Source organism: Manis javanica, chromosome 3, assembly GCF_040802235.1.
Source record: "Manis javanica isolate MJ-LG chromosome 3, MJ_LKY, whole genome shotgun sequence".
NCBI classification, from domain to species: domain Eukaryota; kingdom Metazoa; phylum Chordata; class Mammalia; order Pholidota; family Manidae; genus Manis; species Manis javanica.
In genome coordinates this window covers 151,376,875-151,448,811 of record NC_133158.1, presented here as the reverse complement: position 1 = coordinate 151,448,811, position 71,937 = coordinate 151,376,875, and the positions used below count along the sequence as shown (strand labels likewise).

The 71,937-nt window shown below is 45.2% G+C and overlaps 1 long non-coding RNA gene and 2 pseudogenes across 1 annotated transcript; 2 read left to right on the top strand and 1 right to left on the bottom strand.

The window, feature by feature from the left end:
- Positions 1–30,508: 30,508 nt before the first annotated feature.
- On the top strand, positions 30,509–31,820 carry LOC140848211 (coiled-coil domain-containing protein 127-like; annotated as a pseudogene).
- Positions 31,821–36,420: 4,600 nt separating this feature from the next.
- On the bottom strand, positions 36,421–39,296 carry LOC140848210 (leucine-rich repeat-containing protein 14B-like; annotated as a pseudogene).
- An 8,347-nt stretch (positions 39,297–47,643) lies between these two features.
- LOC140848479 (uncharacterized) lies at positions 47,644–50,741 on the top strand. Its single transcript, XR_012129438.1, has 3 exons — positions 47,644–47,724; positions 48,308–49,146; positions 49,244–50,741. It is a non-coding gene; the product is annotated as an uncharacterized lncRNA (long non-coding RNA).
- Positions 50,742–71,937: the final 21,196 nt, after the last annotated feature.

The following is a 71,937-nucleotide window of genomic DNA, read 5'->3' as shown; positions in this document are numbered from 1 at the left end:
GGTGAGTGGTGTGTTGAAGTCTCCTACAATGAATGCATTGCAGTCTATTTCCCTCTTTAGTTCTGTTAGTATTTGCTTCACATATGCTGGTGCTCCTGTATTGGGTGCATATATATTTAGAATGGTTATATCCTCTTGTTGGACTGAGCCCTTTATCATTATGTAGTGTCCTTCTTTATCTCTTGTTACTTTCTTTGTTTTGAAGTCTATTTTGTCTGATATTAGTACTGCAACCCCTGCTTTCTTCTCACTGTTGTTTGCCTGAAATATGTTTTTCCATCCCTTGACTTTTAGTCTATGCTTATCTTTGGGTTTAAGGTGAGTTTCTTGTAAGCAGCATATAGATGGGTCTTGCTTTTTTATCCATTCTATTACTCTATGTCTTTTCATTGGTGCATTAAGTCCATTTACATTTAGGGTGACTATTGAGAGATATGTACTTATTGCCATTGCAGGCTTTAGATTCATGGTTACCAAAGGTTCAAGGTTAGCTTCTTTAGTATCTTACTGCCTAACTTAGCTCGCTTATTGAGCTATTATATACACTGTCTGGAGATTCTTTTCTTCTCTCCCTTCTTATTCCTCCTCCTCCATTCTTCATATGTTGTGTGTTTTGTTCTGTGCTCTTTTTAGGGGTGCTCCCATCTAGAGCAGTCCCTGTAGGATGCCCTGTAGAGGTGGTTTGTGGGAAGCAAATTCCCTCAGCTTTTGCTTATCTGGGAATTGTTTAATCCCGCCATCATATTTAAATGATAGTCATGCTGGATACAGTATCCTTGGTTCAAGGCCCTTCTGTTTCATTGCATTAAGTATATCATGCCATTCTCTTCTGGCCTGTAGTGTTTCTGTCGAGAAGTCTGATGTTAGCCTGATGGGTTTTCCTTTAAAGGTGACCTTTTTCTCTCTAGCTGCCTTTAAAACTCTTTCCTTGTCCTTGATCCTTGCCATTTTAATTATTATGTGTCTTGGTGTTGTCCTCCTTGGATCCTTTCTGTTGGGGGTTCTGTGTATTTCTGTGGTCTGTTTGATTATTTCCTCCCCCAGTTTGGGGAAGTTTTCAGCAATTATTTCTTCAAAGAGACTTTCTATCCCTTTTCCTCTTTCTTCTTCTTCTGGTACCCCTATAATATGAATATTATTCCTTTTGGATTGGTCACATAGTTCTCTTAGTGTTGTTTCGTTCCTGGAGATCCTTTTATCTCTCTCTATGTCAGCTTCTATATGTTCCTGTTCTCTGGTTTCTATTCCTTCAATGGCCTCTTGCATCTTATCCATTCTGCTTATCCTTCCAGGAATTGTTTCACCTCTGTGATCTCCCTCCTGACATCTGTGATCTCCTTCCGGACTTCATCCCACTGCTCTTGCATTTTTCTCTGCATCTCATCCCATTGCTCTTGCATTTTTCTCTGCATCTCTGTCAGCATGTTCATGATTTTTATTTTGAATTGTTTTTCAGGAGGACTGGTTAGGTCTGTCTCCTTCTCAGGTGTTGTCTCTGTGATCTTTGTCTGCCTGTAGTTTTGCCTTTTCATGGTGATAGAGATAGTTTGCAGAGCTGGTACGAGTGACCGCTGGAAGAGCTCCCCTTCTTGTTGGTTTGTGGCCTTCTCCTGGGAGAATAGCGACCTCTAGTGGCTTGTGCTGGGCAGCTGTGCGCAGACAGGGCTTCTGCTTCCTGCCCAGTTGCTATGGGGTTTATCTCCGCTGTTGCTGTGGGCTTTGCTTGGCTGGGGCTGCTCCTCCAAAATGGTGGAGCCCTGTTGGAGGGGGAGCGGCCGGGAGGCTATTTATCTCCGTAAGGGGCCTCTGTTCTCCCTGCTGCCCAGGGGGTTAGAGTGCCCAGAGATCCCCAGATTCCCTTCCTCTGGTCTAAGTGACCTGTCCTGCCCCTTTAAGACTTCCAAAAAGCACTCTCCAAACCAAAACAACAACAGCAACAATGAGAGAGGGAACAGGAAGAAAAAAAAAAAAAAAAGGAAAAAACACGCAATTTTTTTTTTTGTCCTCAGGCGCCAGTCCCAGGCACCTGCTCACTGGTCCTGCTGCCCTGTCTCCCTAGCACCGGGGTCCCTGTCTCTTTAAGGCTTCCAAAAAGCACCCACCCACTGGTCCTGCAGGGAAAGAACGCTTGATATTCTTTGTCCTCAGGCACTGGTCCCAGGCACCCGCTCACCAGTCCCACCGCCCTGCCTCCCTAGCACCGGGGTCCCTGTCCCTTTAAGACTTCCAAAAAGCACTCGCCAAAAAGAGAAAAAAAAAAGGGGGAAAAACACGTGATTTCCTCCGTCCTCAGGTGCCGGTCTCAGGCACCCGCCCACCGGTCCCGCAGGGAAAAACGCGGGATATTCTTTGTCCTCAGGTGCCGGTCCCGGGCACCCGCTCACCAGTCCCGCCGCCCTGCCTCCCTAGCACCAGGGGTCCCTGTCCCTTTAAGGCTTCCAAAAAGCGCTCACCAAAAAGAGAAAAAAAAGGGGAAAAACGCGCGATTTCCTCCGTCCTCAGGTGCCGGTCTCAGGCACTCGCCCGCCGGTCCCGCAGGGAGAAACGCGGGATATTCTTTGTCCTCAGGCGCCGGTCCCAGGCACCTGCTCACCGGTCCCGCCACCCTGCCTCCCTAGCAACGGGGGCCCGTCCCTTTAAGGCTTCCAAAAAGCACTCGCCAAAAAGAAAAAAAAAAACCGCTCCGGTTTCTTTCCACCTGCCGGGAGCCGGGGGGAGGGGCGCTCGGGTCCCGCCGGGCCGGGGCTTGTATCTTACCCCCTTCGCAAGGCACTGGGTTATTGCAGGTGTGGATGTGGTCTGGATGTTGTCCTGTGTCCTGTGGTCTCTATTTTAGGAAGATTTTTCTTTGTTATATTTTCATAGCTCTATGCGTTTTTGGGAGGAGATTTCCACTGCTCTACTCACGCCGCCATCCTGGCTCCGCAACAGTTATTTCTTTTTAAGAGCTCCTACAAATAAAAATGACAGTTCTAAGATCTTATAATTTATAAATAAGAAAGTAGATAATAGTTAAAATAAGATAAAACATTATGCCTGTTATTGAAGAAGTCTTGCTTTAAGAATTCCCACTGCCAATATGAGTGCAGATTACTGCAAACTTTTTGGAGAAAAACAAATTTATTAAGAGATTGACAAATACTTTTATTATTTGATCCAATAATTTGTATGCTTTTCTGGGTCTTCTAAAAACAGAAAAGGCTTTTATAGACAAAGAAATTACTGTGTACAGTATCCATCATAGCTGTACTTACAGGATGGTATTGGAAACAGTTCAATAAGAGAGGAATGCAAAAGCAAGATATGATACAGCTATGGGATATATATAGCCATCGAAAAAAGGAAAAAAAACGTCTTCAAAGAATGTTTAGAAACATGAAAAATTTAAGATGTTAAGTGAAAATAATCAGAATGAAAACACCTTTATATAATCTCACTGATATAAATATGCATGGAAAACAAGGGAAAGCTATTAATGGAAGTATTAATAGTGGTCACCTTTAGATGATGGGAAGAAATTCATGAGAGGTTTTCTTCTTTTCAACATAAACACTTTTATACAATGAATATATACTAAGTATAAAGTTAAAACATACATACACAAATAGGATTTTAAAGAAAACAAATGACAGGAAAAATAACCTACCTCAAAAAACAGATATATTATTTTTTAATAAAATTTGCTTGACTATTGTCTGGCCTATTGTCTGAATAAATGGATAGTCATTTTTCCTCCATCCAAATCTTTTCAACTTTATACTCAAAGTGGCCTATAGTTTGTAATTTTGAGAATATTAGGAAATAAACTTTTTTCCAAATATATTCATAAAGGAGTGTGCATAATTCATAGACATAACTCCAAAAATGATTGCTAAAAATCAAAATGTTATTTCAGGCAGAATTCCATTTTTTAGCAATCACATGCAATTTAAGAAAAATCAAATCCAAATGTTACTGATTCATTTACATTTACATTATCAAATTACTGAATCCACTTCTAGGGAAGATTTGGTAGTTTTGAAGCACTTACATATCATTAGCATATATTTTCCTCTTAGTATTGTTTTATTATCTCAAATAACACTCTATTTGCTGTCTCATAGTTTCGGAAAATTTGATTTATGGCTGAGAAATTCCCTCTCAAAATGTAATTTTCATTATTCAATATCAAAAAGAAAAGGTCTGCTTAAAGTGCAAAAAGTCAAAATGCTACATTGTTACATTTATATTATAAAAGATAAATATACATTAACCATAAAAGGGAATGCAAAAGCAAAATATGGTCCAGTTGTGGGATATAATGTTAGGTAACCTCTAAATAAAAAAATGCATCTTCAAGGAATGTTTAGTAACATGAAAAACATTTAAGGTAATATGATAAGTAAAAATAATCAAAACAAAAACAACTTTACATCATCTCAACGATGGAAAACACAGGAAAAATGTTAATGAAAATATTAATGGTGATTATGTTTCGATGATGGAAAGATGCAATACTTTTGAGACTGAATTTTTGAGACAGAAATTTTTATCTCTTTGATGCCATTCATCTATCCATTAAACAAAGTGATAGAGTATCTGGCTAGGATAGCATTTTGCAAACTTTTATGTGCTTATTAATGGCATGTTGAGCAGAGTCTCTCAGAGCTTGAGAGAGGAGCAGCTTTTCTCTTTTGTTGAGGCTACCAAAATTTTGGTAAGTGAAGACGTGATCAAACAAGTCTATAAAAACTGGATTATATTTAAATGTTCACACTTAACACAAAAATTCTAATACAGTATAACTGGGTTCTTCCCAAGATAATTAGATTTATAAAAATATTAATTCAACATACAAGATCCATTACAGACACAAACATGATGAAGTTCATCATTGTTTACACAATCAGAATAACTATGGAATTGCATGTAAAACTTAATTACATGTAAACTTTATTTTACATGTAAAATTTACAGGCAGCACCAGAGTTTAACCCAGGATACCTGGGCTCCAATGCAGTTGTCCTTCTCACTGCAGAAAACTTTAAGGTGGTAAAACTCCCTGACTGGCACAGACAGCAAAAATGTTTCTCAGACTCTGTTTAAGCATTTAGGCTAGCAGCTACAGGGCGCATGGCTTCAGAGGAGACAGTAAGTGAAGAGACCAGAGAGTAATGTGATAAAGAACTAGTTGAGATAGCACTGAAATAGGAGTCCCATGCCTTCCAAGACCGTGGAGTCACAGGAAATGCCAAAGGATAACCATCCACACAAAGGCCTCCTCATCCATAAGTCTGTCTAAATAAAGGAGGAAATCATCAAGATATATAGGAAAATTGTATGGACTTCTCACATCTCAGCCTAGATGTCACCTCTCAAAGAGTTTTTCCTTTATAGACAGTATTATAGAGGTACAAAGATACCAGATGCATCACTTGAAACCAAATAAACAATACAGATGGTCATTCCAATTGCATAAAAGAAGCCTGAAGCATTTATCATTAATAATGTTGCTCAAAATGTAGTTCTCAGACAGCAAGATAGGCATCACCCGGAAGCTTATAGAAATACAGATTACAGGCCACTCCAGACCTATTCCATTCTGCATTTTAACAGTATAACCAGGTAACTCATAAGCATATTAAAATTTGAGAAATGCTATCCTGGGCAGATACTCCATCAGTCGTTTAATGGACAAATGAATGCGGTCATATAGATAAAAGCTAAGGAGTATTTCAGTCTCAAAAATTCAGAGCAAGGTGATGAGTAATTGCTTCCTTCCTTATACTGCAGTTTACAATAGTCTAATTGAACATTTTCAAAAGGGATAATTATTCAAGTTACCAAACCTATAGGTATAAAACTATAGAAAAGTTTAATCTTTATTGAGTTTAGGGTAAGCTTAACATATGCTAAATGTTGTAGAAAATATAAAAAAGAAGAAAGTATGATAGCCTCAGAGATATGATGACCTGATCAGAAGCCTAAAAAAACCCAGAAAAGTACATTTTATACATAATATATGCGTTTCATAAATATATTATGTAAATTATATATATATGTATATTTGTGTGTGTGTGTATATATAAATATATATATGTATTTTTGAATGTAATAAATACAAAGGTAACTAGTAGACTAAAAATACATGCCTTCTTAGATACAAATGATAAATAAATCAAACAAGAACATAAAGAGTATACATCTCCCAGGTAAAATCAAACAAGAACATAAAGAGAATACATCTCCCAGGTAAAATCATATAAACACAAAACACACATAATTACAAAACATCATGACAATTTTATACCCAAACATAAATGTTAAAGGACTTCTCTTATTTAAAGAAAACAATTTTCAATTTGGCTCACAAAACAAGACCCAAATAAATGTTGCCTACATGAGAGAACACAGAGGCAAAGTGATTCAAAGAAGCTAAAATGTAAAGGAATGGACTTCTGTTTCCAGGAAGGTGGAACAGACACACACATTTCCCTGTTTCACTAAAAGTACAGCTAAAAATCCTAAGCATTCCCTATAAAAGAAATGTAAGTCTCTGAAAGGTGTAAAGAAAAAGGCAGACCAGCGAGGGAGCTCCAGATCCATGGGACAGATAGCAATGAGCTCCTTGGGTTTTCTTCTTGGCTTGTAGATCCCAGACTTGGAGCTGAAAAAAAAAACAGTGACCTAGAAAAGCCAAGAGGCACAGACGAAACATATAAAAACTGGGTATCCCCAGCCAAAGGATCAGGAAACGGGCAGCTTAGCAGGGCAGAAAAACATAGACAGTAACCACTCTAATCCAGTCAAACAAAAACTGGAAAGAAAAAAACCCTGAAAAAACAGAAAATATCTGCGATTGAACCCCACGCCTGCCGGAACAGGACAAGTGGGGAGCTTCGACTTCCACCCTCATGTGCTTCTCCACACAGAGCAAAGCCTGTAAAAGACATCAAAGGCAATCAGCTCGTCATGTAAACAGAACTCTTAGTGTTTCCTTTTATCAATACTGTTTGTCTGGGGCACCAAAATTCTGAATCTCTGCCCACCCCATCATGTTGGCCTTTGCACTGATCCGTGGGATGCAACAGATCCCTCTCATTTAGGCAGTAGCCATTAGGACCCGCTTTCTAGACCCACCTTGATGCCCCCACATCCTAAAATTACACACAAAATTATACAGTCTCTAAATGGGCTTTAACTTTTATTTCCCATTTGTTTTTAAAGTTGTTGAAACAATACCATTTTTACTAGACTACTTGTTGAAAAGGGAAAAACATGGAAAATAAATAAAAGCTAATATTCAACACATGTTAAAAACCATTGCTATTGAATATTTGAGAGTTACGTGCTAATGTAAGGGGAAATTTGACCCAAGCTACTGCAAATAATTTTCAAATGGTACTGCATCATAATATTACCAAAAGTTGGGAATTATAGTAAAATACTTATTTTCTGATCATGTGAAATTTCTCAAAGAGATCCAGACATGCTGTAATATTACTTCAGGAAAGGTTGTATTAAAAGATATTTTCAAAGTTCTCAAAAAAATTTAGGTTATATCTTATATCTGATGAAGTATTTCTTGAATTTCAAAAGCAATGCTACATTGGTATCATCTACTCAACTATGAGATGACTTTGGGATAATATCTTTATAAAAAAGAATCCTATTGCTTTATGAATCCTTGGATATGACACGAAAGGCAAGGCACTAAAAGAAAAATTAGACAAACTGAACTTTAAGAAAATTTTTTAAATCTGTGAATCAAAAGATAATATTAACAGAATAGAAAGGCAACCTACAGCATGGGAGAAAAGATTTGCAAATCATATATCTGATGAGGGATTATATCCAGAATATAGAGAATTCCTAAAACTTGAAAAGACAACACTGAGTCAAAGGTGGACAACAGGCATGAATAAACATTTCTCCAGAGAAGATACACAAGTGTCCAATAAGCACGTGTAAATATGCTCAATGTCACTAATTATCGTGGAAATTAGCATGTAGTCACACAGAAGGGGTATAACATGATTTTCTTAATGAATGAAGGAACAAAAAGATGAATTGAAGTACAAGAAATTTGGTAAGGGAGTTTTACAACAAATGTGATTATGGTATAGCTAGTGTATATCACAATAAACATTTTAAAAATATTCTCTCTGTTATTATAGGGGTATTCTTGACTTGGTTTGCCACACTTTCAAGAAGAAAAGAATGATTTCATGATAAATAAACTTTCAAGCCTAGGACTTTTGAATGGTCAGAAAACCTAAAACTAATTACAACAAAGAGAGTGAACACCAGGAGAAAGGAATAAAGACAAATAGGAAAAAGGAGGTATTTCCTGACAAAAAAAATGACAGATTTTATCCAGACATAAGACACAGATTTTTTTCAAATTCAAAAATCTTGCTTATGACTTCTACTGATTATTTTTCTGTTTCTGCTCTTTCATCTCGGCACAAAAGTAGAAGTCTCAGTGTACCATTACATTGTCTAAACACTAAACTAATATTAATTTCTAGACCAAACACACTGAGCTAAGATTTCGATCAGGATAAAAAGGCTTGTCCAAAAGTATCTCCAACTGCTTACCCATCACAAACCAATGGATAATAAGAAGTATTTAGAATCTGGGTATACATAAGCTTTGCACGGAGGAGTCCAGGATTTTATTATAAACAGGCTACATTCCTTCAACTCTAAGTCAAAATGTGTTTACAACTAAGAAGAGAGGAGTATTTGTACAGGTAGGAGCAGACGAAGATAATAGCGCCGGGCACATGGCAGATGGTAGAAAAATACTTGTTAAATAGCTCTGTTGATTATTTGTGGTTGAATAAAATAAAACAAACCTATGTTTTTCCTATTTACTATTCCTTAGATAACAGGGGATTTGAGAAGCAATTCTTACCAGATTACCTCTTTTTCTTTATAGAAGATTCTGTACAAACACCTCGGACAGATGACTGCTATGAAATTATTCTTTTTTAAATTTAGGTATTACTGATACACAATCTTATGAAGGTTCCACATAAGCAACATTGTGGTTTCAACATTCACCCATATTATCAAGTCCCCCCCAACACCCATTACAATCACTGTCCATCAGCATAGTAAGATGCTATAGAGTTATTACTTGTCTTCTCCGTGCTGTACTGCCTTCCCCATGACCTACCTATATCGTGAGTGCTAATTATAGTGACCCTTAATCCCCTTTTCCCTCCCGCCCCACCCACCCTCTCCAAACCTTTTCCTTTGGTAACCTCTCGTTCTTGGAGTCTGTGAGTCTGCTACTGTTGTGTTTCTTCAGTTTTGCTTCATTGTTATACTTCAAAAATGAGGGAAATCATTTGGTACTTGTATTTCTCCACCTGGCTCATTTCACCGAGTATAATACCTTCCAGCTCCAACCATGTTGTTTCAAATGATAGGATTGTTTTCTTCTCATGGCTGAATAGTTCTCAATTGTGTATATGTACCACATCTTCTTTATTCATCTACTGATGGACACTTAGGTTGCTTCCACATCTTAGCTATTGTAAATAGTGTTGCAATAAACATAGGGGTGCATATGTCTTTTTGAAACAGGGTAAATGCCTTTCTTCAGGTAAATGCCTAGAAGTGGAATTCCTGGGTCAAGTGGTATTTCTAGTTTTAGTTTTTTGAGGAACCTCCATATTGCTTTCCACAAAGGTTGAACTAATTCTTAGTTCCAGCAGCAGTGTCAGAAGGTTCCCCTTTCTCCACATCCTTGCCAGCAATTGTTGTTCCTTGTCTTTGGAAGTTGTCTATGCTAACTGATGTGCGGTGATATCTCATGTGGTTTTAATTTGCATTTCCCTGATGATTACCAATACGGAGCATCTTTTCATATGCCTGTAGGCCATTTGAATTTCTTCTTTGGAGAAGTGTCTGTTCAGATCCTCCACCCATTTATTCATTGGGTTATTTGTTTTCTGGGTGTTAAGGTGTGTGAGTTCTTTATATATTTTGGGTGTTAACCTCTTATCAGATAAGTCACTTATGAAGATATTCTCCCTAACTGTAGGATGCCTTTTGTTCTGCTGATGGTATCCTTTGCTGCACAGAAACTTTTTAGATTGATGTAGTCTCATTCATTCATTTCCACTTTTGTTTCCCTTGCCTGAGGAGATGTGTCCAGGAAAAAGTTGCTCATATTTATATTCAAGAGATTTTTGCCTATGTTTTTTTCTAAGAGTTTTATGGATTTGTGACTTACATCAGGACTTTGAACATTTTGAGTTTACTTTTGTGTATGGAGTTAGACAATAATCCAGTTTCATTCTCTTACATGTAGCTGTTCAGTTTGCCAACACCAGTTGTTGAAGAGGCTCTCATTTTCGCATTGTATATCCATGGCTCTTTTATCATACATTAATTGGCGATATATGTGTGGGTTTATATCTGGGCTCTCTATTCTGTTCCATTGATCTATGGGTCTGTTCCTGTGCCAGTATGAAATTGTCTTGATTACTGTGGCTTTATTGTAAAGCTTGAAGTTAGGGAGCATTATACCCCTGCTAAGGTCTTCCTTCTCAGGATTGCTTTGGCTATTTGGGGTCTTTTGTGGTTCCATATGAATTTTAGAACAATTTGTCCTGGTTCACTGAAGAATGCTGTTAGTATTTTGATAAGGATTGCATTAAATCTGTAGATTGCTTTAGGCAGGATGGCCATTTTGACAATATTAATTCTTCCTATCCATGAGCACAGGATGTATTTCCATCAGTTGGTGTCTTCTTTAATTTCCCTCATAAGTTTCTTATAGTTTTCAGGGTACAGGTCTTTCACCTCTTGGTTAGGTTTATTCCTAGGTATTTTATTCTTTTTGATGAAATTGTAAATGGAGTTGTTTTTCTGATTTCTCTTTCTGCTTGTTCATCATTATTACAGAGGAATGCAACAGATTTCTGTGTACTGATTTTGTATTCTGCAACTTTGCTGAATTCAGTTATTAGTTCTGGTAGTTTTGGAGTGGATTCTTTAGCATTTTTTATGTACAATTCATGTCATCTGCAAATAGTGACAGTTTAATGTCTTTCCTATTAATCTGGACACTTTTTATTCTTTGTGTTGTCTGATTGCCATGGCTAGGAACTCTGTTACTGTGCTGAATAAAAGTGCTGAGAGAGGGCATCTTTGTCTTGTTCCCAATCTTAGAGGAGAAGCTTTCAGCTTTTTGCTGATAAGTATGATGTTGGCTGGGGGTATGTTGTATATGGCATTTAATATATTGAGGTACTTGTCCCCATACCTATTTTTGTTGAGAGTTTTTATCTTGAATGGATGTCGAATTTTGTCAAATGCTTTTCCAGTGTCTTGTGAGATGATCATGTGATTTTTGTCCTTTTTTTTTGTTGTGGTGGTGTATGATGTTGATGGATTTTTTATTACTGTACCATCCTTGAATCCCTGGAATGAGTCCCACCTGATCATGATAAATGATCTTTTTAATATATTTTTTAATTCAGTTTGTAATATTTTGTTGAATATTTTTGCATCTATGTTCATCAGGGATATTGGTCTGTACTTTTCTTTTTTTCGTGGTGTCTTTGCCTAGTTTTGGTATTGGAGGAATGCTGCCCTCATAGAATGAGTTTGGAAGTATTCCCTCCTCTTCTACTTTTTGAAAAACGTTAAGGAGTATGGGTGTTAGGTCTTCACTAAATGTGTGATAAAATTCAGTGGTGAAGCCATGTGGTCTGGATGCTTTGTTCTTAGGTAGTTTTTTGATTACCAATTCAATTTCATTGCTGGTATTTGGTCTGTCAGATTTTCTGTTTCTTCCTGGGTCAGTCTTAGGAGGTGTATTTTTCTAAAAGTTCCAATGTGTTAGCATATGATTTTTCATAGTATTCTCTAATAATTCTTTGTATTTCAGTGGTGTCTGTATAGTGATTTTTCCTTTCTCACTTCTGATTCTGTTTATGCATGTAGACTCTTTTTTCTTGCTAAGTCTGGCTAGAGGTTTATCTGTTTTGTTTATTTTCTCGAGGAACCAGTTCCTGGTTTCATTGATTCTATTTTTTTATTCCTCTCAATTTTATTTATTTCTTCTTTGTCCTTTATTATGTCCTTCCTTATACTGATTTTGGTCTTCATTTGTTCCCATTTTTCTAGTTTCATTAATTGTAATTTAGACTTTTCTTTTGGGATTGTCCTTCTTCCTTGAGGTAAGCCTGTATTGCAATATACTTTCCTCTTAGATCTGCCTTTGCTGCATCCCACAGGTTTTAGGGTGTTGAGCTATTGTTTTCGCTTGTCTCCATATATTGCTTGATATCTGTTTTTACTTGGTCTTTAATCCACTGATGATTTAGGAGCATGTAGTTAAGCCTCCATGTGTTTGTGGGCTTTTTTGTTCTCTTTGCATTGTCTATATCTAGTTTCATACTTTTGTGGTCTGAGAAATTGGTGGGCACAATCAATCTCTTTGAATTTATTGAGGCTTTTTTGGTGGTCTAGTGTGTGATATTTCCTGGAAAATATTCCATGTACACGTGAGAAGAATGTGTATTCTGCTGCTTTTGGATGGAATGTTCTGTAGATGTCTGTTAGGTCCATCTGTTCTAAAGTGTTGTTCAATGCCTCTGTGTTCTCACTTATTTTATGTCTGGTTGATCTGTCCTTTGGTGTTGTGATGTGTTGAAGTCTCCTAAAATGAATGCATTGCATTCTATTTACCCCTTCAATTCTGTTAGTATTTATTTCACATATTTAGGTGCTCCTCTATTGGGTGCATAGATATTTATAATGGTTATATACTCTTGTTGCCTGGCCCCTTTATCATTATGTAATGTCCTTCTTTATCTCTTGTTACTTTCTTTGTTTTGAAGTCTATTTTGTTGGATACAAGTACTGCAACACCTGCTTTTTTCTCCCCATTATTTATATGAAATATCCTTTCCATCCATTCACTTTTAGTCTGTGTAGGTCTTTGAGTTTGAAGTGACTCTTATAGACAGCATATAGTTGGGTCTTGTTTTTCTTATCCATTCTGTAACTCTATGTCTTTTGACTGGTACATTGAGTCCATTTACATTTAGAGTGATTATTGATAGATATATACTTATTGCCATTGCAGGCTGTAGATTTGTGGTTGGTTCCAGGGCAGCTTCCTTATTATCTAACAATCTAACTTAACATGTTTATCATGCTATTTCAAATACAATCTAACAGTTCTTTTTTCTTTTCTCCATTCTTCTTCTTCATCCTCCAATCTATATTAGGTGTCATATTCTATATTCTATATTTATCCCTTGACTGACATTATGGATAGTAGATTTAATTTTGCATGTGCTTAGTAACTAGTTGGTCTACTTCATTTACTACAGTTTCATTTTCTCTGGTGAGAGCTATTTAGCCTTAGGGGCACTTCTATCTATAGCACTCCCTTTAAAATATACTGTTGAAGAATTTGTGGGAGGTAAATTCCCTCAACTTTTCCTTATCTGGAAATTGTTTAATCCCTCCTTTAAATTTTAATGATTGTCTTGTGGGAAGAGTATTCTTGGTTGGAGGCCCTTCTGTTTTACTGTATTAAATATATCATGCCACTCCCTTCTGACCTGTAAGGTTTCTGCTGAGAAGTCTGCTGATATCCTGATGGACTTTCCTCTACACATGATCTTTTTTCTCTGTCTGGTTGCTTTTAATGCTCTCTCTTGTGCTTTATCTTTTCCATTTTATTTACATTTCTTGGTGTTGTCTTCCTAGGGTTCCTAGGACATTTGGGTAAAATTACAGTATTTTCAGAATCCCTCGCCTGGCTTTTGTGCATCTCCACATCAATAGGTGTTTCCAAGGGGTTGAAAAAAGTAGTCCATTTCCACACTGGTAGGTAATTACAAGGGTGAGAGAGGGCATATCTGGACCAGAGAGGACGGGTGGGGCCTTTTCTTCTGCAGCTGGGTCATAAGACACACAGTAGAGCAGAAATGGATGACTGCTTCTAAGCAATAAATGGGTTTTCTACCACTTTATTTCTCCCTTTGACTCATTTCAGTTTTGAAGATACTTTGCCCTGGGATTTTTCCCCAGAGTTACAGACATCTCTGTGCTTCCATGACTTAAGAGACTATTTCCTTCCCCAGATTGGGGAAGTTTTCCACGTTGTTCCTCAAAGAGACTTTCCATCCCTTTTTCTCTCCCTTCTTATTCTGGTACCCATATAATATGACTATTGTTCTGTTTGGACTGGTTGTATAGCTCTCTTACTGTTCTTCTATTTTTAGAGATTCTTTTTTCTCTCTGTACCTCAGCTTTGTTTTCCTGTTCTCTAATTTCTATTTCTTTTACCACCTCCTCTACCTCATCTAATCTACTTTTAAATCCCTCCATTGTATGTTTCACTTCAGATACTGTAGTTTTCAAAGTTTTTATGGCTTTCTTGAAGTCCTCTCTGAGATCTTGAATATTTTTCTATAGCTCCATGAGCAATTTTATGATTTTTATTTTGAAATCTTTATCAAGAAGAATGGAGTTTTTAGTTTCATTCAGCCCTCTTTCTGACATGGGAATTTTTGTTTGTACAAATTTTTTTGCTGTTTCATTTTTCTAGTGATTCTTATGGAATAACAACTTTGGGTAAGTAGCACACTCTAGTGCCCAGAAGTTCTAGTCTCTGGTGCTGTCAAGCATCTGGAACAATGGCGGAGGTTGCAGGCAAGCGATGCCAGCACCTGCCCGGAGAAAAGAGCTCTTTCCTGCTTCCTGGCTGCAGTGCCTTTCTCCACTGCCAGGTGTAGTGGGTTGATTGTGCAGGGATGAGCCTCTGAATTATGCCTCTGTAGCTGCCATCTACAGGGCCACACTCCTGCTTGCCTGGTGCAATGGCGGGGACAGCAGGTGTGCTGATGATGCCTGCTAGGAGGAAGGAGAAGCAGGCTGCATATCATGGTGGGGCACCTTGAAGCTACATTGCTAGCCAGAGGTAGATCTTCTGAAGCTCCTGAAAGTTCCCAGCCTGTGGGGTTGAGTGTGCCAGTAGGATTTTGTCCACCTGTCCTTTTTCCTGAGCAGCCATCTCTGTGTAATCCTTGTCCCATTAGCACCCCTCTTGCTGTTTGGAAGTCTTTCAAAGTGCCCACCTTTCTCTTGTCCTGGAGTGGCCATTTGTGGTACCTGTTCTCTATAAGCAGCTGGAATCTCAGTCTCTCCAAGTAGTCTGCCTGTCTTTGCTTTCCAACCCCACTAATCTCTGTGTAATGTAGGTTCATGCTCCTGGAGCAGATCTCCAGGGCTGGGGTTTAGCAGTCAGTCCTGGGCTTCTACTCCATCCCCACTCCATTTTTCTTCCTCCCACCTTTGAGTTTGGGTCGGGGGAGAACTTGGGTCCTGACAGATCACCGCTTTCCTACTTTATCCTTTACTATAAGGTCTTCTCTTTTCCCTAGTTGTAGGCAGTCTGTTCTGCAGTTTTCAGGTCACTCTTTCTGGATTAGTTGTATTTGTTGTATTTTTGTGTTATTTATGGTTTTGGGAGGAGGTTTCTGCCTCACTTCTCACACCACCATCATTTTCCTCCCTCCAAGGGGGCCAGTTTTTGAACCAACAACTTGGAGCTTCTGCCCCTCCTTGCCCACCAGGGGCTTACAGCAGCGGCTCTAGAGCGTGTCTAGAATCTCCCACTTCTTTTTAGTCATGTTACTTGCTGGGATCCCCCAGTCATTATTGGGCCTGAAATTATTCTTTATGAAAACAAATTGCTGCATATAGAAGCTACAGAGTAGAATGTTACTTGAATTATTAAGAATACACATACACATAAGCATTACATATATAACTCATAAGTTCACCTTGCATATATTAAGGAGAAAATGAGAAGTCAAAGAGTGCCCAAAGTGTGGGGGAGTAGATCCAGAGTTGAAAGAAGAATTTTTGACTGGGAGACTCTATGAACATTCAGGGAAGAGAGGACTCCTCTCCTGGGGAGGCTTCTAGAGTTGAAACAGTTATCTGAGGCAACTGCACAATATCTCATGATTTTTCCCAGTTGAGGAGATAAGATTTTGATCAGCAAAGTGCCTGCTGTTACTCTCAATTGTGCCTGCCTTAAGATGAAGCAACTTTATATGGACCCCTTCCTCTTCAGAATTCTCTAGGAAGCTCCTCACGCCTGTCTTATCACCCTAGGGCATTCATTTCTCAGCCACCTCTCCAACAGCTCAAAGCCAAGAGGGGATAATTCATCTTCCCCACTCTGCTGCCTTCTGCCATCTTTGATCTCATAATGGAGAGAATGAGGGATCTAAAATACCATTTAGAGCTCCTGATGTAATTTTTAGTTTGTCTATAAACAGTCTTACAGTAAAATAATCTGTCAGGGAGAAAATCTAAAAAAAGTACAATACACTTTTGACACTCAAATCAGAGAGTCTGCTTATAGCTTTTTCAGAGTGAGTCCAGAATGGTTTTTCTTTCCCCCAAGGCAACACAGCTTAGTGCCAAGAGAGAACTTCTTAGCCCATGATTTCTCCCACAAAAGAAAGTGAGAACACATGAGTGACTGCCTGCTTTCCCCAGCTGTGTAGAACTTTGCTAAAGTTCCCATTTCTTTCTTGCCCCACCCAGAATGACAATTCATAAGCTGTGTGACTGGGGTGCAGTGAGTATCTGGGAGAACAGCAGCAGGACTCAGAATGGAACACAGCAGTGAGAGGTAGATGCTACTAACTGCTTTGCAGACTCCATCAGGAAGCCTACCTTTAAGCCTCTGGGATTACCTCTCCTGCAGATCCCCCCCAGTAGCCCATAGGCTCCTCCAAAACTCCACATGCTTACCAGCCCTTACACAACCCTTGACCAGCTCCCTATGAGCTCCCATGGTAGTGAGAGTGCCTCTGCGTACAGTGCTGGGCTTGCTCAGGAAGCCGATCAACCCTGCGGGACTGGAGGAAAGCCCACAAACCTGAGCACACTGCACCAACCAAGAGAAAGCAAACAGGTTGTCAGCCTCTTGCCTGGCTTTGCAGGATTCATAGAAGGGAAGTAATCTTGAGAATTCCTCCTCAAAAGGGAACAAGAAGTGGAGAGCAGGCATATCCATTTAAAAGGTCCAAGAAAGCCTCAGAATCCTTAATGGGAAGTACAAAATAGGGGTTTTGTATGAGATCAAAGTTAAGTTGTTATCAGCTTAAAATAGACTGTTTTATATAAGTTCATGGTAACCACAAAGCAAAAACCTACAGCAGAAACAAAAGATAAACGCAAGGGAGTCAAAGCGTATCACTACAAAAAAACATCAATTCACAAAAGAAGAAACTGAGAGAGGAAAAAAGGAATAAGGAAACTACAGAACATCCAGAAAACAGCTCATAAAATGACACTAATAAGTATTTACCTATCAAGAACTACTTCAAATGTAAATGGATTAAACTGTCTAATCCAAAGGCATAGAGTGGCTAAATGGATTGAAAAAAGAAGACACCAGTATATGTTTATTGCCTGCAACAGACGCAGTTCAGCTTTAAGGACACACAAATGGGAGAATGGAGACCAAAAGTAGCTGAATGGATGTCAGAAAAAAGAGACCTTAAGCCAAAAAGTGTAACAGGAGACAAAAAAGGTTGTTATATAATGATAGTGGTATTAATTCATCAAGAGGATGTAACAACTCTAAATATACATGCACCCATCCAAACACCTAAATATAGTAAGCAAATACTAATAGTTCTGAACGGAGAAATGGACAATAAGACAATAATAGTTGGAGACTTTAAAATCCTACTTCCAACTATGGATAGATCATCCAGACAGAAAAATCATTGAGACGTTAGACTTGAACTATACTTTGAACCAAATGGACCTAGCAGACATATACAGAGCATTCCATCTATAAGCAACAGAATAGACTTTCTTCTCAAGCACACAAGGAACACGTTCTGGGACTGATCATATATGTTATATCATAAAACCAGTCTTAGCAAATGTAAGACTGAAATTATACCAAATGCCTTTTCAAGAAGACTTTTATCACACCACAATGATATGAAACTAGAATGCAAGAAGAGGAAAACTGGAAAATTTTTAAATATGTGGAAATTAAACAACATGCTATTGAACAGCAATGGGTCAAAGAAGAACACAAAAAGGAAATCAAAAAACATCTTAAAACAAATAAAAATGAAAACACACATACCAAAACTTATGGGATGCAGGAATAGCAGTTCTAATAGGTAAGGGTATAGTGAAAAATACCTACATTAAGAAAGAAGAAAGATCTCAAACAACTTCAACACCTCAAAGAACTAAAAGAAAGAACATACTAAATCCAAAATTAAGAAAAAGAAGAAAACAACAATTTGCAGAAATGCAAATGCATGGCGTTCTCTCCCCTTGAAAGCAAGAATAATAATTTTAAAGGCTTTAGAATATGGAAAATAGATGCAGATATGAGAACAATTACTGCTGTAGAGGAACTTGCACAGTTGATCAAAAAACTATGTATAGAGTAGAAGTTAAAAAAAAACTGTTCTAATATGGAAGAACCTGTCTCCAAAGCAACTAGCTGAGTGACCTGGATTTTCTTTTCCTTTTCACATACAGTTTGCTTGTCAGTAAAATATCATACCATGGTCAGTATTATAAAGAATTGCACACAGATTCTCTGAACATAAAACCAACACATGAATGAAAACAAACTCTGAGAAAGAACTTAACAGAGCATGTGACCTAGCCCTCACTTATATTCACATCTTCAGGTTGCAATATTAGTGTTTTCCTTTATGATAGAGAAGAAAGGGCAAGAAGGAGGGAGGGAAGAATTACAGAAGAATGAAAGAAGTAATATGTTTGCAACTGACAATTTTGTGGACACATTTAATATTCAGGAAACCTATTTTATTCCCTGTTCTACAGTTACCTCTGATATCAACCAGCCAGGACTTAATATTTTTAATTCATCCTTTCTTACTTTAAAATAATTTTTTCCCCATGGATAGGGCTGAGAATTACCTATAAAGCCTTATAAAATGCAGATGCTCAGAATCCACCCAGGATTACTCAATCTCCAAAATGAGGAATCAAACATTTGTATATATTTCTTAAAGGAAATGTAAAACCACAGGGCATTCAGATATACATCGTGATTAAAAATCCAGTGCTGCTAAAAATCCGAAGAAAATGAAGTGTAAAAGGATAACATATAAGAAAATTCAGCAATGGAACTGAGTATGAAATTAATTTATAGAAATTTTTTTAAATTCGTGTATAAAAAACTAGTTAAAATATAATGTTAGAAATTAGCCCCAAATAAAATATCAGCACAAATACATAAAACATCTAGGAATAAAATTGAATAGAACCCCACAAGAATTCTCTGGAAGAAACTTTAAAAAGCTCCTGAGGGAATCAAAAGAAGATGGAAACAAATGGAAAGTTCATGTACTTGGGAAGGAAGATTCAGCATTATAAAAATGTTTATAAATAAACAAGCTGATTCTAAAGTTCGTATAGAAAAATAACAAAGAAAATCGCTTAACAAATTTCTGAAAAAAATATTGATGCACTATCAGTTTTTCATAATTCAAAGCATATTATAAAACTGTAATGATAAAGCCAATGCACGAATGTTGTAAAGCTACAATAAAAAGCATATAAGTAGCTATAATAATAAAAACAGCAAGAAAAGAAAATCCAGTAACAGATGGATCACATAGGTATTTGGTATATAATACAAGTGGCATTTCAAATCAATGAAGAAAATATATTTTTTCAATAAATGTTGTCATTATCAATAACAAACATTTAAACCTATTAGATGAAAACATGAAGAATAAACTTGAAGAAAAGAATTTCTTTTTAAGTGTAACACAAAACCCAGAAGCCAAATAAAAATTTAATAAACTCAATTACTGAAAAACTTTGTCAAGGCCAAGAAAAAGTCTACAGAGGCAAAATAACAATGGAAAAATATTTACAACTCATGTTACAGACAATGTACTGACTTCATTAATACATAATAAACTATCATAAATCAGTAGGAAAGGGTCAATAAACCAAATGAAATTTCAGCAAAGCCTATGAACATGTTGTACCAGCAGAAAAAAAATTAATAAAGTATAACTTCATACAGCTTAAACCACAGGCAACTAGAGAGTTTTCTCTTGTCAGATTGGCAAAGATCACAGTTTGGTTTGGTTTGGTTTGTTCTGGTTTTTTAAAAAAGAAACAAAAACACTAGTAAGAGTGTGGAAAAATAAGCATTTCCACATATTACCAGACTGGTAATTGAAACTGTTTCTGAGGAGGGTGATTTACCAATAAAATTGAAATTAGTGCTGTGCACACCCTTTGACTCAGAAAAGCCACTTCTATAAATATAACCTGATACATATTGGGAACTGATACATGCAAAAGGTATTCACTTTAGCATTGTTTATAAGATTAAAAGGTTGAAAACTACCTAAGTGTCTTTTACTAAGTGTCTAGGTAAAAAAAAAGCTGTGGATAAAAATCTATGCAGTGGAAAGTTGGCCACTATTTAAAAAGATAATATGTGTCTCTGCACTGTTGTAGTGAAAAATCAAGGTGTGGAGAGCACTGTTTATTCTGCTAATGTGTTTTCACATGGCATATACCCATGTTTGTATGTGCAATGGACCATCTCCACTAAAATATACATGAAAGTGGTACTTGTGATTTCCTCTTAGGAAGAGGATTAGGCAGCTACAGAAAAAGCATGAGAAGGAGAGATACAGGTAATTGTATATGGATTTGAGCATTTTTATAAACTTCATTTTTCAGAATGAGTCAGAACACACAAATGCAGCCTTCTGCCTGAGGATTTACCAGTTTGTTTTTCAGACACAGTGCCTTTAAGGGGAAGAGAGCCAAGACCGAAGGCAGAGTTGTCCAGGGAATGCCAGATTGGCTTTTGCTCAAACAGTCTTGAGTTACACACACTGTGCTACTGTGCCTGACTGGCTCCAGTAGTGCCTGGCCTTCTTTCAGCTCTCCAGGCTGAAAGGCCTTCCAATGTTCCTGGCCATTCGATTGCATTAAGCAGGCATGTACAGACTCCCTAAATCAGTTTGCTTACTCCCTTCAGGGACAGCTTCGTTCTTATCTGCATTCATAAAGGACACAAGCAGTATTTTATTCCACCATCAGCTTGGGTTTCTAATGAGCATCCCTTTGACCTAGCACCGGCTCAGTCTCCCACCTTCCGCTCGCACCCCTTGCATCTACAACTTACGTAGCCACATCTGGCAGGCAATCTCCTCCCCACCCCTCAATTTAGTTACTAGCCCTGTCACAGCCTCCTCTTACCTAGAGACACATATCCACTTTTCAGTTCAAAAGAGTCATTCTAGTGAGATTAACAGACATCATAGTATCTTGAAAACACTGAGGCATTTATTCTAAAACTATTTATTGAATATTATTTAGTAGATATATTGATAGATAACAAGAATACAATGATAAACAAAACTGGCAGTCTTTGTCCTCCTGTGTCCTATACATTCTGGGGCAGGAGACAATACACATTGAAGTGAAATAGATAAAAGAATTTCTGAAGGACAAGTAATAGAAAATGTGATTAAAAAATATCATGACTGGAATGGGTCAAATTACTTTCAGATAGGATGGTCAGGAAAAAATCCTCTAAGAGGTGACATCTAAGCTGAAACTTAGTAAATGAGAATGCTCAAAATGTGTGAAGACCTAGGAGCAGAATGTCCAGGCTTAGCAAGTTGAAGGCCTTAAATGGAAAGGAGTTTGATTTCTTCTAGGAACCATCTCAGCCATGTGACTGGAACATACTGTGCAAAAGAATGAAGGTCAAAAATTACACTGGAAAGGCAGGTGGGAGGCTAGACACCAAGAACCTTTCCACCACAGTAAAGACATCAATGTGGGTATTAGTGAAATAGGAATCCACTGAAAAATTTTAAGCAGGGTGATGATATATGCAATATAGACAGTGGATAAAGAGGTAGAAGGGGTGGGAGGTAGAAGAGAGGCAGTGAAGTCAGAAGTCTCCTACAGTGGCAGGATGACAGACAGAGAATAACACACAAGGACTTGGCGAGAGAGTTGAAAGGGAAAAGGACAAAGAGTGAATTTTAAAACCTTTTCAAGACCAAGAGAATTCATCGTTACCTAGAATACTGGGGCAAGGAGGAAGAAAAGGACTATGATTTGTGGCTTCTGGCCTGAATGGCAGCATGGAAGTTAGTGCTTTCCTGATAGGAGAAAGAGCAAAATACAAAAGGATAGACAATCCAGAGTTTAAGATGCTTTGAAATAACCTGGCAGAGATGTACAGTAGGCATTTGACTATAATAGCCAACAGTCATTGATGACTCAGTGGACTCCAGACCCAAGAGCTTTATTTGTTGTTATGGACTGAATGCTTATGTCCCTCCAAAAATGTATATGCTGAAATCCTGATCCTTAATATAATGGTATTGGGAAGCAACGACTTCAGGAAGTGGATAGACCATGAAAGGAGAGCTCTCAGTAAGGACACTAGTGCCCTTACAGGAAACATGCAAGCTTGCCCTCCTCCTCTGGTCTCCTCCATGTGAGGACACAGTAAGAAGGCTGCTGCCTGTAAGCCAGGGAGGGGACCCTCACCACATAATGAATCTCCCTGTACCTCAGTCTGCATTTCCCAACCCCCAAAAGATGTACCTTTCACTACACTGTGAGAAAGAAATGTTTGTTGCTTAAGTCACGCAGTCTGTGGCATTCTGTTACAGCAGCCCAAAGTGACAAAGACATATGTATTAACTAATTCAGGTCTTATAACAACCCCTTTTGCTTTTTATCATTATGAAACCCATTTTCTGCATTCATTCATTTAAGTCTCATAAAGAAAACTTACAAGTTTTGTACTATTATTAAATCCACTTCTCACATGAGAAAAATGAAGCATGTGGAGGTTAAGATAGTTCCCCTAGCACTGATGAGGAGCAGAGCCAGGGTTGCTAAACTGAGCTTAGAGGTCTGCGACAGAGAAATCCACTGTGGTGTCAGTTGATGGATGGTATATACAGCCATGGAAATGGATGACACAATCTTAGGAGAGCAGGTCATGAAAGGAGAATGCAAGCCCCAGGGAATGCTAACATGCTGAGGTAACTTAGAGGGGTTGGATCCAGAATTGACAAAGGAAGAAAGACCAAAAGGTGGGAAGGAATCCCAGAGATCTGGTGCCCTGCTGCCCTGTCTGTTCCACTGGGAGTGTGTTCAGAATGGGTCAGCTTTGTTTCAAGTTTCAAGGAGAAGGAAAAAGTCAGATAAAGAGGAAAGGCAAGGGAAAGAAATGCACAAAAACATGTACTCAGATCAAATATGCTTCTCATAATGGGAGAGAGGGAAGGGGTGCAATATCAGTCTCAAGTAATGAGTAAAAGTATTTTTCTGAGGAAAACTTGTGTATCTAGCATAGATCTAGCAGCCATATATCCCCAGATATGGTTGAACATATGGGGACAACTGCATTGAAGAGTAGTCCAACACCTTCAAAGCACAACATGGCCATCATCACATGGGGATGAATGTGAGCTCCTTGAAGGAAAGTGTTTCCCTTCTATCCCCAGAACCTGGAACAGGGTAGACACTCAAAAAGGGTTTGATGCACTAGAGATAACCCAGGAAGATATGTTTAGCAGTTAAGTCATTTTGAGGGGAAAAAATATTTTCCTTTTGTTTTTAATGTCACTGGTTCTGCAAAGGTTGCAGTCTACAAGTTAGAGTAGTTTTACAATGTTTTCTTCCCTTGTCTTTGCCCAGTGCTATTCCAGTCAAATAAATAAATGTTCAGTTCTGCCCACACTGCTTGAGCCACTGGGTTTAGGTCTTATTTACACAGCAGAGTTCAGCCTTTGAAAGCATTGTACTACACCATATAGTAATAAATGTTTGACATTTAGGAAGCCAATGTGTAGACCTGTACAATTCTGATTTGTAAGGGAAAAATACAGATTTTCAACTTTAACAGCTTAACTAAATTCAAGATGTGTAGTGAACTACAGAGAAAGAGACATTTCTTTTTTAGAAAGAGTCTATTTATAAACCACAAAAAAGTGTAGAAATGATCACAATATCCTTTAAATGGAAATTTTGAGCCTCTAAGAGAGTGCCATCTTTTATGTTTCTAAAGTACAGAAACATTTTACTGATTTTCTACAAAATGTTTTCATTTGTCTCGAGAAACTTGGATTTTTAACTTCTCCTTTCCTAAAAAGTGATGGGAAAAATGTTTAACACAAGACTACTAAGAATTTTGCAAAAGACTTTCTCTACAAATGTTTAGAGAATTCCCCTATGTCATTTTCATTGGTAGAATTTGAGACTTTTTTTTTGGCATTGAGGGTAAAAAGGAAGTGGCAGAATAGAGAAAACCAATGAAAACAAATAGACTGAATCTCTGCTTAGCCCATCTTCACAGTGTCAGGTTGAGATGAAAGCCCCACCAGAATCCCCAAGAGCCCAGTGTCTGCATGGGCCCTCAGTACACTGCATGTGCTCAAGAGGAGAGAAATAAAATAAATATTTAAGAATAGAAAAATGTGTATTTTGTCATTTTTTTCCTAAAATAATGATTCTGTGAATAGTGAAGACAGCAAAGAAAGATTTTCCTACTCCTCTCCTTAAGGCCCACTGAAATATCAAAACACAAAAAAAAAGAGAGGGGAAACCAAGATGGCGGCATGAGTAGAGCAGCAGAAATGTCCTCCCAAAAGCACATATATTTTTGAAAATACAGCAAATACAACTAATCCTAAAAGTGAGACCAGAAGACACAGGACAATAGCCAGACTACATCCACACCTGTGAGAAACCAGCACCTCGTGAAGGGGGTAAGATTCAAGGCGTGGCCTGGTGGGACCTGAGCGCTCCTCCCCTCAGCTCCTGGCAGGAGGAGAGGAGTCAGAGCAGGGAGGGAGAGGGAGCCCAGGACTGCTAAACACCCAGTCCTAGCCATCTGCACCAGAGCGCAGACACACAGTGCATGCATGGGGTGCTGGAAACCAGAGAAACTGGACAGAAAGAACTGCGAGTGGGTCCCTGCAGCTGGCACCCCTGGGACAAAGAAGAGCAAGTGCTTTTTGAAAGTCTTAAAGGGACAGGGACCCCACAGCTGGATGGAAGCATCCAGGGACACTTAACTGAGCAGCTGGGAATCCCAGGGAACTCCGAGCACCCTAACCCCCTGGACAGCAGGGCAGCTTGGAGGCCCCTCACAGAGATAAACAGCCTCCTGGCCATTTTCCCTCTGACACAGCTCCGCCATATCAGAGTAGCAGCCTGAGGCAGGCCACACCAACAGCAACCATGGAGCTAAACTCCATAGCAGCCAGGCAAGAATCAGAAGCCCTGTCTGCACAAAGCTGCCCAGCACAAGCTGCTAGAGGTCGCTGTTCTCGCAGGAGAGGAAGACCACAAACTGGCATGAAGGGACGTTCTCTCAGCCATCACTTGCGCCAACTCTGCAAACTATCTCTATTGCCATGAAAAGGCAAAATAATTTGATACAGACCAAAATCACAACCCCTGAGAAGGAGATAGACCTAACCAGTCTTCCTGAAAAACAATTCAAAATAAAAATCATAAACATGCTGATGGAGCTGCAGAGAAATATACAAGAGCTAAGGGGTGACGTCTGGAGGAAGATTACAGAAGTGAAACAAACACTGAAAGGATTTATAAGCAGAATGGATAAGATGCAAGAGGCCATTGATGGAATAGAAACCAGAGAATAGGAATGCATAGAAGCTGACCCAGAAAGATATAAAAGGATCTCCAGGAATGAAACAATATTAAGAGAACTGTGTGACCAATCCAAAAAGAACAGTAGCCGCATTATAGGGGTACCAGAAGAAGAAGAGAGAGAAAAAGGGAAAGAAAGTGTCTTTGAATAAATAATTGTTGGAAACTTCCCCAAACTGGGGGAGGCAATAGTTGCTCAGACTATGGAAGCACACAGAAGTCCCAACAGAAGGGACCCAAAGAGGACAACACCAAGACTGTAATTACTGCCAACCTGTAATTACTTCATATGCATCAATTAATCTAATCTTCACAGTACATTTATGAAGTAGATAGTATCATTATCTTCATTATATCAATATGGAAATCAGACAAGGAAAGTTTAAGTAACTTGCCCAAGATGAAGCCTTGGTTTGAACCTGGCAGTTGGGCTAGTTGGGTTCTGTTTTTAACCAGTAAGCCAGCGGTCCTCAAAGGGTGGACCACCTTCAAATGTGTGAGATTTCCAAATTGTCAGCCGGCCTGGGAGGTGATGTTTAATTTTTAAGGAGGAGCCAGAATGTTTCCCAGAGTGGCTGCAGGGTTTTAGCTCTCTCTAGCAGTGTGAGTGATCTAGTTTCTTGGTATCCTTGCTGGTATTTGTTGTGATTATTTTTATTTTGTGGTTTTATTTTACCCATTCTTCTGTGGCTTCAATTTGCATTTCCCTGATGGCTAAAGATTGGAGCAGCTTTTCACATACTTGACATCAGTCTGTCCTCTGCATGGAATGTCCGTTCTCATCTGCCAGCTGTCTTCTGATAGGATTGTTGGGTTGTGAGAGCTGGACTCTGGTCTGTGAACATCACGTCTGTACCTTGTCTCTTCATTCCATTAATAGAATCTCTCACAGGACAATGGTTCTAATATTGGTGAAGTCCAGTTTATCAGTTTTCCCTTTTAAGGATCATGCATCACATGCAGGTCTGGGAATTCTTTGCCTAGTCCTACATCCTCAAGACTCCCCCCTCTGTTTTTTCTTAAAGTTTTAGTTTTACTTTTTGCATTAAAGTCCATGATCCATTTTGAGTTAATTTCTGTTTAGCTTAGAAAATTTAGGTTTTATTCCATCCTTCCCAATCTGTTTACTTTCTATTTCCTTTTCTTGCTTTCCTGCACTGGCTGGAACTTCCACGACTCTTAAATAGTTCCTGATGTGAGAGTAAAAGGATTCAGTCTTTTCACCATCACAGCATTAGCTGTGGGTTTTCATAGATGCCTTTATCAAGGCAAGGACATTCCCTTCCCTTCCTCTTTCTCTGAGTTTTTATCATGAATGGGTTTGAGTTTTGTCTTTATGTCAGTTGATATGATCATGTGCTTTTTGTTCTTTAGGCCACTAATGTGTTGGATTATATCAATTGACTTTTGAGTGAAGAAGCAGCCTTGTGCGTTTTGAATAATTCCCACTTGACCATGCAATATGATTTTTCTTAAATATTGTAGAATATATTTACCAGTGTCTGGCTAAGAATGTCTTGTCCATGTTTATAAGGGACATGCTGAGTAGTTTATCACTTTAACCAGCTTCTCTCTCTTCCCACACCTATTGTGGATCCTTAAGAATTTTTCGGTTATTGTATTTTTCAGTTCTGATATTTCTGTTTAGTTTTTTATGTCTTCTATTTCATTTCTGAAACTTTCTATTTCTTTGTTTAGACATCTTATGGCTGCTTTAAACTTTTATCGGATGATAATGTCTTTTGTCATCTCAGTATTGGTATCTACTGATTATATTTGTTTAATTCAATTTGAGATATTCCGGATTCTTGTTTGATGGAAACCTGGGCATTTTGAGTATTATGCTGTGACATTCTGGTTCTACTCAATCTTTTCCAGGCTGGTTTCTTTGACGGTGCTCATCAGGGGAAAGGTGTGGCTGCCTCCTTCCTGCAGGCAGGGATGGAAGGTCATGCTTCCCACTTGGCCTTCAGCCTACTGGCCCCAGGAAGAAGGCCCAAGCAGGAGGCCTTCTGCCCCATTACCCAGGCCTCCACCGGGGCTCTCCCAGGTGGCTGGAGAGCCGAAAGGTGGGCACATCTTTTTGCCACATCCCACACAGCTTCCTCTGCCACCACCCCAGGGGGGACCAGGAGGGTTCCCCTAGCCTTTGCCCACACAAGGGTTGTGGGGATACAGTTGTCTGCTAACAGTTTGGCATGAGTAGAGTGGTCATTGTCTAAACATTTTTTGTCTTATGGGGGCCCCTTTCCTAGTCTTTTGGTAGAGAGATTTTTGTTGGGCTTTTACAAGAAAATCTGCACCCATTGGCGCTTAAGTATCAAGTTTTATCTAGAGGCAAAACAGAGTCCCAGGGAACACTCCCAGGTGTTTGTGGGTTCCAGAGTCCCCCTGTCTCCCTTTCATAGTCAGCTGCTTGCTGTGCACAGATGTCCAGTGGTTGTTTTCAGCTGAATAAATAGGGAGAGCACTTCTGCTGTCCCAGAAGTGGGAGCCCCAGCTCTCTTTTCTCTGCCTTTTGAAACTAAGGCTCCAGAAAGTTGTGTCTGCCTAAAGTTGTAAGGCAAGAGTGTTCTAGCTAAGACCCAGAATTGAGGATTTTTGGACTGACATGTTACTAACTCTGACCCTCCCTGGTGATCTCCACCCGGCATGTCTTCCTGGAGACTTCCTAATTAAGGGTACCCACGCAGAACTCCTGGTGACTACAGCCTGTGCTATGTGGTCCAGGGTACCCTGTGTCTGCACCACTTGACATGTGTCGGTACAGGACCTGAATGAGACTGCACCTAGACCAGCACAGGAGGTGGCCCTGCCCATCTCCCTCCTTCAACTATGACCCTCTGCTCACACCAGAGTGGTGTCAGGTCCAATTTCACTTCCTTATCAGCATCTGTGGGGGCTTTCCCAGTGACTGGCCCAGCTCCTCTGGCAGCTGTCTGCTGTCTGCACAAGCATGTGATCTGCTCAGTTGTACTTACTCCTCCTGCGCAGAGGGAGCATTCCTCCCGGGTCACACTTGGCCATCCAGACTCTGTTCACATCCACCTACTTATGAAGCCTTCCATGAACCCACCCCAAACTGCACTGGCTCTTCTTTCCTCTCTCCACCTCGCATTTTGCCCACCTTTCCATGCCTGTCGGTTATACCAAGCTGCTCCTTTACAGATCAGCTCCCCTGCTGTGGCCTCTGGCAGAAGGACAGGCCTGAGAAGCAACTGAAATGGGGCTGAGAGCTGTTTTAAGCTGGGAGATGAGTGTGGTTTTAGGCCCAGGGAACCAGCAATGTTGGTGCAGGTGGGAAAAGCTTTTGGACATGTGGAGGTTCTGCTGCCTCATGGTGTGATAGCTGATGTTGGGACTTGGTTGGTGTGCCAAGGAACCTGGGCAAGGGACACCAAAAGGAGGGAGGGGACCAGGAAGGCTGTAGGCACTCCAGTGTTTCCCAGGGGTGGGAGAGCAGCATGGGGGCAGCCTGGCTGTGTGTGACAGCCTGCACAGGTGACCCCTCAGAGCTGGACTGCCACCCTTGGTGGCCTGGAGACCTTGGGCTTTGAAGACTTGCTGCACAGTCCTGTCTTCAAGAGATGAGTCCATGCAGGACATGTGTCCTGCACAGGCTGAACCTGCGATTGTGAGGAATCAGTATTGGGTATGTGGCCCTGACGTTTTTGCTGGGACTGGGACTGACAATTGTGCTGGGCTTGGGCATGTGGCACTGGTTCTGAATGTGCTGGTTTCCTGCACCAGAAAGTGTCACCTGTCACCGCAGTGGCTTCTGTTTTATACTGAAGCACCTGAAACTTTGATGTGCAATACTGCGGGGAGAGGAGGTGTTTCTGTGCAGAACTGGCACCTCCTTCTCCTTGGACCTGGGGCACAGCAGAGGGCCGAGGCCTGGCTGCTGCTGTGCAGCGGGGCCAAGTGGAGACTGCCCACTCCAGCCTCTGCTCACTCTCTGTCCCAGGGTGCTCTAGTTTGGGGCAAGGCAGCCAAACCATGTCTTGAGGTTGAATTTCTTACTCCACCCCACTTGTGTACCCTATCAGACTCCAGCTGCTTACTAGTGATCATCAGTAATGGAACACATTTTGAAATGTATTCAGTTCTGAAATAACTTGGCCAATAATATTTGAATCATGCGTATGTGTGGAGACCAGCTCCACAAACCAGCTGAACTTGAGAGGAGTGTATGAAGAGCTTAAAGGAAACACAGAGAAAGATACAAAAAAGACACGGAAACCAAAGCTGGGATCAGGAGGTTCACTGCCCGCTGATGGCAAATGAGTGTTGCAGTTTTATTTCTGAGCACAGGCTCACAAAGATGTCACTTCCAGGCTAATCTCATATCTGGTGTTGTCACTTCTGCTTCTGGTGACAGCACTTCCTGTTATAGCACTTCGTAGTGCCCATATGTCACTTCTGGAGACATCACTTCCAGGGTGATATTGCTTCCAACCCTCCACACCCATGTTAATTTTTAAACCTCGCCAATAGAATGCGGGGCACTGTGGCCAGAGGGGGCATTTGGTGTAGGTTTGAGAGCACAAGCAAACTGGTAGTTGTTAGCCATGGAAATTCAGGCAACAGAGGGATCACTGGATGCAGTCTTGTCAGACTAGTCTCTTGGGAGCTCTTACCTGATTTTAAGATAAGAACTTGGCATATTAAGTGATTTCATACAAAATATTATATTTTTCATACCTCTCAGCAGAAGCAGACGTGCCTAAGACTTCATTGAAATGCTGCCCTTAGCATTATATTTTCTTTGAATAAAGATCAGAGAACTTCAGCTCTGATGTTTTGTTATGTGTGTTTTTCTCCCCCAATTACTTCATGTCAGGTTGGATTTGGTCTAGGGAGTCCCAGAAAGAAATAGAGAAGGAGAGAGAAGCATACTGCCGTAGGACAACTGCTTTCCAGCGGGACCTCGAGGCCAAGTACCATGTCATGATGTCTGAAAATCGGTGTGCAGTTCCTCAGTTGTCTTTGGAACTTGAAAAGGAACAAAACAGGACAGCCAGCTACCGGTAAGCCCTCATCTCTCAGGGGCGCAAGTTGGTAGAAGAAAAGAAGCTTCTGGAACAGGAATGGGCTCTGGTCATGTGAGAAAAGAGACAGCTGCAGCCCTTGGGAAGTGCCTACCTGAGTTACCTGGAGAAGGAAGACGACTGGCAGAGAAGAGCCAGGCTTCTGCTGAAAGAGTTTGAAGATGCTCTTACAGAACAGCAGAGCATCTACTGCACCCTGATCATCCCTCGAAGCAAGTGGCTGGGGATAGAGAAGAGCTTGCTGGTCCGTGAGGCCTCTGACCCGGTTGCTGCTGACCTGGAAATGACGACTGGCCTGGCTGACATATTTCAGCATGATACGCACTGTGGTGATGTCTGGAATACCAACAGGTGCCAGAATGGGAGACTCACGTGGCTGTACCTCAAATATTGGGAGCTGATGGTCCAACTGAAGACGTTTAAGAGAGTAGAGAGGGCCCTACTGGAGAAGTGAGATGAGAGCTGTATGAAGCTGCTTCTTGTGACTACAGGTGACTACAGGTCACTCCGGGCTGCACCATGCTTTCCCTCCTCCTCCTGCCCTGCTGCCTGTGTTGTGGCCTTGTGAGCATACAGCCACCTGCCCTCTGAGCAGGACATCAAGGCCTCAGGACACAGGGTGTCCCCCTTGATCCTCCTCTGCTGTTAAGGATGCAGTTTCCCAGAAGCATTTTTTAAGCCATCAGAATTTTACTGAGTGGAACAGTATAATGTCCTATTTTAGCTCTATGGTAAATTGTTTTTAAAAAAGTCAAATACAGATCTTCACTGTTAAAGTAATATTCTGTTTTCATCACCCCCTAAATTGTTTTCTCCTCAAGTTCTTTCTCTCTCCTAAAATTACATTTAGCTTTTGTCAGTAATGGATAAAACTGCCTAACAGGTGACAATAGAAAGTATCAAGGATTTATATTGTTTTGAAGTGCTTTCCCTGCAAAGGGGAAAAAATGTGTTTCTAGTATTGATACCCTATTGTTTTTGGAATTTGGCTTGTGTCTGTATTCACTAGGCAGATAGTATTTATTAGCAGTGACAATAAAAAAGCATTGCCATTTAAAAGTATCAGTGCTTTTGATGTGTGTCATTTTGTATTATTTGCAAAATGTTATTACATAAATCTGAATTCTTACCACAAACTAAAAGGTAGGCAGGCCCCTGTGGCCCCATTGTTCATGAAGCTGCTGTGAATCGGGCTTTACTGTGCTTTACATCCTAGTCCTGGCCTTAGGCAGTCGGTACAGATTGCTACTACCCTCGGGTCAGGGGCCCCCCAGCCCACTCTTCAGCTGGATGACGTGCTGGGAAGTCTCGGAGGGTTAGTTGCTCCACAGCTAAGGTGTGTTATGTGGGAAGGTCCAAAGCAGAATCAAAAGGGAGAAGGCACATAGGGCAGAGGGAGGGGACCCGGCCTGCAGAGTCCCCTCCCATGCAGCCCACAGATCCACTGGCTCCCCCGGTAACAAGTCTCGAGGATGCATGGGACATGTTGTTGAGCAGCACCCAGGGCTTCTGTGGAGGGCTGGCATGCAGCCGCACTCTGCCTGGCACATACCCAGTTCTAAACTCCCAGAGGGAAAGCAGGGCTTCTAAGCTCTTAGCACAAAGTTGAGGCACTGCAACCTGCTCTGACTAGTTTAATGGTGGTGGGAGCCCTCCCAAAATCCGGGTTCCCAGAGGCCAGCCAAGAGTCAGCCTGGTGAGCAGGCCTTTGAAAGGACTTCAGTGTCAGGCCTGCATGTGATCTCTTCTGCGCACCCTCATTGTACAGGGATGAGGGAAGCAGAGCAGGTGAGGGAAAGCCAGCCTGGTGAAGTCATGCGGGTAATGTGGGCCAGGATGAGCCCAGGCAGTTTGGCTCCAGAATGCTGGTGCCCTCCATGCAGTTTTTGGATGGTCTACCAGGGACAGGGGAAGGTCCATATGCTTTTGAATCCTGTCTGTATGGTAACACACACTTCTAAAACACTAAACTTAAAGGAAACCGGTTTAATTATGGGGTAGTAATGATTAGAGGCTGTTTGTTGAGTATCAGACACTGAAGCTTATGTAATTCATGCTTGCATGTGTTTTCAAACGTTGGTGCCATTTTAGAGATCAGGGAGCCAGGTAAGAGAGCTGAAATAAGTCACCCAGCACGTCCTGGGGCCTCTGCTCAGAACACTTCTCGTGGCTTGGAGTGCCGTCTTCCTGCTGCACTACCACCACTTGATCTAAGCATAATTTCTTCATGTAAATATGGACTAAAAATTTCTCTGGTGGTATTTCCTGGAGATTTACGCCATTGCTTAGAGTGGGATGTATTCTAGTTCCTGTCATGTCACTGATTTGCCTTGGATAACCCACTTAATGCTTTTCTATTGTTTTTGTCTTTAAAATACAGCCAGCCATTTAGTAAATGAATTTAAATGATTTTCAAGGTGAATTGTTAACTCTTACCCTATTTTCTAATGCCTAGCATGCTTCAGTGTAGCCTCATTGAATAGCTAGATAAACATATTCAGATCATTCAAATCAGTTTATATACTGGCTTGAGACTGCAGGAAGACCAGTTTTCTATAGAAAATGATACTGGGGAGAGTTTGTATTTGTGTGGCATGGCTGCCTTCCATTCGCAAGTTTAATTAGGGTTAATTTGATGCCATTCTTCCTTTTAAAACTGATTTTGTTAGTTTTGGAATGTTTGCATGTTGTAATGATTTCACAGGGGTCCCAAGAGGAGTCTGAATAAAGTGAGATTGTAGTGGAACAGTACTGAGCTAAAATGGTTTGTATAATTAGGACAAAGACTCGGAGACCAAGAGCTATTCGATGTGTGTGCAGAACTCACAGGGACTTTAGTGTAAAACATTATTTGCTCTCCCTTCCCTGAAGTCTCAGAAACCAAGGCCTTGAGCCCCAAGGTTAGGAGAGTGCTCTGGGGTACAGGATCCTGAAGGAGACAGGTCCCCACCCCTGGAGGGAGCCTTTTCTGCTGTAGAGAGAGGTTGCCATTGCTTGTGGGTGTGCTCTTGATTGATTTGGTGATGTCACACTGTGGATGAGGTTGCAGTGGCTTGGAAGGGCTTTAGGGCAGGGGGCAGGGGACAGATTTTGTGAAAGTACCTATTTCAGGCGCTCTATTTTGGAGTAAAGTTAGAAGGTATTAGGATTGACCTGGACGTTCCAAAAATAAAATCAGGAGCAGGCTATTACTGTGTGAGCTGATATAGTCAATTCATCTGTTCAATAGCCTTTTTCCCCTTGTTAAAATTCATAGGGATTGCTATAGAATTCTTACATGGATTTCTCTGTGTAATATATATATTGGAAGATAGTGTTGGTTTAATGATAACAAAATAATTGCAAACACTGTACCAAGGATGTGATATTATGACAGGGAAGAAACATCACCAAAAAATCTGTGTTCTTGAAAAGACAAAAGTATCTAATTACAATGTGTAGCTATGCATTCCAGGCTGAATTTTTTAAGAAGTCTGATAGCTGAATAATTTACTGAGATCATCTCAGGAGAGGAAGGGCTTTCTGATGAGTGGCTTTGTCTCAGTCTTACTGCATAAAAGCAAATCTGTGATAAGTGTACATGAACTAATAAAGGTCTGGGTGTCTCATGACCAAGCATGAGGGATGGCCATGGGCACAGCAGAAGTGGTACTGCAGGTGGAAATGTGCCCTCCTGGGTCCTGCTGGACCTTGCAGCTCAGCTTTGGAGGAGAGCTAGATGGGCCTGCTGGCGTGCCTGGTCCACCCGAGACAGGTCCTCCCAACATGTCTGAACTGGGTTCCAGGGGATGATGCCAGAAGAACTCTCATCGATCCTAGGAATCACAGAAACAGCCACTCTGATTCTCTCTACATTAGGACCCTGGTTGTGAGCAATAGAGATAAAGTCAAGCTAGCTCAGAATTCATCAGTTCAAACTAGTTTACAAGGGGATTTATTTTAAGGCTCATGGAGCCTCAGGGTGATAATGGAGAATGAAGGCCAGACTTCAGAGAGGAACCAGGAATGGTGAATAAAGAACCACCAGGGACTCTGGGGCAGTGGGCCTCCTGACTCCCAGTTCAGCGTGTGTTCTGTTCTCTCCCTGCAAACAGCCTGCTCTTCTTGGGTCTCAGGGTCGGAACCACTCCTGAGCTTCTGTCCCGACAGTTCTCCTGAGTGAGGCAGAGCCTGGGAACCCCTGGGTTAAACAGCACTGGGCATTTCAATGGACTGGGAGCGGGAAAAATGGGGGTGTCTTTTGTTATACTCACAGAAAATCTTGAGAAAAGAAAAGGACTCGTAAGCCGACCCTCCCTGCAGGTGTGCAGAGGCAGCCATGGGCCTCTGTGGTAGCTCTGCAGGCAGTGGCCTCCTGCAGTCCTCAGGGAAACCAAGCCTCTCATGAGGGTGACGGACGGCAAGCAGTGCACCAAAAGCCTTGATCAGTCACACACCAGAGTTGTGATGCCAAAGAGTTGGGGCCTGAGCCTGAATGGGACATCAGTCGGGAGCCTGAGAATTGGAACCCCGATTCATGTGAGCCCTTCACACTCCCCAGGCAGCCCCCTCCAAGACCTTAGTGGGTGCCCAGCACCTCACGGCGGTGAGAAGGCAAGACCTTGGGGTGGCCTAAGGGAATGGGCACAGTGGAGAAAGGCCAGAGGCCAGGCGCACTGCTGCAGCGCTCACATGCCCTGCACTGGTGTCCTGGCGGGACACCGGATGCGCACACAAGGACCACCACCTCCACTGCAGTGGTTCGGGTGAGGGGTTGGCCCCATCAAGAGCTGGCCTTTACCTTCAGAAAACACTTTATTTTCAGACTTGGGTCCTTTTAAAAATTCTGAATTGCATTGAATTTAAAGCCACAGCTGAATAAGCCACCACCTGTTTTATTAGTATGTAATCATCATAATGCTCAACCCTTCACAAGTCAGATCTTGGTAGAAACCAAGTCCCAATATTGAAATTAAACACCCTTCAAGTGCTAAGACTCAAATAACCATGCAGGAGACTCCTCTGGGCCTGAGCAGAGGGTCTGGGTCCTGTTGGAGGTGGGAGATGGGGGGCAGTGTCCTCACAGTTACTGTCTTCCCTCCAGGGACAGAAGCCACCCTGCGCCCTAAGGCTCAGCCTTGTGCCAGCAGAGCCTTAGCCTGCTGCTTACGCCTTCCAAGATCAGACAGGAGCCATTAAAAACCAAATTCCTTGCTCCGTGCTGGAATGGAGGTTTTAAGTGTGCAAACACGCCACTGCCTCCCACACCTGCTGGAGAGGCTGCCAGGTATGCAATCTGGACATTCCTTGCCCCTCCCTCTGCTCAGCCCAGCCAAGTCCTGTGATGGGCCGGCACTGATCCTCCTGCCTCCTGCTAGCCTTGCACTGGCCACCCTCTGAGCACCCACCCCATGCTGACCTTTGGTTCTCAATGCTTCTCTGATGCCCACTTCTGTGTGGGGTGCTTCTGCTGACCCCTCAGCATTCCCACTCCAGGGCTTTCTGTGAGTTGCCCTCACATTAAAGTGGTCTCGGGTGACTCCTGGAAGCTAGGGCTTCCTCTGCGTGCAGCATTCATTAAGTAATGCTTTGGAGCAGATGTGCAGCCCAGGCCACCTGGCAGCTGAGGTGTGAGACTCGCCCTGGCCTGTGCAAGGCCCTACTCCATCTGCTCCAGTGCTCTGGAGTTCTCCAGAGCACTTTTGAAAGTTTGCAGCAAGAACATTCCAAGTTCATTGCTCGTTTCTTGAATGTCTGGGTCAAAGCTTCAGAAGACTGGGGTGCAGGCCTGGATGTCATCCCTGCCGGCCTGCAGCAGCAGTGCATGCAGGTCCCTGGCAATCTCATCATATTTTTGCTGGTTGAATTTGGACATGGCCAGCTCATCCTGGGGGTAGGCGGCACCCTCAGTGTAGCAGTCCTTGGGAACCAGGAATTAATTCTATGCACCACAGCTCCGGGAGCTTGCAGAGAGCCGCAAAGAGGCGCCTCAGGGCGACGGCCAACAGCGGGTTCCCCAGGAACCGGAGCTCACGGAGCTGGAGGCAGGGGCTCAGTGCCAGCCCCAGCATGCCCACATGATTGTCTCAGATGCTGCACTCCTCCAGGGTGAGGACCCTCAGTGTCGGGGCGGCCCAGCCCAGCAGCCTGGAGAAGGTGGAGGGGAACAGGTCAACAAGGCTGTGCCCACTGAGGTCCAGCACCTCCAGGTGGGTGGCGTGGGTGCAGGCCGCCCTGAAGGCCATGTCTGCATGGTTCAGGGAGCTGTTGGCCAGGTCCAGCACTCTCAGCGGGGTCCCTAGTTTTCTGTGAGAAGACAGCACAGGTGAGAGGGACTCTTGTTGCAGACCGATTGAGCCTGTCTCAGAGGCCAGCAGACTGCAGCCCCTGGGCCAAATCCACCCACTGCCTTAGCTCAGCATGAGAGCTGAAATGGTTTTTACACCTTTAAATAGCTGAAAAAAATCAAAAGAATACTTAGTGACATGTGAAAATTATATGAAATTCCCATGCCAGTGTCCATAGGTAAAGCATTATAGGAACACAGCCACACTTATTCATTACAGGCTGCTGTGGCCGCCCCGTGGCCCCAGTGGGAGGGCCGAGGTGTTGAGACTGTGTGGCCCTGTGGGTGAAGAATCACCTTCACCTGAAAACAGGCCTGGCTTTGTCCTCAGCGGCTAGAATGGCAGATCCGTCTTGTCAATGAGCCACGTACTCTGAGTGTGGGGACATGTTCGGCTCCCTGCCAAGCGTGCCGTGTCTGCTGGAGGGGGAGATGTGTGGCTTGGCAGGGACTGAAACACTGGCTTCCCTCTGAGTGGAGAGAGGAAGCCCACAGTTTTAGGGCAAGAAGGGCCTCGGAGCCGTCTAGCCTAGCCTCAGCCTTGCCTGGGTCCCCGCTGAGTCCTGATGCTGGTGGGGTGGGCAGCCGGCACCAGTAAATGCACAGCTTGGGGGGTGAGGCTCTGCTCTGGCTGGTGAGGAGTGGCACCCCTATCTGGGTACTTGCTTGGTCCCCTGCCCTCCAGCACACTGGGCCAGGGTCTGGTGTCACTTGGCTGAGTGCTCAGTGAAGAGGATGTCCAGGGTCCTGAGGTCTGTCCCACATCCTCCTGTTGAGACAGCCTCCTGCCCACATCTTGCCCCTGTATCCTGCATGGAGCCCCTGGCATCTACCCCACAGCGAGCTCTCTGCAGCCTTGCCCAGCCCTGCATGGGGGAAAATGTTCCTACTTGCATCTTTCCTACCCCCTCCCCCACCCACAAGGAAACCCCACTGACTCTCATCCACATCAGGCCCGGGGCTGAGCACCTCTCCCCACCTGCCCCACTCATACCTGCACCTTGAATCTGGATTCACAAAAGGGTCGAGGGAACAGGCCTGACAGCCAAGCCTAGGAGGCCTGTGTCTGGGAGCTTGGATTTGGGCGGCATCTCTGGCCCACTTGTCTGTATGAACAGTATGGTTCATGCTAAACACCTGCCCCTTTTTGGCCTCTTGGTGTGTGCCAGGGGGAGATACCCACCTAACCTCGCCTCATGGCCAGGTCCCATTTTATGGCCCCTCAGTGCATCCTCAACCTTCCCAGGAGGCCCTGTGTGAGCCTGACCCCACTGAGATGCTGGGAGCTGTCTGTGCTATCGCTCCAGACTCATCCAAGCAGTTTCTGGGTCTTCCCAGTCAGTGTGGAGAAGGCCACACTCAGCTCAGTGAGCTGGCTCATTTGGCTGAGCTCCCAGGAGATGGAGGTGAAGAAGGGGTCCTCACCATCAGGGGCTGGGGGGCTGCCAGGGGGAGGGTCGAAGGCCTTGGCAGGCAAGGTGAGTGAGGCCAGCCAGGGGAAGCCCACCTGGGTCAGCAGCTGCTGCACGTGGCCTGCATGCAGCCGCACATTGTGTACCACTTCCAGCCTGTGCAGCTCCTGGGGCCCCGCCAGACGCAGCACGTGTAGCAGCTGGCCAGGGTCCAGGCTGTCTGCCCTGAAGGATGGGCAGTGCAGCTGCAGGGGAGTGGGGCCTATCGGCTCCAGGGCCTGCACCACCATCTTGAAGTTGCCATCGGTGACAAAGTGATCAGAGAGGACCTGGATGGGCCTCTGGGCTGTGCAGGGCTCTGTCTGCAGCTGGCAGCAGGTCCTGCACAGCAGCTCCGTGCAGCCCCACCTGCCCAGCGCCCTCCCACAGGGGCACTGCTGCACCTGCACGTCTCGGACTCCTGTGAGGTCGGCCATTCGCAGCCGCCTCCAGCCTTTGGACTGGAGCATGTCGTCTGAGAGGCCCTGCACAGAGGCCTCCAGGCAGGCCTAGCAGGCCCACTGGATGTTCTGCGCTGGGCCCCAGCAGGGCGCTCAGCCTGAACTCCTCCAGCAGCCAGTGCCCCAGCAGAACGTGGATCAACTCTGCCTGCTCCAGAAAGTAGCTGGCTTTGAACAGGAACAGGTAGACGTTGTGGGCCACAGCGTCCAGCCTCTGCCGGGCCACCTGGGGCTGGGACACCAGGGCCTCAGCAGAACAGGAGCACAGCAACCTCATCCTGTTTGTCTTTGGCCACCCTCCTCCTCCTTCTCCAAGGGGCATGCAACCTTCTCGCTATTTTTAGGTGCATCTGCTCGACCTGCTTGCTTTTGAGCAGAAGGTACCAGCCAGCGCTGCAGTCATCTGACGGCTATTTTGGTCCCGGGTGCCTGTTTGGCTCTGGCCGCGGGGCTGTTGGGAGGTGGCCACCCTGTTCCTTGTGCTTAGCTGGTGAAAGCAGAGCTGCCTGAGGGCTGGGCTGGGGGGTCTGCGGCCCCCCGGGTGGAACATGTCTGGGACCCTGGGCCACAAACTTCATCAGGGGCCCCGGGGCTGGACTCCCACCCTTGACTTGTCTGGGCACTGGGGATGTGGTACCAGGAATGGGGATGGCCCTACTGACAACTGTTTCTTCCATTTGCTTCCTCCCTCCTCTTCCTCTATCTTCCTTGAGGACCTGGGTAGGCTCTGGCTTCCCCACCTTCCATGGGAGGAACCATGGCCGGAGTGAGCTGGGAGGACACGCGACGCGTCCTGGTGGGCTGGGAGGGGCCGAGCTCAGAGCTGCCGCCAGCCCAAGGGTCTGCCTGTCTTTGAGTCCATCTCCTTATCTGCTCTCAGGACCTGGCGGCAGGTGAGATGTGACAGTCCACCATGTGGTGTCTGCGGGGTGGCAGAACCCAGCACCTGATGTATGCTGCTTGGTGCCAGGATCATTTTGATCTCAGGGTTCATGAGAAGCAGCAAGCATAAGGCCACTGACCCTCTCTTCATCCCAAACACGAACAGAAACTACAGTGAGAGTCCTGCCCCCATACCACTGTATTGGGAAGTAAGAAGCGTTGTCATCAGAGGTGGGCCTGGAGCTCTGTGCTGACAGACTCCTCGGTGGGACTTCGTTTCCACAACTGCCTCTTCGCTCCACCTAGTACAGAAACCCCTGGGCTGCCCACTTCTTCAGGTCCTCATTCACTTATGGGGGTTCCCATTGCATGCACAACTTACATGAAATAAATTGTATGCTTTTCTCTTGTTATTCTGTTTTTTGTTACAGAGCCCCAGCTTAGACCTAAGAGGAGTAAAAAAATTCTTCCAGTGGTGCCCAGTACTCATCGTTGTCAAATGATTATCTCTTGACCAGACACCATTGCCAACATCACTGCTGAGGGCATGGCTGGGCAGTTAGCTCACAGGCCAGCAGGGCCACGCTGGTCTTGGGGGTCATGGCTGGGACAGAGGGAGACAGAGACAGAGACAGACAGAGGGAGCCAGAGACAGACAGAGACAGAGGGAGACAGAGAGACAGAGAGAGGCAGAAAGACAGAGACAAAGATGGAGACAGAGAGACAGAGGGAGACAGAGACAAAGCTGGAGACAGAGACAGAGAGGCTGTGTGAGAAGAGGAGGGAGTGGGCCAATGGATGTGCCGGGTGGGCTGCCACCCGCTGGTGCCCAGGGCCTGCCCTCCCTGTGGTCCCTGGGAGGGAAGGGCTGAAACCCATGTCGTCAAGCAGGTGAGGTGTGTGCATGAGGCTGTGGGACATTGCCCCTGACATAACTTAAGGGTGAGTGGCATGGATGTGGGTGTAGACTGGGCAGACCCCAGAGTTAGGCCCAGGGCCACATCCCCTCAGGGTGGCAGGAGATGGCTCCCTGGGTGGGGTGCATAGGTGACATACTGGATCCCACAGACCAAGTAAGAGAAGCACAACCAGGTCATGGGAAAGTAAGTCCCATTTATTTATGTTCCTAAACTTTGGAACATGCCATCCTTGAAACAAAGTAACAAAGAAACTGTTACCAGCAGACCACACACGAATTCTTCCTCCGCAGGTGCAGAGCTCTCCTTGGCACAATGTCACCTCCTTCCACGAGGGCACCATCCCATTGGCCACGTCCCTGTCACAGCCGGGGTCCCACCTCACAACCTGTGGCCTCAGCCCCTCACTAGCAGTGCACCCAGTTAAAGAGGAAATGGAATCGAACTTTCAGCTGGACAGACCTTGGAGGGGCTGCTTGGGACCCTCACCCACCAGGCCATGTTGCCAGGAAGGTTGCTGAGATGGCCCCACCTGCCTGGGTCCCTGCACACTGGGGCAGTCCATGGCGGGGCTAGGGTGTGTGGGAGGCCAGGGCAGCATGGTCTTGGGGGGCTGGTAGGGCCAGGAGGAGCTGGGCAGGCAGGTGGGAGGAAGGCTGGGCAATGCCCAGGTAGGCGGGACCCGAGGCATGCGACCTCCAGGCTGGTGAGCAAGCATGGGGGGGTGTCCTGCTTCCTTGGGCACAAGTCTGCTGGTGGTTCCTCCCTCTATGACTGGGACTCTCCCTACAGAGAAGCATCCACCACAGAGTCAAAAGAACAAACTGCTCCACCTGCTGGGCCCTGCCAGCCCTGCCCCACCTGGGACAGCAGAGGCCTTGTGTGGCCAGGGTGCTCACAAGGTGCTCTCAGAATCCCAACAGGTGCCTTTAAAAAGGCAGCAGCTGGGGCCAGGTCAGTGGAAACGTTGTCCTCTGCATGGCTGACTTCCCTGGACAGACACCCATGTGCAGCAGCCCCGGTGGACCCCCCAGCCAGCACGCTGGGTCTGTGGGTAAAAAGGTTTGGCCTTGAAACATGTCAGTTCTGCTTGCTGTTGCAGTCCTGGAACACGGGTGTGTGAAAGTGCATTTGCGCGTGTCTCAGGAGCAGCCACTCGTGTGAGCTGCAGGAACTTAGATGATTTGAAATGTGGTTTGTGTAAAACAATCTCATTATTTTACAGGCACCTGGAGTCCACACTGACATGCAGACTTGGAACTTGATCTCCGACCCATGTACGCACGTGGAGGTGGTCTGTGTAAGCTTGGCCTTGGGGGGCAGTGGGGTGGCTGGAGCCCACAGGACAGGATGTGCAGGATGGAGCTGGTGGGCATGGCAGCGGTAGGGCTGCTGCTGTGTTGCTTGATGTCCTTTGTGCCTCCCCAGCTCCATGCCCAGAACATCCAGGCCCTGAGAACCTGCTGGACTTGCCCGGTCAGTGGGCCATGGCTCTGCCATGCAAATGCTGTGATGTGGATTTGCAGTGTGTGTGGAAACCGTAGTGCCATGCTGTGGCTCTGCTGACCTGAGAGCCCCTGTGGGCTGGGTGCCATGCCCCGGGGCACACGCAGGTGTCAGGGAAACCCCGTCTGGGAAGGAGAGGGCACTTCGTCCCCTAGGAGCTGCTCTTGGCTGAGCGGTGCCCCAAGAACATGTGCTCTGCCCTCTTGGATATGCTGGTTAGCAGGGGGTTCAGGCAGCAATAACCCAGGGAGGTCAGTAGGGGTTGGGGAGCAGGGGAGCAGCCTCCTGGCCAGGTACCTCCCCTCTGTGCTGTAACATCTGTCCTGGTGGGGCAGCTGTGCCGTGGAAGCATCTGAGGGAGCCTGGGCAGTGACAGCAAGTGGGAGGCCCCATTACTTGGGGGTTACCTGGAAAGCCTGTCACTCACAGGGTGTGCTTTGCCAGCCCATCAAACCATGGTCCAGGAGCCTAAGTCATGGGTGGTTTTGATCTGCTGGAAGGGGAGGGAGTCACCGATCAGAACTGGGGTCACTGGCCATCAGGAGCGACCTAGGGGATGAGCCCTAAGGGCCCGGTCCTCAGACTCTAGGCTCAGCACACCCTCAAGATGGGGCGTTCCCTTCTGTTGCTGCCCAGGCAGGCATGTGGGGGTGTTTCCCAGAGGCGGGGACTGCTCTTGCACAGTGAAGATGTCCATGACCAGGGGTGGGTGGGGGCTGGATGAGGCTCTGAGAAGGTCTCTTTGAAGGAGATGGCTTGTGGTTTCCTGTCTGATTGGCCCCTTTCCCAGGTCGCCTCAGGCTCTCTCAGGGGACCGTGTTTCCACGTGTACATCTAGGGTGGTGTCTGGAGCCTCCTGTTCTCCCTGCAACAGGTGGGGGCAGACCCCTGGCCATCCCAACTCCCCAAGGTGAAAGCACATTTTGTATCAGCCCTAGGGAGGGTGGGATTTGCACACTTGCCAGAGGGGCCCTACTCTAGGCAGAACCCTGATCCTCAGCAGCAGTGGCATCCAGCTTGCATCTCAGAGGGCTGGGTTCAGAAACTGCCCACTGACCGCCAGCCCTCCACCCAGGATGTGGGGCGCTGATGAGGAAGCCAGAGCCCACACCACCCGCCTGGGAGCAGCACGTGGCTGATGGCATGGGTTCAGGCCTCTGCGTGCTGGGTAGAATCAGTGCCCAGAGAAGACCCCAGGTCTCTGCTGTTCAGTGGCACCCAGCATGGTGCTAGACCTTTGGTTCCACAGCCAGGCTTGCTGGGCACCTGGCATGGAGGTGTGGGTGAGGAGCCAGTCCCCAGGGGTCTGTGTGGCCCAGGGAGATCCAGCATCGTCTGGCATGCACGGGGCCCCATCCCAGCCCCACCTGGGCCTCTTGCATAGGGGTCTCAGAAGGTACTCACGATTCTGGTGACCTGGCCTCTGCTGAGTGGCAGATGTGAGCCCCTCTGTGGAAGACTGGGGGTAGGCACCCTGGGGTCCTTGTCAGAGAACAGACCCTGGGAGGATGGGGCTGCTGTCCCCCAAGATGCTCTGTGTGGACCTGGTCCCTGAGAAGAAAAACCACTTCAGGATTGGACCATCGGCTTGCCACCCTCCAGTGCCTAGCTGCCCCTCCCACCCATCGTGCCCACCAGTCAGGGGCCCCTGAAGCTCTTAAATTGGGAATGAGGTATTTCCTGCTCGGCATACAGATTTATGATGTGACAACCTGTAAGGCTGGCTCTAAGCAGAAAGGACAGACAGTTGGGAGTCTGGCACCTCTGTGCTTATGAACAGGTCCCTAGCCTGTCCATCTGCAGCAGAGCAGGTCTGTGGAATTTAAGGCCCGGGGAGAGGTGCTCAGGAGACCTCTCCACCATCAGGAAGCCTCCGGCTCAGAGACCAGGATGTGCAGGTCAAAAGGGAGACAGAAAATTAGGCCAAGTGAGGACTTCAGGGTGTAAACAGAAGCTGCACCAGGCAGGGCAGGAGCAGCCTCTGCACAGTCTCCACTTCAGGGGCTGTCCTGCGTCACCCTGGGCCAAGCGTAGCCTCAGGGTCCAGGCATGGGGTCAAGCCTAACTGGTGCAGTCACACCCCCCATGTGCCCAGCTGGTGCCTGCCTGCTTGCTGCTCTGTGGGGATAAGGTGCTGTTTGTACCCTAGTGCAGGATGGCTTAGCTGACCTCGTGAAGGCATACCTTCCCCAAGTCTGTAGTTCTGGCTCTGTGATGGGGGAAGGCAGAGCCCACCTGCCAGCCCAGGTGTGAGCCACCTCCATCACCTCCTGGAGACTGTCACCGCTCTGGGCTGGCAATGCTGGCACATGCCCAGCCTTGCTCCATGCAGGCCTTCCCAGGGCATCAGCCCAGACCTGGGGTGTGGGTGGGGAGGGCAGCCCAAGGTTGCACACAGCACCTAGGCACCCCAAGTAGGTCTCACCTGATGCTTCGGCCCATACACAGACACCTTTGTGGTCAGGTGATGCCTCAGAGATGTTTTCATGGTAGCACTGGCACATTCTGGGCTTGAGTGGGCACCTGGCCTGGCACTATCACCTAGGGATGGGCCTGTTTACGGAATGGGTGTCCTGGGGGGTCACCAGAAACTGCGGTTGTCCACAGCACACCTGCCTACTGTCCACTTGCAGGGGGTGAGAAAACAAGCCCCCATGGTTCTGTGCGCATGTCTGCTCCATCTCCATGGGGATGTGCGCTTGCTTGTGCTTATACGAGATGCTGCTCAATTAGGAAACGACTGACAAAGCACACTGCTCCCCAAGTGCAAGGTGACAGCTCTGGGCTTGTGCACACCGTGAGGCCCATGCAGCCTGCAGGAGCGCTCTTGTCCTCATTTGCATTGACGTGATTGTGTGCAGCCACAACAGGCCCCTTCCTGGTTAGCCCTCTGCTACTCACTACTTCTCTTTCCTGTGAGCTATCAGACTGAGCTTCTCTGATGAACCCACCTCAGCTGTTCTGGTGTCGCATTTGCCGAATTTTGGTTTTGTTATTTCCGTGGTGCTTGTGGGGCAATTTCACCCATCCAGAAACCTTCTTCCACCCCTCCTGCCACATGCTGCCATGTCCCTGAAGAGGCCCTTGAATGTTTCAGCCTGCTCGAGTGCAGTCATTGTAGCTTCCGCATGCTTGAAATGACTTTATTTCACCATTTTTGAAAGACACTTTTGTCAGGTACGAATTCTAGTTTGAAAGCTTCTCCTTTAAGCGTGTCACAGATGAGATGCCGTCCCGCTCCCAGTGGGGGACCTGCAGCAACCCCCAACCACTCACCTGTACAGAGCCTGCCATCTTCCTCTGGTTGCCTTCAGGAGCTCTTGCCTGCTTCTGGCACCATGCAGTCTGGTTATGTCTGTTTTTGGGCTTCATGCATCTTCTAGGGCTGTGCGTTTGTAGTTTTGTCAAATTAGGGAAATACTCAGCCATTGTTCCTTTACAATTGTGTTGACCCCAACTTTGGGAACTCTAATTACACATTTATCAGGCTGCTTGGTGTTGTCCTGTAGCCCACTGATGTTCTTTTGAGCCCGTGTTCCATTTGGGACAGGTGCTACTGACATGCCTTCAGTTCAGATAATTTCCTCTGCTGACTTAACTCCTATGCATTTCATCTTAGATGCTGTGGTCTTCTACCCCTCTAAGTTTAGCCTGGGTATCGTTTTGTATCCACCCTGTGCCATTTAACTTTGTGGATGTCAGGGACACAGAACAACCCACAGCTGACAGCAGCATATCACTTCTGGGATGGTTTTATTTGGCCAGTCATTCTCCTCGTTATGGTTTATGCTTCCTGCTTTGTTGCAGGCCTGTCTTTGGATGTCTGGCAATGGGAATTCTTTGTGTTGGGTGTGGGATATAGTTGCCATATAAATTTCCTGGTGCTTTGTTCTAGGACATAGTTAGGTTACCCGAGAACAGCTGGATCCTCAGGGCATGGTTGGTGGGTGGGTCCGGGCAGTACTGGGTCCCCCTGAGGCCGCCCTGTGTCCTGCGAGTTTCCAGGGTTCCATCAGGCATCACGTGAGCACAGGGGAGTGTTCCAGTTCCGCTAAAGGCTCCATCCTCGTGTGGCCTCCCGCTCTGCACAGGCCTCTGCTCAGTCCTGCAAGCCCAGCCACCTTTGCTCATCTCAGCTCGGGCAGCCTGCCGGGCCCCTCCCGGTCCCCCATCCTTGCACGGGCCCTGGGGACTCTCACAGAGGAAATCAGCACAGCTGCAGGGCTCTCCTGCCTTCCTGTCCTTTGATGCTGGATGTCCAGGCCTTAAAACCTCTTGTTTCATATCTTTTGTCTGCTTATGTCTTATTTTGTCTGGTCTTTGTTTTAAATCTGTTTCCTGTTACACATCTTGGATGAAACTGTAAGTTTTTTGTTTTTATAAAAGAGAAATTCTAAATTGCTTGAAAACTTTTGGAAGTACATAACACAAAAAATAAATAAATGAATGTGTGGGCACCCCCACTCAAACCAGCTGCGGGAGGCTGAGTGTGCATGGCTCCCACGTGCAAATGTACTCACATGTGGAAGGCTGACTCCCTGCCCCCTGCTCCTGCTCGTCCTCCTCGATGCAGGTGGGAATGTCACATGGCCAGTGGCGGTGAGCAGAGCTCAGTGGTCTCGCGTGGGCTGGGCAGCCAGGTCCATGCAGGCACCATGGCCCCCGGGTAGAGGGCTGGCTGCTGGAGGAGGATGTGCTCCTCTCTGAGATGGTGGAATGTGGCCTCTTGAAGGGAGCGGCCTGGCCACTGGGAGCAGGCACAGGGGTGGACATTTGGGTCTGTGACTCTGGAGAGGACAGAAAACACGTAGGTCTGGCCTCTGCTCCAGAAGCGCAGCCAGACTCAAGAACGAGAGGCCCATCCAGAGCACCGGCCCAGTTCCTCTCCATGGGGTCACCCAGGCATGGTGTGGGCCTTACCATCCACCCTCCTGCTGGCCCACAGGGCCCACCGCACACATGGGGCCTGGGTCTGAGTGGGCAGGCAGGGTGAGAGTGAGGGCCAAGGCACCTCACCTGTCTCCTTCGTGATGTAGTCGGCAGCCTGGTTACTTCTGGCCGCATCTCTGGGCTTGATGTCCACAAATAGCTTGTTGCCCATCCCCATACACACCACCTCCTGCATACTGAGTTCTAAGATGAAAGAATGCGGCCCATTCCCCAAGCAGTTAGTTGAGTACGATGCTGCCGATGATGCTCTACACCCAGAACTGTTAGGCCAGGAGCATGTCAGACTGGCCAGCCCTGCTCCCTGAGTGTTGTTGGGGCCTAGAGGTGGCAGTGCCTCTGACCTGGCCTCACAGTGTCCCTTTTCAGGGACCAAGAGAAAGGCGAGGGGCCTCGGAGACTGGGTGTCCAGCGGGAGAGAAGGGGAGATACCCTGTCTGCTGGTGAAGAGTGGTGAGCTGGGCAGCAGGTGCAGCCTGCAGTGGGGACAGACGGGATGGTGGGGGTCAATGGCGACAGCAAGGGACAGCAGAAGACAGAGGGATTTGGGGACAGCAGGGCATGGTGGGGGCACTAGGGGACAAAGGGGGGTAGATGAGACAGTGGGGGACAATGAGGACAGCAGGAGACAGAGGGGAACAGTCAGGGACAGAGGCCCCCAGGCCAGGCACACATGCTGTGTGCTGTGTGCTGGGAAGGGCGTGAGCCCAGGTGACCATGTGACGAGGCACCTCCTGGAGACACCAGCAGAGAAAGGAAGGCAATGATCACAGCCAGGTGGGGCAGGGGGTTGGGCAAGGGTGGGGGAGGCTGGGGAGGGAGACCCTGCCAGGCAACGCAGCTTCCAGCTCCTGCAAAGGACTGACCCACTGGAAGGGGTTTAGGGGCCATTGGGCTTCCTGAGCAAAGCTGCCCCAAGCACAGATCCAAGCCCAGACCAAAGTCCAGCCTAAACCCTGCCCCCACTCACCCCAAAACCTAGTCTAAACCTGCCCCAAGCCCAGCACCCTGACGTCCCATCACCTCTGTTCCTCAGCGCCTGCCGCCACAGGATCTTCCTGATCACGTCGGTCCAGGTGGTCTTGGCCTCCGCAGAGCTGGCCTGGAGAATGTAGGTGTCCTGGGATTTCCACCTTTGGAACTAGATCTTGAACCTCAAACCGCTGTCACCCACATTCTCCTTCATCCTGATCTCTGCTGTCTGCATCACAAGCCCCGAGGGGCAGCACTGTCAGGAACTCCAACGCCCTCCCTTGAGCAGCTGACCACATTCTGGCTGACCGTTTGACCCCAGCACCTCAGTGCTGGAGATTTGCAGACACCAGGTGGTATGGACAAGGCTGGGCCAGGGGCTCCCATGGATGGGATGGATGGAGTGCCCCCGTCTGCACTGGCTCCCTCTCGGAGCCCCCATTTCCCCACTGGAGAAAATGATGGTGGAATGGGAAGGCTCTATGGAGCCCTCTGGCTCTCACCCAGGGCTGCAGGACCCCTGTGATGTCCCTCAGTGCTGGCAGGTAAGGGCTCGCAGGGGTGGTCTTTCCTGGGAGGAGCCTGAGAGCAGGAGACCTCACCCTTAGCCTCCATCAGCGAGGGGCAGGTGAGGGAAGGCCGCCTCCATTCACCATGATCAAAATCCAGGCTGGAGTCACGGACTGAGGAGATGTTTGTTTTCCAGCCTGAGCCAGCACACAGGACTGGAAAGAGCGAATGTCCCTGCAGCTTTGAGAGGTCTGAGGTTTTCAAAAACAGCAGAGCACCACAGCAAGCAGCAGACACCACGTGCTCCCTGCTTTGTCTCCAGTGGACCAGGCCCGACCCCCAGTGGCACTGGGCACACGGGAGGAGGGACCCCTTGAAGGACTGCTTGTATGTGTAGGTGTTGTAGACCCCGCCCACCTTTGTGGTCTTGCCGAACAGGATGGGGTCTTCAGAGAGGAACACTTTCCTCAAATACTTTCTCCTTCCACAGCAAATGATGAATGCATCCTGGCATCTCAGTGGCCCCTGTTCCTTCAAATTCACCTGCAGACAGAGCAAGTCTCCCTCAGGGATGATTGGATTCCAGCTGATACATCCACCCTGGCCTCTGAGAAGGGGGCTTGAGACTTGAGTTCAATCCCCAATGGCCACTGACTCAATCAGTCCTGCCTGGGAATGAAGCCTCCCCCAAACCCCCAAAGGCCAGGCTTGTAGTGTGCAGACCGGTGCACCCAGGGCAGCAGAGACTCACGGCCCTCCCCACATGCCCAGCTCTGTGTGGCTCTTCCCTCTGGCCCCTGTGTTATATCCCTTACAATAAGCTGGAAATCTAGGAAGTAAAATGCTTCCCTAGGTTCTCTGAGCCACTCTAGCAAATAACTCAAACTCAAAGAGGGGGTTTTTGGAACCTCCAGCCTGTGACTAGGTGGGGTAGGGGGCAATCTCATGGGACAGAGCCCTTAACCTGTGGGGTCTGACACTGGCTCAGGGAGATGGTGTCAGAACTGAGTTGAATTATAGGACATCCAGCTGGGGTTCAAGAGTTGCCTGAATGTGAGGGGAAAACCTATACACTAGGTCTGGAAACGGGTGCCGAACCCTCTTCAGGTTCCTGTGCTTGCCGGTTCACACAGAGGGTCTGCGAAAGCCCTTTCGCGTATGTCAGTGCAGTTCCCCCACCCCCAGAATCCTGCCTGAGTGGCATGTGGGCTGATGCCATGTGGGAGGCTGCAGTCTCTGCGCCCTTGCCAGGCAATTGCTCCCTTGTGATATGGGTCCCAAACAACAGCAGGTCTCTCCCACAGCCTTCCATCCTGAGGTCAGCCCCGTTTCAGCGAGGCATAGTGTTCTCATTCTGTGTGGGGAATTCTGTAGCCATGCCTTCTGACCTCCAGAGACAAGGGGTCCCATCTGAGAGGGCAGCCTCCTCTTCCTCATGTGCTGGTCCTGCCACGCCACCATGGGGGTGTGTGGGCATTGGCCTTAGCACCCCCAAAGCCCCGCAGTACAGCTGAACTGTCGATGCATCCAGTTGATTTAAAACAGCTCCAATAAGTCTGGTCTGCAGCCAGCCTGCTTTTCAAGCATGCAGCTACTGCCCCAGTGGCCCAGACGTTGGGGTCTTTCCTCTCACCCTCCTGCCCCTCTGGTAGAGTCTCAGGCGGGGCTTCTGGGAGGGGTCTGTTTTGGGGATTTTCCTGAAGGAAAGTTCATGTGTTCTTGGCCCTGATCACGTTTTTCCCCTGCACCAGCCCAGAGTCCTGAGCGCATGAGAGCCCGTCAGGGCCTTGGACGCTTAGGTCACAGTCGCGGATGGCATCCACGGTGAGCAGATCGTTGCCGTGCACAGCTGGAAGCGGACCACATCCTTGGCGGCTCCAAGTTCCCCCAGCTCCTGCTGTTGGGCCGGGCAGAGGCCGGCCTCCTTGACCGGGTCCTGGAGCAGGAGCATGTACTTACCCATGCACTGCATGGGCTTCAGCAGGTAGGAGTCCAGGTCCATCTTGTCACCCAGCTCCTGCTGCTTGTCCTGCACGGGCAGGAGAGGGGGTCAGGTGTGACCAGGCTGGGGGCGACTCGGTTCTTGGGGAGGGGGGATGACCTTGAAGAAGATGTTGCCGTGGCCGTGGAGCAGGGCGTCTGCCTGGGGCTTGTTCTTGCTGTAGAGCACGTAGAAGCCAAGCTGTTCCTCCTGCAGAAGAGAACACAGGGCACCTGAGCCTGGTGGGGTTGGAATCGCTCCTGTCCCTGCCATCCATGCAAGTTCTCCCACAGGATGGAGGGAGGAGGCTAGAGGAAGGAGGCAGGAGGCAAGAGGCAAGAGGCTGGAGGAAGGAGGCCGGAGGCTGAAGGCAGGAAGCAGGAGGCTGGAGCCTGGAGGCAGAAGGCTGGAGGCAGGAAGCAGGAGGCTGAAGCCTGGAGGCAGGAGGCAGGAGGCTGGAGCCTGGAGGCAGGAGGCAGGAGGCTGGAGGCTTGGACCTGCATCAAGACTACTCAGCTCCCGAAGGTGTGGGAGTGCCCCAGGCCTGATGCCAAGTCCTGGAATTGTCTTAAAGTGGAGTTTGTGGGAAGGGGCAAGAGGGCAAGCCTGGGAGGGCTCAGAATTGGGGGGCTTTGAAATGTTACTATGATTCAAGAGCCAAAGTTGTCCAAACATTTAAAATTCTTGAAATTATTGCCAAAGATACAGAAATTGCACCTTGTGACTACAAGTGTCTTTCAAAAACTAGCTGAAAAGACATAACCTGTGGGATTTATTTCATCTGTGGTGTTTTCCTTGTGGAATCTCTATTTAAAAGTGCTGAGGCAAATGTTTCATATGCCCACAGTGCAGACCCCCTGGGTGCCTGTGCCTAGAATAGTGCCTGGTAAGCGTTTGCTGAAAGGATTTTCTTTCCAAAGTGAATTAGGAATTTTGTGAAAGACCCTAATGGGGAGACAGTCCGTACTCGTGGCTGAAGAGAGAGCAAGCAGCCCCCTCAGTTAATGTGTGCATTCCATGTGCTTCTGTCAAGAGTCCCCACCAGATTCTCAGAACTAGGCAGGCCTTGCCCCAGGGAACTTTGGGAAGGGTTCTGAAGGGGACCAGTGGGCTTCCTGGGTGTGGGAAGCAAGCTGACTGGGACTTGCTTTGGGTGATTAGCCCTGGGCGTGAAGGTGCAGGGTGGGTACAGATCTAAGCGTGAGGATGTGGGCGAGGCCCCAGCACATGTGGCTCTCCACAAGGCTGCCATCAGGCGATGTGTATGGGGTGTGGCCAGTGCTGTCAGACCCACAGCTGCCTGCCTGTTGTGGGCCACAAGTCTTACTGTGCCGAGGCACCCATGCCTAACCCCGACAGCAGTGCTCCGACTCTCTTGGCCCTGGGTTCCCTGCAGCCCAGAGGGACTCACGTGTCTGAGGAAGCCCTGGCCCACGGCACTCCAGCTCCCTGAGGAAGTGCCAGCTCTGGAAGTCGTGGAGGTCAGCCCCGTTCCCAAAGATGACATGGCTCTTCCCACGGAGGTCCCGGGGCAGGTCTGCTCTTTCCATTTCTGGAAAATAGTTGTCGATGACATGTCCTAAGGACCTGACATACTCCCTCTCTGTGGAAATCATCTGGGCCATTATGTGCTGTGGTTGGTGGCTGGAAGACAGAGAGCCGGTGGGACAGTCAGGCTGCAGGCAAAGACCCCTGCAACACGGTGTCAACGTTTCCGCCTCCTATGGAGACAGAAGCAATGGAAATCCAGAAGGACAGTGGCAGCATGCAGACAGGAGGTTCCCAGCAAGCAGAGCACTTCCAGTCCAGCAATGGCCACTCACAGGAGTGCTCCCAGCCCTGAGTCATTCTCTCACTGTTACCTGGAGTTGCTCCTTTGATGCAATATAAATAGGAAAGATAAAAACAGGGAGGGATGCATATTAGCACAAAAAATAACTTCCCCATTATTGATCATGGCCTTTACAAATGAGAGATCCTTTTGGAAACTGAAAAGGTGAGATTCACAGGCTCCTGACTTAAGCCCGAGTCATGAGGCCTCTTGTTTCCAGAGGGTGTGATTCTAGCCCCTCTTCAGGGGTTGCTTAGGCGGGACATCCAAACACTCCCAGCAGGGAGCCTCTGCAAAGAAGGCTGTGGAGATTTATGGGGACATGGGTTTCTGATGCCCACCTGCTGCTAACCCACCAGAAGGTATTTCTGCAAAATCAGCTTTGTATAGTGACATCTGACCCTGATGCCAGGGAGGGATGTGAGCAGGGGGCAAACCTCTTCTCCTCCCCGGTTCCCGCTGGTGTCCAGGCACTGTACATGTCTCAAGGATGCACATGGTACCAATAGGCTTCACTTCACTTGGGTGCTGAGCAGAGTCTGCTGGTGAACTGGGGCCCCACCCTGCCAACAGTGAGGTACATTGCTTTCTTCTTTATTTGATAACATCCTACCAGCAACTTTCTTAAAGTACTCAATCCCAATGACGCTAATGGGGGTGGCAAATTTTTTGCATATATTTGGTTTTTTCAAGTGGAAAAATTTCAAGTGGTGGTCTGAAGAGCTACAGAGTGCACCCACTGCAGCTGGCTTGGAGAATGTGTGCTTTCCCACACCTGCACAACAAATTTTACAAATGCTATTGTTTTTGCAAAAATGGCACCTTCTGGTGGGTCAGTAACTGCTGCAGGCCTGGAGGAGCCCCCAGCAAACCAGAGGGCCACCATTACAGCAAGCATGCGCCATGGAGTCACCTCCTGTGAACACTCACTGAAAATAAGCATCCTTAAATACTCTGGAACAAAATAAAATTAGTGGTCTGGGTATTTGGACCAAATGGAAATTGACTTGCGGACATGATGGCTCGGAAATTCCTGGGAGATGCCTGCTGGCCAAGTGACAGGAACACCCCCAGACAGGCAGCAGGACTGTCTCCACTGTCCTGGTGTCTGAAGAGGGCCCCACTCCAGACCTGGGCTTGTTGGGTCTGTGGCTTGGATGCAGCAGGCAGGGGACTATCCTCAGGGCAAAAAGCAGGACAGGTCCCCACGTGTTCTCCTGGACCCAGAGCAACCAAGGGCTGCTCTCAGCAGGTGGACAGCCCAGCCCCTGTGTTCTGCAGCCCCTAAACCTTCAAAATGAGCTTGGTGGAGCTGGAAGGTGGTTCACAAACCTGGTGCCTTCTCTGCAATGCAGATGCTCCCAAGTCCCCAAAGTCCCACCTTTTAAGGAGCACATTGTAACTGCCAGAGGTAGGGAAACTTGAAGGAGTGTTTCAGAAGACTTATGTAACCCCCTCAGGTCAGATTAAGGCCTGTTTTGGAAGACACCTACCTCCAGTCAGTCCACCGTTCTCTAGAGAAATGGACAAACAGGCACGGGACAAGCAATGCCCAGCAATGCTGCTATCAGCCATTAGGCATGGGTGGAGTTCTTGCCCACTTTTATCCAAACTATTAATAAGAAAATGTTTACAAACATTTTCTTAAATATTTGACACATTAAAATGGACACATCTGTTTGGGCAATAGGTAAATGGGTGCATATCTCTAGTCTCAACACTTAGCGTGTTTTTGTAAGAGCAATTTTTAAGGTAAAATTTTCATATTGTGGCCTTTATTTGCCTTTTGTAAATTTCTAAAAGAAGGGCTCCTTAAATGACTAGTCTTGGTTATGTAACCATCAGAGTGGGTATGCCACATTACCTCAGGTCATGGAAAAGAAGCAGTTTTCAAGGATTCTGTTCTAAACATGGAAAGTAATTAACACCTTGCTTAAAAGCAAAGGCACGCGTGTTTCAGCCTGGACTGAACAGGACGGGCTGGGAGGGGTGCATATGGATTCTCTGCTTTGTAGGAGCACATGGAATGGCTCTGGGTGTCTAGATCTCCCCTGAGCACTGGGCCTGAAGGCCGGAGGGCTCCCTTCTCACCTTCCTGCTCTCTCTCTTTCTCCCGTCGTCCTCACGGGGCCGGGTCCTGGTGGGAGAGGACAGACTCCGGTTCCGAGGGGGGCTCTCAGCACCCTGGCTCAGGGGTCCACCTTCTCTGGGGCTGTGGCAGTGGTGGTCTCCAGTCCTCTGACGAAGAACCCCGTGTGGCCTGGCCAGTGCCCATTCCTGGGGCCACAGCCTAATGGAATCTCAAAGCTTTGTGTTTTCTTCATGATTTTCTTCAGGGGGTGTTTCCTGGGGTGGCCACTGGGTGTCTGCATGAGTTCAGAGTAGGTGGAGCTGTTGTCCAGGACATGCACACCTGGGCCCAGGTGCCCACTCTCCTGCCCACACAGAGTGGTTTGTCCAGGGAGCGGTGGGGCCCACTGTCCAGTGTGGACCTCGGGGTCACTGAGGCAAGTCCAGGATTGCTTATGGTGTCCCCTCTCAGCCCTCTGAGCAAGCACCTGCTTCAGGGGGCTCCAGTTCAAAGGTGGGGCACCGGGGCCCGGGTGGTCACAGAAAGGGCCTCTTGAAGCTGCAAGGCCCTGTGCCACTGCTGCAGGGCCTGCTGGCCGCCCAGGCCCCACCCCACTGCCTTGCCCAGGGAAGCTCCCCACAGTCACCTCCGTGGGCTCCTGGTGACATCTCTTCAGATACTAGGCAACCGGCTCTCGGCCCACGGGTTCTGGGAGCTCACGGCACTAAGGCATCCACCCACCCACCTGCACAGCAGAGGAGCGAGCTGGTCAGGGCAGCAGGAGGCCACCGCTGCCAAGATGTCCTGGAAGGCCTGCCTGATGCTGTGCGGCCAAGTGTGGCTGGTGTGAACTCAGGTCACAGGACTGCTATGCAGGTCACTCAGACGCAGGACCAGGGTGAGCCAGACGGAGAGGCAGGAAGACCCCTCTGCCCACAGTGGCAGCTGCTGGCTGGACTTTCCCACTGGGAGACCAGGTGAGTTTGTGTCTGAGCCTGAAGGGTTTGTGTCCCGCAGCAGTCAGAGTGTTTGCCTCAGTGGGAGGGGAGGGCCTGAGCTTCCCTTTGTCAGAGTAAAGCCCTGGGGAGGATGGGATGAGTGTGAGAAGGCTGCCCTCACGCTCCTGTTGAGCTCTCTGAGGGGAAATGGGTGTGCAGATTAGGACGGGTGTTTTCTAAACCCTTCAACATATTCGGGTTTGACTGTTACTGAACTGGGAGCAGGCAGGCTGTGCTGCATGACTGTGCTGCAGTGGTAGAGTTCCTACTGCTTCTTGGAAAAATTAGCAAATTACCGTGTTAGAAACTTTTCTTTCTTTTCTTTTTTTTTGTTTTGGTATCATTAATCTACAATTACATGAGCAACATTATGTTTACTAGACTCCCCCCATTACCAAGTCCTCCCCACATACCCATTACAGTCGCTGTCCATCAGCATAGTAAGATACTATAGAATCACTACTTGTCTCTGTGTATACTGCCTTCCCCGTGCCCCCCACCCCCCCTACATTATGTGTGCTAATTGTAATGCTCGCTTTTCCCCCTTCTCCCTTCCTTCCCACCCATCCTCCCCAGTCCCTTTCCCTTTTGTAACTGTTAGTCCATTCTTGGGTTCTGCGAGTCTGCTGCTGTTTTGTTCCTTCTGTTTTTTCTTTGTTCTTATACTCCACAGAGGAGTGAAATCATTCGAGAGTTGTCTTTCTCCACCTGGCTTATTTCACTGAGCATAACACCCTCCAGCTCCATCCGTGTTGTTGCAAATGGTAGTACGATTTGTGTATATGTACCACCTCTTCTTTATGCATTCATCTACTGATGACAGGTCGCTTCCATTTCTTGGGCATCTACTGGGCGAGAGCGTCGATCACGTGAGTCTTGCGGCTGCGCAGTAGCTGCAGGTGCTGCCACCGCCTTATTCAGTCAGTAGCATCGGGAGCGCCGCCGAGAGAAGTCGCTGCTGCTGCTGCTCCCTCAATGTTCGGTCGGCCGGCCCGGGAAGAGCCGCGCGCGCCGTCCTGTCCACGCTGCGGGCTGGGCGGACACCAGATGCTGAGGAACCCGCGCGTGCTCGGCTGCGCCGTCCTTCCGGCGCGCATGTGGGGGCGGCACCGGCCCGGACTTGGAGCCGCTGCCCTCGCCGGACTTCGGAGAGCTCGGCGAAGAGGCAGTTCCCGCTCCTGCGGATCTGCGGTGAAGGGTCCAGAGCAGGCCCTGCTTCAGGGTGAAGGCGACAGCGACGGCTCTGCGGACCAGAAGGTACGTGGCCGCGGGGCGCGGCGGGACCCGAGCGGGGCGCGGCGGGACCCGGACGGCGCGCGGGGAACCCTGCCTCCGCCTGAGTGCGCGGCAGAGCCAGACGAGGGGGCGGCCGTGCGAATGGCTGCCCGGCCGACGCGGGTGGTGGGCTCGCGGGACCCGCTCGGGGGCCGGGAGTTGGCGCGCTGTGAGGGAGGGGCCGCCCGTGAAGGAAGGTAGCGGAGCGGGTGCACCCGGGGCGGATGTCCCAGCGGCCGGTGAAGTTCGCTGGGGTGGGTGGAAGGGGCGCGCCCGAGCCGCTGCTCCGTCCGGGCCCGGGTGGTGAGGGCGGCTGCTCTCCGCCCCGCGGCGCGCGTCCGCCCTGCCCCGGGCCGCCCCGCCGACCTGCCCCCGCCGCTCTAGCCCGGGCCGCAGGCGGTGGGGACGGGCCGGGCCGGGCCGCGCAGACGGGGAGGCCGGTGGGCGTTTTGCCGTGTGTGGATTTTCTCGGCGGGGGCCTCGAGGGCGAGGGCCGGGCGGGCTGAGGTTCAAGTGTGACCCGCGGCGGGGCGGCGGGCGAGAGGCCGCCGAGAAGCAGCGCCTTTAAAATTAAAATTTTTCTCAAGAGGTACTTCTCGTGTCTTTTATTTGGGAATGAACTTTCTTTACTTTGGTCTGGGAACTGACAGTGCAGTTTATTGTATTTAGAAATTCCTATCTTTCTGTAATTTCGGTTTGTAATCTGTAGCTGAGTAAATTATAACCAGCCACAGGGATTCTGAGACAGGGACCGTGGGTGTAGTCAGAGTAGGGTGAGGGCCTCTGGAAAAAGACCCCTGCCAAACCTCCGTCTGAAACAAGTCAGCGAAGTCAGAGTCAAGTACCAAGTTAGGAGTATAAGCCTTCAGTGAAGATTAGTTAAATAAAAAGCCAGGAGTAACCCGGCCTGGAATGTTTGTGTAAACATCCCCCGGATCAGAAAATGCCTCCATGTAGCCCATGACTTCATTGTGTCAGTTAAATGAGGATGTTGTAACATTTAGTTCAGCCGGATATAAGGCCCAGTTTATCTTTAACTTTGCCCAGATGCTGCTTTTCCTCCTCCATCCCCTAATCAAGTGATACATAACCTGGGCAATTAATATGGCAAGTAGGCCCAGTCACAAAGTAGTAGAAGGCAGGAAGCGTCCCATCTTAAAGATAAGATTGCAATTTTAACACTCAGGAAGTTAAATAGCCTATGACTTCATTGTGTCAATTAAATGAGGATGTTGTAACTGTAGTTCAGCCGGATAAAAGGCCCAGTTTAACTTTGCCCAGATGCTGCTTTTCCTCCTCCATCCCCTAATCAAGTGATATATAACCTGGGCAATTAATATGGCAAGTAAGCCCAGCTGCAGAGGACATAGTAAAAGCAGGAAACATCCCATCTTAAAGATAAGATTGCATTTTAACACCCAGGAAGTTAAACAGTAAGATTGTTAAATTTTTTATTAAGGTATTATTGATATACACTCCTATGAAGGTTTCACATGAAAAAACAATGTGATTACTACATTCACGCATGAGGCCCGCGCCCCCCACATCGTACCCCACTGCAGTTACTGTCCATCAGTGTAGTAAGATGTCACAGATTCACTATTTGCCAAGAAGTAATTAAGTTGCTCTTGGCTTTTTGAGGTTTAATTGATTAATTTTGGGTATTTTTAGTGGACTTTCTAGCCTTTTTCTCTTTCCACCGCACTCGAAGCTAATTTCCTGCCTAACAAATAGGTTTCCTTTTTGTCTTTTAGAGGGTTTCATTTCCTGCCCAGAAGCCATTTAATTTGATGTAGCCACACTTGTTTAATTTTGCTTTTGTTTCCCTTGCCTGGGGACACATGGAGAAAAATTTGCTGAAACTAACATCCAAGGCTTACTACCTGTTCTTCAGAGTTTTATGGTTTTAAGTCTTACATTTGTAAAAGCAAAAAACTGTTTCATCCCACCCCCCCAACACGTGCTTTTTGATTTTCAGTCTCTGTCCTCCAGAAACTTGTTACAGCGATCACTCATAAGACATACCCATTTCCTTTTTTCAGTGATTTGGGATTGCTATGTCTTAACATTGATAAGAAGTAAATACAACTTTTTCTTTCCTCAGGTAGTTGTGTTTATATACTAAAGGTATATATCCATGTTAATATGTGTGGCTCTAGTTCATTCATTTTAACTGGTTATACTATTTTGTTTTATAAACATACCACAACATTTTAATTTATTTTTCCAATATTTCACTATACAAATAGTGCTGAAATTTACATTTTTGTATATGACGTCTTGTGCACATGGATGAGAACTTTTCTGGATTCTATATCTGGAAGTGGAATTGCTGTGATGGAAGTGGCATACAGCTTTGATTTTACTATGTATTGCTTAATATTTTTATACTATACCAGTTGGCACCACCAGTGCATAAGCGATTTCCTGCTCTACATTTTTGCCAATCTTTGGGATTTCCTTGTTTTTTGCCTTCCCACTTCCTCTGTATAGAACTTGGTATGAAGTCCAGTAGATTTTACCTCTACATTTTTTTTATTTCTAGCTCTTCTTTGCCCAGCCATGAAGTAAGAAAAATTTTTGATTCATTTTATCTCATTCATAATCATCTCCATATTTTTGACTCTCCTGCTACAATCTTAGATGGGACCCTTAATTCTTGCCTAAACTATTGCAGCACTATCTGTATAGTGAGATATTGGAAAAATAAAAGGTTGTGGTATGTTTATAAAACAATAGTATAAACCAGTTAATTAAAACCAACTTCAGCAATTAGACTATTTTGGGAGATCAATTTGAATTAGGAAAGATGCTCAATTATATAATTATATCTAGTGCTCTTTAAAACACGATAGAATACATTAAACTAAATTGAATAGTAGGTTTCTATAAAGAGATCTTTAGGGCTCACTGTGATCAATAATGAACTTTACTTGTGATTAGTGTAACAGTTACTCAGTTTGTTTTTAGACTTTTAAGTAGTGCCTTTAAGGCAGAGTTTTCCAAACCTGCACTCTGAGGAATCCAATGAGTTGGTTCTGTTGAGATGCTTTGGCTACTGCTGGATGCCTTCCCTGCCCCAAAGCAGAGTCCTTTATTTATATTTTACTATACTGGGCTCCTTCCTAAACAAGATTTTATTTAGGAAACACTCTTCTGATGAAATTGCTTAAAATAGTCGCTGAGTGTAAATACTTCAACTTTATCCATATATTTAAGATTTTCCAAGATCTTATAAAAAGATAATAATCCCTCTTACTTCTCTATGACCACAAACTGCAGATCAGTAGTTTATAATGAATATGAGACTTGAAAAAGTAAAGCAAATGATATGTAAATGGGCTCTGGGTATAGCAGGTAAGCTGTCTGTTCTCTGAATATTCTGTATCTGAATTTGAATTTTTGAGGAGTTAGAATATCAAATTACTGGAATTGATAGACAAATTGTTAGGTAGGCTGAATAATTTTCTATATCATGGCTTGTAAATTCTAATGTGTGTAAAATTCTGATTCAGTACATGTAGGCTGGTGCTTGAAATTCTGATTTTCTTAAAAAAAAAAAAGCAGTTTCAGTGTTGCTGGACTGTGGGCCACATTTTGAGTAGCAAGGAGCTAGCTGACTTTCCAAAGCCTATCACCACCTTTTAGGACTGCAGTCTTGGTCCTAGATAGCAGGTTTTCATTATTACTGTAGACATTTGCGTAAACTGCCTGTTTCTCTATAGTCTGATTTATATTTTGCCATTTTAATAGAAATTTTTGGCTGTAGCTCCAGGAGTAAGGGGTGGGGGATTCCCCTCCAGAAACAAGTTCCAGTGAAACCAAAGTAAGTCAAGGGTAGGGGCAGGTTGGGAGAAACCACTGTTATTGCTCACAGCTCCAGGTGTCCTCTCGGCCACTGCACGCATGTGCTTAATTTTGTTTGGCTGAGGCTGTTTTAGTTGCTATTGGTAGAACTACTGCTTTTTTTAAAAAAAGCAATTGTTGTTATCATGAATTAACAGCAATGATATGCCACAGTGGGTTAAGCTGTTAATTTTACTGTAGCACATGTGAATTGAAAACCTAATCTGTGTAAACAACCAATGAAACATACAGTTATTTAGCTAAATAGCTTATACTCAAAAAGAAATGAATCAATTTTGAGGGTCATTAATTTTATTTAAAATATACAATAACTTTTCATAGTCTTGGGCTTTTAAAGAAAATTATAACTAAATCATAGATTTAAATAATAATTTTTAAAGAAAACTCAGAATTATTTACTTTTGATAAATGGAAATTAGTAATTAACTTTGTAGAACAGAACAGCAGAGCCATTTTGAGGGAAAATTACAATTTTTATCTAAACACATTAGAATAATTTTCATACTGATAGTTACTATGTCAGCCCTACATTATTTCACTTAATAATTGTCAGTAGTAGAAATAGCTGCAGGAATTACATTATTACAAAAGTGACTTTTAAAAATATATTCTTATTCTTTATCAAGTAGGTACTGACATTGCTATAAAAGTTTTCATGTGCAGTTTATGTCAGATGTTGCAATTCTGAATAGAAATAAACATTCTTTGTTTTTTCTGGTATCATCCACTGATTTTTTTCTCAAAGATACTTTAATAGTGCTGATAGAAGCAGAACAGTTGGAATTTACATTAAAAATAAATGTGATGAATAAAAAGCACTACACTACAACATTATAGCCTTGATTTTTCTTTACCGACGTTACAAAATCTAAAGGACAAAAATACTGACAAAGTGAAGAAAAAAATGAAAGAAAGAAAAAGAAAATGACACTGAGGTCTTGGTTTAATGCAAATGTATTCCAGGTTGATGGTTGATTTCATTAGTAACTCATTGTAATGCAGTATCTGTTCTTCAGCAAAATGAATACTGTATTCTCACAGGCTCTGTGTGTATCTATTATGTTGCATTAAATGAATACTTACGTATTTGTAGCTTTCTTTGGTTTATTCTTTACAGTTTGTCTTTTAAGAAAAAAAATTGAATTACATTTTTTCTCTTGTTAAATTGGTAAAAGCTTTTCAATTTATATTATAGATATGTTCCCTACTTTTATTCTCTGAAGTAAACAATTTTAAGTGGTTAATGTAAAATCATTCTAATTATCCTATAACTTTCTAAGTTAATAGAATATAATATTGATTGGTTTCTTCAGCTATGCTTTCCCCAATATGTTTTTAAATGTAGGAGTGTTTTTTTAATTGCAAGAAAAATGTTAAACAAGTGTACATATTATGCCAAATGTAAATACCGCTGCCTTTTGCAATACTAAAGATTGTATGTTCAGATCACTAAGGTTTGAATTTTCATAAAACAGGAAATTCAGAAATAACAAATTTCAGTGGCTACACACTGGAAGAGTTCATTTAATAATAGAAGAGGTTGCCTGACTCTGGGTTATGTATGTATATGAGTTCAAGTATGGATCAAACTGTATTGGATACCACTGTCATTTAATCTCAAGTCATTTTGAGGTCTGACAATAAGTTACAAGATCTACTTGGTTTTTTGGCAGTGTTCTCAAAAGTCCTCACAACTAAAATTCTTCTGACAAGCTTGAAAGTAGAAGAGCCTAAGGTTTGATGTAATATGGGTTGATTGTATGCCATTTGGAAATGACCTTTGTGGTAAAAAATTGGCCTTCTGGCGTACTTGATGAAATCCTAATAAATATCTTAGTTATGTTGAACAACCATAAACTGGTATCAGTATGTAGTTGATTAATGCATCATATTAAGTTAATTTGTACTTAGAGCATTTGCATTTCATTATTCACAGTGGGTAATGTAAGAACTAGGAATTCCAATATCTAGTAAGGGAAATACTAAAATAATTAGAGAGTAATATAGAGCTAAATCAAATAGGATGAGAAGGTTATGTGGACCCAAATAGCCAGGCTTTTGAGAGAGGAACATCCTGAAAGTGATGAGATTCAAACTGATAATGAGGTAGGAAAGCAACGGGGTACAACATGACCATAATGTGGGCCGTAGGAGAATATAAATTTGGCATCTTTGGGAGACAGAGAGGAGGAAACCCAACTGTAATGGAAGATACAATTTGCTACTGCCTATTTATTAAATATCAGATTGTAGCATTGCTAAATTTTAGTAGTATGAAGTCCAGATATATGGTATATTGAGATGCTGCCATTGTGGACCTTATTTGTTCTTGTATGGTAAAATGGGAGATAGGAAATTCTCTTGATACTAATTTTACTCTCTTCTCCCCCACCAGTAACATAAAAAAACCTGCCGAAGTGTGTAAAGATCCATACTCTAAAATGAATCTAAATTGGTGTAGACTGAATGGGAAGATAATCAGTCTAGAAACTCTTTTAAGTTAGATTTCTTTACCATTTCTTGGTTAGAAATACAAAATTTAGGAAGAATAAAAATCACAGATTGGGCTCCCAGGTTGCTGAATTAAGCAGGATAATAGAAGGCCCCCTGGAAAAGTAAGACAGGGACTGTTCTAAGTTTTAAAAAGAGGTCTCCTTGAAGTGTTTGGACCTGTTTTAGTGTTGTCTTCATCTGATTTGGAGCCACAATTGTCGCTTGCATGACCATTTTACTTATCCATCAGAAGAACCTGAATTTAGAAAATGAAATAGGAATATGAAAATGGAGTATGAATTCAAGAACTATCCTGAGCAATCCTGAGTATTTGTTTAAAGTCCCAGATGAATACCTTCAGGTATAACTATTTACTAAAAGCAACACCGTATATAAAAAATGTTCCAAATGCAATAAATGAATACATATAACCCCAGATTAAATTGTACAAGGTTTACTAGCAAGGTGGTTCGTTTTCTGGATAACTTTCCTTATGTTATGACCCTAGCTGTGTTGAGGGGATGTTAAAAGAAACTTTCATTGGAAACCTATTACTGAGTTTATATAAAGATGCTGTTTAGAAAATTTCAGTACTGTCCAGTGTCCCGTTATTGAAAAGTAAAGAAGTTGTTTCTCTTCTGAGCACTAGGAAAAGGTGCTTGTTTGTAAATTACTTCATATATGGAATGAAAATTTTGTAATTAGATCTTGTTTCCCGCTTCATGGATTGATTGCTAAGAAGCTAAGAGCTGAACCACCCACATTTTAGAGTTGTGCAAGGCTTTGGGTATTTCCTGTGTTCCAACTTTATACCTTGTGTTTTATCTTTCTCGCATCCTCTTATTTTCCCTTTGTTTATACTAATTTGTACTTTGAAAGCATTCTATTCTACTACTAATATTTCTGTAAGTCCCATTAAATAATTTTGAAGTACAATGGAATATAAATATTTGTGAAGCTTATTTATTGCAAGGAGAAGGTGAGCAAATAAGGGGAGGAGCCTTTCTTCTTCCATGTGTTCCCTTCCCTGCATCCTCCCTCCTTCATCTTGCACGAATTTCTTAAGTCATGGAGTACTGAACTCTTCTGTACTTTCTCAGACTTGCAAGGGGGCAGGGAAATCCTTTCTGAAGCTTTTTGCTTGTGCAGAGTTACCAGGTATAGTTTGTTACACTGAGTGTGCCCTACACGAAAGTGCCTGAGTGAGAGAACAAGTAGGGCTAAAATACATCTTAGAGAAGGAAAAGGTGACTTATTCTCATTTGTTGGCTCAGAAGGGGTCTTTTTCTAACTGACAGGGTGATAGCATTTGGTTTTTGTGACTGCCCTTTTGATTGAGTTATAAACTAATACTAAAATTTGATGACTAATGATAAAAGTTACCTTGAATGAAGCAAAATTTCAAATTTATTTTCTTCACCCATATATTTCTACTCGATACCTTCTAAATTTGACCCATTGTGTTGAACTAAGATAGTCATGATCTTTGAAATAGTTGAAATAATAATTTTCTAATTTAAAATCTTGTTTTGTTACATGCATTACATAATCAAAGCTACCTGTTTAGTTAGAATTATATCGAATTTTCTATAAAGGAAATAAGGGTTGTGTTTGCATTCCAGGTGACAATAGGATGTTTGAAGTATTTAATTTGTTCAGCTGGAACTTAGTCATAGTTTTCTGAAAATTTATTAATGTATCATCGTAGTAAAGGTGGTCATTAGCAACTTGCATCAAGATTTTTCAAGACTGAACAAATACTCTTTTCAAATGACACACAGTTAAGAGTTTGTAATGAAACCTGCTCTGAGATTCTGTATTCCTGCTACAGTCATATCTACTTGGGTGTTCTTTCTGTTGTTACTGATTTTACTGTCATTTTGTTTTCTGTATCACTACATTAGAATTTTATTTTGCAAACAGTAAATACAAACCTGATTAAGTATTTGATGTTTTAATGCTCACAGGTAAATATTTTAAGTTTTGTTTTTCTGAAGTATGAATTAAAAATGATCCCCGGAATAGCTTCTAGTTGTGTGACTTTTTGAGTCTGGTAATTGAGATTTTATTCTTAAAGATTGCCACATAAAATCAAAGTATCTTATTTTTCAGGAGCGTGTCTTAAAAAAAAAATAGGCGTATTATGCTTTGATTTTTGGTCTCTGATTACAATTTAGAAACTTCTTTCATCAAGCAGTTGAAATTAAAAGAGTTTTTTTATATTTAGGAGGTTTTGAACAGTTGATCTTTGTTTTTAAACGTTGCTTTGTCTTTACAATTTCCTTGCTAGAAGTAATTATTATTATTTTTTATTTTGTTATCATTAATCTACAATTACATGAAGAACATTATGTTTACTAGGCTCCCCCCTTCACCAAGTGCCCCCCACATACCCCATTAGTCACTGTCCATCAGCATAGTAAGATGCTGTAGAATCACTGCTTGTCTTCTCTATGTTGTACAGCCCTCCCCATGACCCCCTACATTATACATGCCAATTGTAATGCCCCCTTTCTTTTTCCCCACTCTTATCCCTCCCTTCCCAGCCATCCTCCCCAGTTTCTTTCCCTTTGGTAACTGTTAGTCCATTCTTTGGTTCTGTGAGTCTGCTGCTGTATGGTTCCTTCAGTTTTTCTTTGTTGTTATACTCCACAGATGAGTGAAATCATTTGGTACTTATCTTTCTCCGCCTGGCTTATTTCACTGAGCGTAATACCCTCTAGCTCCATCCATGTTGTTGCAAATGGTAGGATTTGTTTTCTTCTTTTGGCTGAATAATATTCCATTGTGTGTATGTACCACATCTTTATCCGTTCATCTACTGATGAACACTTAGGCTATTTCCATTTCTTGGCTGTTGTGACTAGTGCTGCGATAAACATAGGGGTGCATCTGTCTTTTTCAAACTGGGATGCTGTATTCCCAGTGTAAATTCATAGAAATGGAATTCCTGGGTCAAATGGTATGTCTATTTTGAGCTTTTTGAGGACCCTCCATTCTGCTTTCCACAATGGTTGAACTAATTTACATTCCCCCCAGCAGTGTAGGAGGGTTCCCCTTTCTCCACATCCTCACCGGCATTTGTTCTTAGTCTTTTCGGTACTGGCCATCCTTATTGTTGTGATGTGATGATCTCGTTTTAATTTGCATTTCTGTGATGATTAGTGATGTGGAGCATCTTTTCATGTGCCTGATGGCCATCTGAATTTCTTCTTTGGAGAACTGTCTCTTCATATCCTCGGGTTATTTGCTTTTTGTGTGTTGAGGCATGTGAGTTCTTTATATATTTTGGATGTCAACTCCTTGTCAGATATGTCATTTACAAATACATTCTCCCATACTGTAGGATGGCTTTTCTGTTGATGGTGTCCTTTGCCATACAGAAACTTTTTAGTTTGATGTAGTTCCATGAGTTCATCTCTGCTTTTGTTTCCCTTGCTTGAGGAGATGTATTCAGGAAGAAGTTGCTCATGCTTATATTCAGGAGATTTTTGCTTATGTTGTCTTCTAAGAGTTTTATGGTTTTATGTCTTACATGCAGGTCTTTGATCCATTTCGAGTTTACTTTTGTGTATGGGGTTAAACAATAATCCAGTTTCATTCTCTTGCATGTAGCTGTCCAGATTTGCCAACACCAGCTGTTTAAGAGGCTGTCATTTTCCTATTGTATTTCCATAGCTCCTTTATCGTATATTAATTGAGTGTATATGGTTGGGTTTATATCAGGGCTCTCTAGTTGTTCAGTTGGTCTATGGGTCTGTTCTTGTGCCTGTACCAAATTGAGACACTAAGTTTCTTGTCAGTTTTCCAGACTATTTTGCAGAGTTAACATAAATTCAATGCTTTGATTATTTCCCAGAACAGTAGTTTCTTGGTTTGGGAGCATATCAGTCAGTCTGCCTGTCCTGCTTTCAGCATGGGCTCAGTTATTGTCTGTTTGTTAAATATTAAGTTAAGAATCTTACCTCTTCTTGAGTGTTAAGATGCAATCTTATCTTTAAGGTGGAATCCTTCCTGCCCTTCACTATGTTGTTTACGGCTGGGCCTGCCTGCTGTAAATTGCCCAGGTTATATATGACTTGATTAGGGGCTGGAGGAGGAAAAGCAGCATCTGGACAAAGTTAAAGAACATAAGGTGGGCCTTCTAGCAGGCTAAAGTAAATTTTACAATAGCCTCATTTAATTGACACAATGAAGGCATGGGCTATGCTGAGCTACTTTGTTATCTGGGGGATGTTCAGAAATTCCAGGCTAGGTTACTCCTGGCTTTTTGGTTTTAACTAATCTTCACTGAAGAATGCTTATATTCCCAGTTGATATTTTACCTTAGAGAATTAATGTGACTCTTTCTTTGCTGAATAGTTCAATATGGAGTTTTGGTATGGGTCTTTTTCCAGAGGCCCTCACCCTACTCTGACTACACAGTCCTTGTCTCATTATGGGAGCTAATTATTTTTGCTACATTAAACGTTAATATAAACTGAGTTGTGACTGGGCATAACATCCTCATTTCCAAATTGTAGATTTTATCATGTGCATGAAGACCCAGAAACAGCAGAGCATTACACACAGTGAGTATTTTTTTACATTAAATGATTAGGAATTACAAGAAAGAATTGACACTTTACTTGCTGGCTTAACCTCTCCATGGGCCCAATGGCCAAATCTAGAGTAGGCAGGTAGCCTACCCTAATAAATGAACCCACCCACCCCAAGCCCATCCCAACCTTTTTTACACAAATTTACATTCCCAGAAGCAGCGACCCCAGGTTTCTTTTCCACAACATCCTTGCCATAACCTGTCTCTTGTTGTGTTTTGTTGTTTTGTTGACACTGGCTATTCTGACTGGTGTGAGGTGATAATCTCATTTGGTTTTGATTTGGATTTTCATGATGACTAGTGATGGGAGCATCCTTTCATGTGCTTGTTGGACATCTGTGTGCCTCCTTTTGAAAAATGTTTGTTAAGGCCCTTTGCCCAGTTTCTTATCACATTGTTTTTGATTTGTTTTTTGGTGTTGAGTTGTATGAGTTCTGTAGTTTTGGTATTAGTCCCTTATCAGATATATCATTTGTAAACACATTCTCACATTCACTAGGTTGTCTTCTCACATTGCTGATCGCCTCCTTTGCTGTGAGGAAGTGTTTTAGTTTGGTGTAGTCTCACTGGTTTATTTTTGCTTTCTGTTTTCTTTGCTGGGGAGACATCTAGAAAAAAAATTCTACTGCCAGTGTTCAAGAGTTTACTGCCCATGCTTTCTTCTAGGAATTTTATGGTTTCTGGTCTTATTTTAGGTCTTTAAACCAGTTGGAGTTTACTTTGTGTATGGTGTAAGATGGCAGTGCAGTTTCATTCATTCCATTGTATAAGGCTGTCTTGTTCTCCCAGCAACATTCGTGGAGACTGTTTTTTCACCACTGTGTATTTTTGGTTCCTTTGTCATATATTAACTGACCATGTAAGTGTAGGTTTATTTCTGAGCCATCTATTCTATTCCATTAATCTGTGTCTGTTTTTGTACCAGTACCTACTCTTTGATTACTGTAGCTATACTGTACCGTTTGAAGTCATGGAGCATGGTCCCTCTAGCTTTATTATTCTTTCTAAAGGTTTCCTTGGCTATTTGGTGTCTTTTGTGGTTCTGTACACATTTTACGTTTATTTCTCTAGTGTTGTAAAAAAATACCATTGGTATTTGATAGGGATTGCATTGCAACTGTAGATTGCTTGAGGGTATTACGGTCATTTTAACAACATGGACTAATCCCGCCCATGAGCATGGAATAGCATTTTTACATATTTGTGTCATCTTCAGTTTCTGTCATCAGTGTGTCATATTTTCAAAATGCAGGTCTTTCTCCTCCTTGGTTAGATTTATGTCTAAGAAATTCACACGTTTTTTATTATTTATTATTTTTTTAATTGTTATTTTGTTATCATTAATCTACAATTACATGAAGAACATTGTTTACTTGGGTCCCCCCTTCACCAAGTCCCCCCCAAGAACCCCATTACAGTCAGTGTCCATCAGCGTAGTAAGATATTGTAGACTCACTACTTGTCTTCTCTGTTGCACAGCTCTCCGCATGTCCCCCCATATTATACATGCTAATCGTCATACCCCCTTTCTTTTACCTGTGCTTATCCTTCCCTTCCCTCCCATTCTCCCCAATCCCTTTCCTTTTGGTAACTGTTAGTCCATTCTTGGGCTCCGTGAGTCCACTGCTGTTTTGCTCCTTCCATTTTTGCTTTCTTCTTATACTCCACAGAGAAGTGAAATCATTCCATACTTGTCTTTCTCCACCTGGCTTATTTCACTGAGCATAACACCCTCTAGCTCCATCCGTGTTGTTGAAAATGGTGGTAGGATTTGTTTTCTTCTGATGGCTAAATGATATTCCATAGTGTGTATGTACCACCTCTTCTTTATCCATTCATCCCCTGATGGAAACTTAGGTTGCTTCCGTTTCATGGGTATAGTAAATAGTGCTGCGATCGACATAGGGGTGCATCTGTCTCTTTCAAATTGGGCTCCTGCATTCTTAGGGTAAATTCCTAGTAGTGGAATTTCTGGGTCAAATGGTATTTCTATTTTGAGCTTCTTGAGGAACCTCCACACTGCTTTCCACAATGGATGCACTGAATTAGTGTCCCACCAGCAGTATAAGAGGATTCCCCTCTCTACATGACCTTGCCATCGTCTGTTGTGTGTCTTCTGGATGGTGGCCAACCTGACTGGTGTGAGGTGATATCTCATGGTGGTATTAGTTTGCATTTCTGTGATGATAAGCGATGTGGAGCATCTTTTCATGTGCCTGTTGGCCACCTGAATTTCTTGTTTGGAGAAGTGTCTGTTCAGCTCCTCTGCCCATTTTGTGATTGGGATTATTTGCTTTTTGTGTGTGGAAGTGCATGAACACTTAATACGTATTTCAGATGTCAACCCCTCATCGGATGTGTCATCTATGAATATCATCCTCCCATACGGTAAGATGTCTTTGTTCTGCTGATGGTGTTTTAAATAGAATCTTATACCCCCTGCCATTTCATTCCATTCCTGATTCAATTTTTTTTTTGTTTTTCAGGACACCAACCCGCCGAGAAAACTGAAACGAAGAGAAGATGTGATACAGGAACATCGAGCCTAAACTGAGAAGTGAGATGGTGGAGACTGATAGTATCTTTCCATGTGCTGCTTTCAGGTTTCATAGGGAGAAAAGGTTGCCACGGAAATGAGGCCTGGGATGTAGCCATCACCTGATATCGGTGGAGTCACCTAGCCTCTAGCCATTCATGGGAAGGCTTAGCGTGCGGCACTGTTATCTCCTGTGGAGTTACACGTGCGGCGTCCCCCCATTGCAGTTCGGTCAGACCCCTTGTGGGACGGCCCTGACACCGGCCGGGGTGGACCTGAGAGCTCTGGGCTGTCCCAGCGTCCCTCTCAGAACAAGGCCTCAAAAGTGCTCCTCGTGAAGAGATAGAGACAGAGAGAGAGAGATAGATAGAGAGAGAAAGATAGAGAGAGAGAGAGATAGAGAGAGAGAGGGAGGGAGGGAGAGAGGGAGAGGGAGGGACAGGTAATTATGCTCAAGAGACAGGGGCAATTTTTTGCTGTAGGTCCTTGAGCATGTTTCTGATTTTTATGTTGAGATCCCTTTCACGAAGATTGCTCGAGTCCAGTTAGCAGGTTCCTTTGACTTTGACGTTTCCTATTTGTAGGTGGCACCCTCTAGCGCCCAGAAGCTTTTGTCTCTGGAGCTGCTCAGTCCTTGGGGTGATGGCAGGCAGGGGTCACGGGAGCGGTGCCGGTGCCCGCAGGAGGAAAGAGGCCTCTCCTGCTTCCCGGCCGCAGTGCCTGTCTCCACTGCCGGGGCCAGTTTGCGGAGCACGCAGGGAGAAGCCTCTGTGCTTTGCACCTGTAGCTGCCATAGGTGGGGCCGTCCTGTCGCTGGCCTGGTGCGATGGAGGGGGCAGCCTCTTTGCGAGCCGGTGCTGTTGGGGAGGAAGGTGCAGCAGGCCGTGTTGTGTATCAGTCACATCATGGTGGGGAGGCCTTGGAGCTGCATAGCCAGCCAGGGGTCTGGAGCGCCCGGAGCTCCTAAAAGTTCCCCCACCTACGGGGCAGAGTGCACCGGGACAGTTTTGCGCACCTGTGCTTTCTTCTGAGTGGCAAGCTCTGTGCAACCCTTGCCCGTTTCGCAGCTCTCTCGCTGTGACGAAGCCTCTCAGACTGCCCGCCTTTCTTTTGCCCCACAGCGGCCGGATGTGGATCTCCCTGTGTTCCGCAAGTGGCAGGAATGTCAAGTCTCTCCAAGTATTCCACCCGTCTTCGCTTTCCGACCCCACCGATCATCCTCCAGAGCATCCTGTAAGGTAGGTTCGTGCTCCCAGAGCAGATCTGCAGGGCTGGGTGTTCAGCGGTCCTGAGCCTCCACCCGCCTCCCCGGCTCCGTTTCTCTTCCTCCCTCCGCTGAGCTCGGGTGCAGGAAGAAGTGCTGGCGGGGTCCCTCTGGATCACGGCCTTGGTACATCACCCTCCACCTTGAGGTGACGGCCTGCCACGGCAGCCTTCTTTCCCGCTTCTCTTCCAGGATCTGGTGTAGTTGTCATATTCCCATACTGTATGTATGTATGTATGTGGTTTTCGGAGGAGGTTTCCGCCTCCCC